The sequence below is a fragment of the Musca autumnalis genome, unplaced genomic scaffold (assembly GCF_047663935.1).
Source record: "Musca autumnalis isolate F117 unplaced genomic scaffold, ASM4766393v1 scaffold_5, whole genome shotgun sequence".
Taxonomy (NCBI): Eukaryota; Metazoa; Arthropoda; class Insecta; order Diptera; family Muscidae; genus Musca; species Musca autumnalis.
Genome location: NW_027412088.1, coordinates 103502633 through 103574721, shown reverse-complemented (window position 1 = coordinate 103574721; position 72089 = coordinate 103502633). Strand labels below are relative to the sequence as shown.

Below are 72089 nucleotides of genomic sequence, written 5' to 3'. Positions count from 1 at the left end.
AATGCCTTTCAGATCAAGTTCAGGTCTGCACTGCATTACAATTTTTAACGTATTTTGGTATTTGCACCGCAGCATCTAAAAATGTTGCACTATATGTAAATCACCAACATTTAGAGGTCAAAACTATGAAAAATTGCCAGAGGTTTCTTAATTTTACAGAATTTATCATTGTTAGAATTAGTGAGTCCATTTCTTCAAAGCAGAGTCAACAATGGCGTTCATTGTCGCGCTTACTTTCCACTTTTGGAAAATGCAACTGAATGAAATACCCGAAGTCTTTTTAGAAAATCTTGAATATCTCCAAAGACCGCGCGATACCGCACCAGTTTTATAGCTTTGCGAACAGAGGAGAATCCAATCTTTCAGATTATATATATCTTAACACGTGAATGTACGTAATTCACTTTTGAAATGACCACGGAAAATAAAAATTACAATTTTGAAAACTTCAAAAAATCACTTCTTTCCGACTAAAATTGCACGAAAACAATAAGGGTTTTTTGCATTTTTTAAAGTGTAAAATATCATAATTGTTTTCTTAAATATGAAGAAAAATAAATCATGGCATACTGACTTACCATTTGTCCGCGCCACTCCATGTATTTAATGAATCAAAAATACATTTCTTACAAAAAAAAATTATTAAACAAAAGTGCAACTTTAAGTGCATTTTTAAGTCGTTTCGTGGAATAAATCGGTAAACTGAGTATGGACCATTTGCAGTGGAGTACTTAGCTAAAGATTTCAATAAAAGTTTAATTAATTTCATGTACTTTGAAAATCCCTTAAAGTTCCACTAAACTTCCCAAATTTCGCACTGTGCAATGCTTTGACATGTCATTTTCACCAACCTTGGGCATGAAATTTTCAGGTCTTGTTCGGAAAATGGAAAATGCTGTATTGAAATATGACTTTCGTGATTTTTTTATTAATTCAAAGCAATTTTTGAAATAACCTGTGATTGATGGTGGATACCGCATGACGATAGTTGTTTATTGCATCTAAGACTGCATTCATGTGAATGCTAGTTAAACTTGCTTGATAGGTTTGTTGATCAGGGTCTATGGCCAGAATTCTGCTACCATCGACCATGACATTCAACTCTATTGTTCTCAACTTTGCCGTAGATTTATTGGCTGATATTTGTATATTCCTCGCGTGGAAAAATGTTGTTAGATTAGACAAAAAGGAGTTTAGCCTATCACAAATGTCATCAGGGAAGGCACCTGATGCCAAGATCGTATAATCATCAGCATATGTTACGATCTCAATGCCGTCTGCAGCGGTTGGAATTCAGGAGAGGTATATGTTAGACATTTCCGGCAATTTTATCCCACCTTGGACAACTCCCTGTTTCACTCTACGGGTATTGGACTTCTTGACTAAAAATTGTCAACATAGGTCCACTCTTTGATATAAAGGTGCCGCCCAATTGAAAACATTATATTGTACATTTTCTGACCTAATTAGGCATTTGGGTTATCCGTGGTCATCAAATATCTCCACCAAAAATTGTGTACAGGAAAGAAAACTAATTATTCGATTTTAGTTCAGAATATTTTAGCGTAGAGGGTATAGAAAGTTCGGCCCGGCCGAACATAGCTTTTTTATACTTGTTATATTTTTTAACAATATATCTTATCTGCGTATAATACTCAAATATAATTTCTTAAAGGGCGGAGAGAAAAAATAAATCAGCTCAAAGTATAAAGGTGAACCAAGAATAAATTTCAATGAGAAGATTTTCTTCGGCAAACTCATACAACCCAGACGAAAGTGCACAGCTCCGAATACTCGCTCTAATTCCACTCGCGAATGAAACTCTTCTCAAATTAGTGCGAATTGAGGGGGGTTACTTGCCCCCACCCCACTACCAAGCAACAACTTATCCCACCCCCTAATAAAAATGCCAAACACCCACCCAAAAAAATTACCACCTCACCCCAAAATTTCACTCGCGAGTAAATCCACACTGTTATGTGTCGTTGAATTTCAAAATAACATAACAGCTTGTCGTCGGGGTTGTGAGAGGTTGCCAAAGAAAAACTTCCTATTGAAGTTTTTTCTTGGTATCCTCTTCAACATTTTCTTTAGTCCCATTTCGATAGGACTTGCCGTTCCCAAGCAAAATCCTGAAAACATAAAATAACCGTAAAAATGTGACCTTTGACCGCGAATTATTTACTCGTTAAAATCCCTCCAGCTATTTTGTCTATGAACATTGCTATTTCAAAATCCGCAAAACATTCCAGGTGTAAGCTAGTTAAGGTGCACCCTGCATGACATTGTTTTATACATTGTCCCAATTTGAACTTCTATATCTCAAAAATGGCAAAACTTACGAAAATATCATTCAGATCAATCTTGTTGAGAATTTTTACTGCAACAACATTTTTTATACCCTCCACCATAGTATGGAGGGTATATTAAGTTTGTTTTTCCGTTTGTAACGCATTGAAATACTCATTTGCGACCCTATAAAGTATATATATTCTTGATCAGGGTAAAATTCTAAGTCGATCTGAGCACGTCCGTCCGTCCGTCCGTCCGTCCGTCCGTCCGTCTGTGGTAATCACTCTAGCATCCACAAAAATAGAGATAGGACGCTGAAATTTTGGGAAAATGCGTCTTTTGTTTGCAGGCAGGTCAAGTTCGATGATGGGCTATATCGGTCCACGTTTTGGTATAGCCCCCATATAACGGTACCCCCCGATTTACGGTATTTTGACGTTTTTAGCTACATTTTCAGACCGATTTGGCTATAATTTGACATTTAGGGTTCTTAAGTGGCAACAAACATATATAACAAAACTTGTGGACATAGGTCCACGTTTTGGTATAGCCCCCATATAACGGTACCCCCCGATTTGCGGTATTTTGACGTTTTTAGCTACATTTTTAGACCGATTTAGCTATAATTTGAAATTTAGGGTTCTTAAGTATCAATAAACTTATATAACAAAAGTTGTGGACATAGGTCCACGTTTTGGTATAGCCCCCATATAACGGTACCCCCCGATATACGGTATTTTGACGTTTTTAGCTACATTATCAGACCGATGTAGCTATAATTTGACATTTAGGGTTCTTAAGTGGCAACAAACATATATAACAAAACTTGTGGACATAGGTCCACGTTTTGGTATAGCCCCCATATAACGGTACCCCCCGATTTGCGGTATTTTGACGTTTTTAGCTACATTTTTAGACCGATTTAGCTATAATTTGAAATTTAGGGTTCTTAAGTATCAATAAACTTATATAACAAAAGTTGTGGACATAGGTCCACGTTTTGGTATAGCCCCCATATAACGGTACCCCCCGATTTGCGGTATTTTGACGTTTTTAGCTACATTTTTAAACCGATATAGCTATAATTTGACATTTAGGGTTCTTAAGTATCAATAAACTTATATAACAAAAGTTGTGGACATAGGTCCACGTTTTGGTATAGCCCCCATATAACGGTACCCCCCGATTTGCGGTATTTTGACGTTTTTAGCTACATTTTTAGACCGATTTAGCTATAATTTGAAATTTAGGGTTCTTAAGTATCAATAAACTTATATAACAAAAGTTGTGGACATAGGTCCACGTTTTGGTATAGCCCCCATATAACGGTACCCCCCGATTTACGGTATTTTGACGTTTTTAGCTACATTTTCAGACCGATATAGCTATAATTTGACATTTAGGGTTCTTAAGTGTAACTAAACTTATATAACAAAAGTTGTGGCCTAGGTCCAAGTTTTGGTATAGCCCCCATATAACGGTACCCCCGATTTACGTCATTTTGACGTTTTTATCTACATTTTCAGACCGATTTAGCTATCAATTGACATTTAGGGTTCTTAAATGTCAATAAACTTATATAACTAGTGGACATAGGTCCATGTTTTGGAATAGCCCCCATATAACGTTACCGCCCGATTTCAGGTATTTTGAGAATTTTACCAACAAGTTTTAACCGAATTATCTGTAATTTGAACATTTGACATTTGAAATTCTTAGTGGTCACCACACCTCTCCACTAAAAATTGTCAAGAAAGCCCCCATATAACGGTACCTCCCGATTTTCAGTAATTTGATGATTTTAGCTACAATATTAAACCGAACAAGCAGTAATTTGACAATTGAAGTTCTTAGTGGTCACAACACCTCTCCATCAAAAATTGTCAACATAGGTCCATGTTCGGATATAGCTCCCATGTAACGGTACCTCCCAATTTTCAGTAATTTGGCAATTTTAGCTACAATTTTTAACAGAACTAACTTTAATTTGACATTTGAAGGTTGTAGTGGTCACTACACATCTGCATCAACAATTTTCAACATAGCCCCAATATAACGATACTTCCCTATTTTCGGTACTTTGAGGATTTTACTTAAAATGTTTAATTGAACGTAGGTCCATGTTTTTGTATAGCCCCAAAACAAACCTCCCGATTTTCCGTACCTTAGCTTTATTTTTTGGACGAACTTTCTGTAATTTGAAATTTAAAAGTCAACAAAAATTCTGCAACAAAAATTGTTTATTTAAGTTCATATTTTCGTATAGCCCAGATACCTCCGAACTAGCTGTTAATGACATTTGAAGTTCCCACGTTATGTACCGATTTTCGATATTTTGAGGATTCTAGCTAAATTTTTTAACAGAATTAGGAGTTATTTGACATTAAAGGCTCCCATCAAAGACTGTCAACATAGGCCCATGTTTTATTATAACCCCTATATAACAGTACCTCCCAATTTCTAGCCCACCAAAATTGTCAACAGTAAGATATAGGCACCATAAAAAGGGCCTCCCGAATGAAGCATTTTATGTACATTATCTGACATTTTAACGTACTCACTTAAAGTTGGGGACAGGAATGAATATTTTATGGTGGAGGGTATGAAAAGTTCGGCCCGGCCGAACTTAATGCTTTTTTACTTGTTCTAATCTCATTTCGATAGGGCTTGAGGTTTCCAAGCAAAATCGTGAAAACCTTAAAAAACGCCCTAAAAATGTGAACTTTGACCGCGATTTATTTGAAAATCCGATTTTTTTGTTTTTTCTTCTATGAACATTGTAGTTTCAGAAAAACTTTCCAGGTGTAAGCTCCTTTCGTTTAAAGTTAGTTAAGGCGCACCTTGACAATCTAGTACACATTTTCCTACAAACCAACTGTGATCCAAATACAAATTTCAGAATTACTGGTATATCCCTCATTCCACTACTAAAATGAGTACAATTTAGAATTCAATCTCATTTACTATTTATCATTTAGTACTTTCTTGCGTAAAGTTTCAGCTCTCCGTACATCAGGCACCAAATTTAGTACCACTTAGTACTTTCTGGCACACAATCAGTGACTATAATAACAATTTTCATAATTCCACCTCTCAATCGCAAATAGTACTAAATTTAGTACCATTTAGAACTTTCCCTATACATTTGTTCACAAAATAATACAAAATACAAAATGTTTAGCACTATTTCTCTTACGAATTTCTACAGAGCCAATCACACTACTACACTTCAATAGGAACCCCAATACCAGTTATTCAATCAAATGGTATAATTTTTTGTACATTTAAGTACTTTTTGTACCATTCTAGTACGAATTTTAAAAAACCCAGCCATATTGACCCCAAGACTAACCCTCACCCAAAATGTAAATATCCTAGCTTCCGTCGTTTCGCCTGGGCATTGACTGTCAGTCATTTAACATTGCTCAGTCATTAAGATACGAGTTTAAGGCAGTAATGAAAATAGGAGTCAAGAGGAGAAAGAGAACCGCTACAACATATTAAGATAATAAGTGGTTGCAGTAATAAAACACAAAAATAGCAATCGTTTGATATAAAAAGTCAACTTAACTTTTTTTAAGATACGAGGTTGAGGAAGTAAGGCATCGGTATGTACTTCTTTTATTATTTTTGCATCCATTAAATTTGTGGAAAACTGCCACAAATAGACGTAATATTCAACGAATCCTATTATGGAAGCAATATATGCTGCTATGCTAGTGAAAACTGTAAATGGAATTCACACTGGCAAATTCCCGATTATGTTATATGACTCTTCTAAAAAAGCGTTAAGTGAATTTGCTTTGCAAATTGGCATTCCAACAAAACGACAATGACAACTGAATTCAAACAAATTGGTTACACGGTGTTACCACGAAACTACCAATTATGGAGGCAATTTGTCAAAATTGATCTTAATTTAGTTTTTTGTTTAACTGCTGCAGAGCAGTGCTCTACAGCTGGTGGTTGTTACTTCAACCCCTCCTACACTCAGTTGCACATAAAATTATAAATTAAATTCATTAAATTCTCAGAGGTGGATATTTGAGTTGCGTGTAGTGTGCAGTTCGTTTCATCCATCATTGCATCGTATTTATCAAATCTGAACTGAACTCCATTGTCTATTGTGTGTTGTGTGCATTAAAGAACAAAGTGGCATCGCATAAATATTTATTATGTATCAAATGGCTTGCATTACAACTGATCTGAGATCCTATGAATGGATTTGTTGATCGCAGATCTATCTCATGATAGTAACCCAGAAACAAGTTCACAATTTTGGGTTGTAATCTGCAATCATAAGAAATTACATTCAAATTGAGACATTATTAATGAACTGAGGATGGGAGGGTGTAACGGTGTAAGACAAATGCAACGAAAAGTGTTACGTTTTTTGGGCTTTTGCCTAAATTAAGTCTTTGATTCCGCCAGACAGCTGGGGCTTTTTTTTCTTAAAACGATAGTGAATCTCATTCACAAAGATCGTGATGCCAGTCAGTCAGTCAACGATTTACAAACAGCAAACGTTCCGAATATGAGAGTTGGTGAGCAAATATTTTGAAAAGTTAATGACGAATTGTAAAGTCAAATTGTTTTATGTGAATGAAGCTTGTCTTGATTTGATTAGGCGGATATTTATTTCTTTTCTTTAAGTTAAGCTGGCGTTTTTCATTTAAAATGCTGGGAATTGGTTGGTTAACACTTCACAGCGAACGCCACAAACTGTAAATAAAATTTTAGGAAATTTCAAAACAGATTTCATGCTTGGTTGCCTAGATTGATGAACGTTTTAATGATTGCGCGATTAATTAAACAATTCCAAAGATTTACATAAATCGCCCATTACGGAAATGCTTTTGAGAATCTTAAAATAATTAATGTAATTAAATATTGCTATTATTCTATGATTACTAAATACTGTGACAGATTGTTTCGAGTTTCGTGAAAAATCCTTCCTTTCACAAATGAATTTTGACAAGAATAGTACGTGGGTTTTACCACAAAATGCTTAACTTTGTAACAGTTACTCAACCGTAGAAAGTAATGGATGCTAGATTCGGATGGGCACCACAGGTTACAAATAGTGGAAGTCGCAATATATACTACATAGCAGATAAAAATGCTATTTCAGAATCTTATTAAAACAGCAAAAAAAAGGCTAACTAAAAATAATAAGGTAGCATGAGCCGACGGTTTTCCAGGGTCGAATTAAAACAACACTTCCAACGATCATAACTATCTAGCCCGGAAATGGAACGCAGAAATTCAGTGTGCAAGACAGGCAACCTAGGAGTGGTACAACGGTGGTCCAATTACAGGGAATTAGTGTCATACGTATCCTCCCCAATGGATTGTCATCTCAAGCGCGATGGGGAGGTCCAGTAAGCGTAAAGATCCTGATAGCGATGCCGGCGGTAGCAAAGCTACTGGTAGGGCCACCCTTGCCGGTAAGGTTGAAGGTGAACGCTGAAGCTAAGAACAGTCCACAACGTGGGAAGTCAGTATGTAACATTAATATAGTTCAACTTCGGCGGATGAACAAACCACACTATTGTAAACCAGCGTCTGTCTCGAAGCGAGCGGCTTTACGAGAAATGCTGTGCCTTTTAAGCTAGATCCAAGATGGCAGCCCCACCAAAAAGGCTAAGAGCCTTGGGTTGACAACCTACTGCTCCTAAAACACAATTTGTCACTGAAACCAATAGAAAATTAAAAATGAATCGAAATTTGGCAACGACCCTTAGCATGAAAAAACGGACACGAATTGCAACCTGGAATGTAAGAACACTTTTTCAATCGGGTAAACTGGCTCAAGTCGCAAGAGAAGCGACCCGCTTTAACATAGAAATTCTTGGTATATCTGAAGCGAGATGGACCAACTATGGCGATCACAAACTCTCTACTGGACAAGTATTTTTATACTCTGGACTAACCGGTTCCAATGCACCCCACCACCATGGTGTCGGTCTACTACTCAGCCGTAATGCCCACCAATCTCTAATCAAATGGGATCCTATTGATGAAAGAATTATGACGGCAACGTTCCGCACTAGAGTTAGAAATGCCACTATAATTCAGTGCGGAAACTTCACCATTTTGCGAAAAAGATCGTTTTTATAGTAAACTCAATGGCACGCTGAACAACATTCCTCGAGGAAACATTAAGATCTAGCTTGGCGATTTTAACGCCAAAATTGGGGCCAATAACGACAACCTTACTAATATCATGGGTAATCAAGGCTTAGGCGAAATTAATGAAAATGGCGAGATGTTCACGGAAATGTGTAGCTCCAACAATATGATAATAGGTGGCACGCTTTTTCCCCACAAAAGGTCCCATAAGATTACATGGGTTTCCCCAGATGGCCGTACCGAAAATCAGATTGACCATATCTGCATAAATAAGATGTGGAGACACAGTCTCTTAGATACGCGGAACAAACGTAGTGCGGACATTGGCTCAGACCACCATCTTCTGATCGGCGAATTCCGCCTAAAAATTGTGCGCACTGACACTCGTAACATCAACACATCGACACGATTAGACATCCAAAAACTCAAAAATCCAAACATCCGACAGCAATATCGTCAACAGCTACAATTAAACATCACAAACATAGCACCGCATGGCAACGTTGATTCGAAGTGGAATGCTATAAAAGATGCTTTTGTCGATGCAGGATCAAAAGTACTCGGTCACCAACGCAAAACCAAAAAAGACTGGATATGTACAACTACCTGGGAGGTTATCGATGAACGCCGCAGAAAAAAGGCGGCTGTCAATTCAGCAAGAACTCGTGCTTCCAAGGAAGCTGCAAACCGTCAATACGAGACTTTAAACAAATCTGTAAAGCGAATGTGTAGACTAGGGTAATGACTTTTTGACATTTTTCCTCAAAAATGATTTCCTGTAGCAGAGATGAATGAACTTTTGCCTACTAATCACTATGCTATCGTTTATTCCCTTGAAATATAAAAAAATCGATTTTAAAAAAATAATTTTTTGAAAAAATATAAGAAATGAAAAAAAAAATTTCAAAAATTTATTTTTTGTTGCTCGAATGAATAAATATATACTATAATAACGTTTATTTCATTCAAATATTAAAAAAGTCGCGAAAAAAGTCTCTTTGAAAAAATATTAAATTTTTTGTTTTTTGTTAAAAAATTATATTTTTGAATAAAAGCGTTTACGACATTTTTACGATTCTCAGAATTGAAGAAAAATAGTGAGAAATAAATTTTATGTCATTTTAATTATCTCATGTGGCTCTAAAGTTTATTTTCAATCATATATCTGTTTTCAGTGACTTCAAAAAATTGTCCATAATTTTGATCAATTCAAATTTTAAAATCATTTTGTGCGTGGGGTTTTTTCATCTTATAATTATGATTTTATGTAATCTTATGGCAAAACTCATCACGCTATGATACAGGGATATGAGGTTGTAAAAAAGTCATAACCCTAGTGTAGACACGATAAGCGGATGTGGATCAGCTCGATTGCGACACAAGCAGAAACTGCAGCTGCAAGTGGGAACACTAAAGTGCTTTATGAATGCACAAAACGATTGTCAGGTAGACCAATAAATGGAAATGTCCCAATAAAAGCTAAAGATGGCACAATTCTTACCTCAGAAGTAGAACAGCTCTCACGATGGTATGAGCATTTCACCGAGCTCTTTCAGGTTCTATCTGAGAAAAATGACAACCTGGCGGAATTCGTACCTCATTACTCAATCCAGCATATCAACCGCGTTGGGTCCCAATGCCCCAGCATCACAGAAATTGAGTCGGCAATTAGGAGTATGAAAAGTGGGAAGGCGGCCGGTATCGACAATGTCCATGTAGAACTCTTTAAAGCGGATAATGAACTATCTGCTCTGGCTTTGCATGAATTATTTCAGGATATCTGGACGTCAGAAACGTTACCAAACGATTGGCTACAAAGCATAGTGGTAAAAATACCAAAAAGGGGCACTAAGCGACTGCAACAATTGGAGAGAATCATGATCCTGTGCAGCTGTCTAAAAATATTCTGCAAAATCATTCTAAACCGTATTGAGAAGAAAATTGACGATACGCTTAGGCGCCAACAAGCCGGATTCCGCAGTCGCAAATCTAGTGTCGACCATATTGCCACTATACGCATAATAATGGAACAAATAAACGAAATGCAAGACTCGCTCGAACTTGTCTTCATTGACTTCAAAAAAGCGTTCGACTTAATTAAGCACCAGAGTATTTGGGAAGCTATGAGCAGAAAAGGTGTCCCCGACAAGATTTGTAACCTAATCAAAGCACAATACCACCGTTTAGAATGCAGAGTAAGACATGGCGATAAACTCTCCCCCCCCCCCCCCCCTATATCCGTAAAATCCGGGGTGAGACAAGGATGTGTGCTGTCACCGCTGCTATTTCTTATTATTATTGATGAAATACTTGTCAGGACAATCGACAACAATCCGCGCCGAGGAATAATGTGGCACCAATTAAAGATGGAACACCTCAACGACCTTGTATATGCTGATGACATTGTTTTAATATCTAAGCGGTTATCAGATGTACAAGCATCAACTTCAAGTGCATATGGCTTAAAGATTAACGTGGACAAGACCAAATCACTTCACTTAAACTCCTCTCAAAGACAACCGCTCTCTCTGTATGGACAAGACATCGAACAGGTGGCGAACTTTACGTACCTAGGCAGTCAAATTACGAAAGATGGAGGTACACGTGATGATATATCAACCCGCATCCGAAAGGCTAAGGTCGCTTTTGCGGGTTTGTATAAAATATGGAGGTCCAATCAACTAAGCACCAAAACAAAGATACGCATATTTAAAAGTAATGTTCTGTCAGTTCTGCTTTATGGATGCGAAACCTGGCTTGTGTCCAACGAGCTCACGAATAAGCTGCAATCTTTCGTTAATAGATCCCTGCGATTTATTCTCCGCATATGGTGGCCAAATAACTGGATATCAAACTTGGATCTTTATCAGAGGAGTGATATTAAGCCGATTGCCACAGTAATCCGTGAAAGGAAATGGAGGTGGATAGGCCACGTTCTTCGTAAACCAGCGGATGATATATGTCGAGAAGCCTTTGATTGGAATCCACAAGGAATGCGTAGAAGAGGAAGACCAAGGGGTAGCTGGAGAAGAAGCATTGAAGAAGAAATAACCTTACATCCAGGAAATCTATCTTGGAATAATGTTAAAACTTTAAGTTCAAATAGAAATGATTGGAATAATTTTGTATTGGCACTATGCGCCCACGACTTGGCGTAAAAGCAATAAATAAATGAATAAAATAAAGTGTCATCACGGTGCTTTTGAAACAATTTTAAATGGAAGGTGCTTACACCTCGGAAGTTTTTGCGGATTCTGAAACTACAATGTTTATAGATGAGAAAAATCAAAAAACAAAAAAAATCGCCGGAGCGCTTTTTAAATAAATCGCGATTTATGTTGAAATTTTTAGGGGTTGTTTAAGTTTTCACGATTTGGCTTAGAAACCGCAAGTCCCATCAAAATGGCACTAAAGAAAATTTTGTAGCTTTGAAAATTCTCTACTAGATTTACCTTTATGGTATTCTCGTCGGTTTTACTGTTTTTGAGATATAAACATATTGAAACATATTGCGTCAAATATATTTAATGGCAAATGTGAGCTCGCCCGCAGAATCTCCAGCCGAACCAGGTGATCTTAAAAACATTACCACAACCTACAGCATGGGAAAATGTTTTATGTCAAAATTGCCACGAAACAGTATTAGAGGTTCCCGAAATATACATACAAATGTTACCAAACTATTAAGGAGATAACTAGGAAAAAAATGTCGGAATATATACACCAGAAGGAGATCCAAATTACAAATGTAATAATTTGAATAACAAATGGAATAATTCGAATAACAAATGGAATAATTCGAAATACAAGTGAAATAATTCGACTGACAAATGGAATTCTCGAATTACAAATGAAATGTTACGAAATACAACTAAAATGTTTCGAATTACATCTGGAAAAGTGTAGTCCTCGAACAGATATCGATGATGGTGCCCGAACATAACTCCCAAAATTAAAGTTGTTGGAACGCGTTCTTCCTGCCAGATGGAGCTAACTAGCGGATGCATACACCTTATCAGCATATCGCCTCCGGCTTTAAACAGCTAAGCTGATATGCCATCAGCTCCTGCTGCTTTATTATTGTTCAGCCGGTTTATTGCTGTCTTTACCTCATCTTAGCCGGGTGGTATACATTCAATACCATCTTCTGGGATGGGATCTGTGGTATCTTCGTCGACTTCGCTACTATTGGATACCAACAGTTTGGAAAAATGCTCTTTCCATATCCTTAGCACTCTGTCTGTATCAGTTACCAAATTACCTTGCTGGTCTCTACAGGAGGATGTACCAGTGCCAAAGCCATCACTTTGATATTTCACTCTTTGTTGAAATTTTCGGATATCATTCTGTCTCCTGTACATCTGGATTTTTTCACACTCCCGCTCTTCCATCTCTCTCTTTTTCCTGCGGAAAAGACGTTTCTCCTCTCTCCTTTTCTCCCGATACCTATCTAGCGCGCTACGCGTTTCTACTGATTGTAAAGTAGCCCTATATGCCGCATTTTTCTCTTCGGTAGCAGCACGGCACTCCTGGTCATACCATGGATTCCTTGGTGAAGGTCTCTGGCATCCAAGTACTGATTTTGCGGCTGTTTGCATGGAGTGGGCAATGCTTTTGCCATTGTTATGTTATGGGGACGAGGAGTGCTTTGATTAAGCAATTGGGCCAGTTGAGTGGGATATGCTGTGGCTATCTGCTGTGATTGCAGCTTACCGATGTCCAACTTCCGTGTTGTGTCTGTTCGCACATTGTTTGCTACGTTTAATCTGGTACGTACCTTTGCTGCAACAAAGTAGTGGTCCGAGTCTATGTTTGCACCATCTATCACAACGTGATCAATTTGATTTCTTGTTCTTTGATCTGGCGACAGCCAGGTGCCCTTATAAATATCGAGATGCTTAAATCTGGTACTGCTTACTACCATGTTTCTTGCAGCTGCAAAGTCTATCAGCCTCATACCATTGTCAGATGTTTCACTGTAGAGACTGAATTTCTCGACTGTTGGGCCAAAGATATTCTCCTTTCCAATTTTGGCATACAAATCGTCTAGTATAATTTTATTGTCATGGGCAGGGCAACGGTCATAGGTTTCTTCTAAGCGCTCGTAAAATATATCTTTGGTCCGTTCGTCCTTGTCTTCAGTGGGAGCATGAGTGCAAATAATGCTGATGTTGAAGAATTTTGCTTTTAATCGAATTGCAGCGAGTTTTTCATTCACTGGGGTGAAGCTGCAGACCAGATGTTTTAACCTCCGACCAACTACAAATCCGCAACCAAACTAATGTTTTGTGTCATGGCAGCTATAATACAGTGCGTCACGTTTAGGTGTTGTTGTGACGCCTTTCCAAATCCATCGTATTTCCTGTATGGCAGTAATGTCGGCCTTGTACTTTTCATGTACATCTGCCAATGCGTAAACTGCACCTTCTCTATAAAAGTGCGAACATTCCAGGTGCAGATTCGCAGATCATGGTCCTTAAAACGTTTGCGGGGTTCGTATTTCTTTTCTTTCGTTTTTTCATTGTAGGCTGTTTTTTCTAGGTGAGGGTTACTAACCCGACGCCCAAACCCAAGATTTTAACGTTCTTATGGGTGAACGCGCGGCACATGTTAGCTCACTACCTTTTAACGGGTGTTAAAGGCAGTTCCCCAGGTGACACCAGTGTCCACTTGAGATGAAAGAGGGACCAAGATAAATCCTGGGCTTTGCCATCTTAAAGTCGGTCAACACCGTTCCTTGGTATCTTCCGGAGGGAACTTGTCACTATCGAAAATGATTATGCTCTTGTCGGACGTATTTACCATTGCACCATGGTGCATAAATAAACCATAGATATTTACCTACAAATAACCATTGACATATCCGTAGACCATCATAAAAAAATCATGACGATCAGATTAAATAAAATTGATGGATTGGATGCACACACATGACTGCACCGATTCAGCAACCCGAAACATGAATTTTGCCTATGACTATTAGGGTGGCCCAGAAAAAATGAGTTTTTCACCCTCACCCCTAATTTGTTTCCATTTGATACAAAAACCATAAATATTGAATTTCATGTCTCCTGGGCAATTCTAATTTGTATGGCGGTCAAATAGGACGAAATCGTGACCACAAATGAGTGGACCAATCTGTGAGAGAAAAATCACGATGTGTAATGGACCAATGTCAATTACTCGTTTCGATAATTGTCGTGCCCACTAGCTTTTTATACCCTCAGCATTTATGTTAACGAGGGTATATACACTTTCATACGGGCAAAATGTGCCTCATCGAAATATTGGTTTTAGACCCCAAGTATGTTTGGACGAAATCCGTTTCAAAAAATTTGGAGTCGATTTAGCAATGTCCGTCCGTCTGTCTGGTTGGTGCGCACGATAACTTGCACTCAAGGCCCCTATTACGATGGTACAAGTTTTCTAAGTGGCAAGTCCATACTTCTTGAGAAAATGAGTTGAAAACTGTAAAAAACCCCTACGGCCAGAATGAGTGTAGCTAGTGCGCACGACAACTCTCGAACCGAATATTGCGTTTATCCACATTTTGCATATCGTAATATTTCTTATTAGATGAAATTCTAAGATGGTGCTTATAGGTCCACTCCTTCCGGTACCTCCCCCACAAAAGTTCGAAAGTATTCGCTAAAATGGTAAACGCTATATCTCATAAACGGAGCAATCGATTTGGTCCAAACTTTGAATCTCGAAATACTGTGCCCAAACATAGTTTAGATTCAAAAGCGGGCTCTTATACGACCACTCCTTCCGGTACCTCCCCATAAAAGTTCGAAAGTATTCGCTAAAATGATTAGCGCAATATCTCATAAACGGAGCAATCGATTTGGTCCCAACTTTGAATCTCGAAATACTGTGTCCAAACTTAGTTTAGGTTCAAAAGTGGGCTCTATCGGCCCATTCCCTAGGGTATCACCCACACAAATGGTAAATATTTTTGTTTAAGTGCGGTTAAGGGTCTGTGCGAGAATCCTATGGAAATTTACCGAGTGTTCTCCTAGTAGCCCTGTTTACAGCGGTATGATGTTTTTCGTTGGCAAACCCATGTTTCCTGATATAATTGTCCTATCGAGAAGAATGATTCCCAAAATAAGACACACTTCCAAAATAGACTATGTCGGTGAATTCCTTCAGGTACTTCTCCAGCAAAACTTCTGAGATCTTATCCTAATTCATATCTTTGTCGGCAAGTTCATACGCCCAAAATTCTGAAGACCCCCCTAAATACATACATATATTTTTTTGGGAAAAATGTGATTCAATTCACACAGGCTGAGGGTACTCTGTCGGCAAAGACGACTGATTCTTTTTTACTTGTTTAGTTGAAATTTTTTAGATCTTGTGGATCAATTATTTTGTCGCTGTTAACAGGACCACAAAGACCACCTCTGGTACACATTTCCAAACGATCTTTGAAGAGCCTTTAAACTGTTAACTATATCCAAACGTGGAAATGTAATGACAAATATAATTATTATAGCCCATTAGGAAACTAAGTACTAAATTTCAGCCATTCTGTAGGATAGTGCGGCTAAAACCCTGACAAACGCTTAAATCGGGAGGTACTGTTCTACGGAGGCTGTATAAAATGTGAGCCTTTACTGAAAATTTTCTGGAGAAAAGTTTAGTAGCCCCAAAGAAGACTAAATATGTATTAAATTACAGCCATTTGAAAAACCCCGAGAATCGGCCGGTACCGTGCTATGAGGGTAATCCAAAACGTGGACCAGCACTGACACATTTCTGAGGAAAATGCCCAGCAAAGCTCAATACAATCTTCAACCATTTTTTAAAACATCAAAGAAATCAATTTTTTTACTTCCATACAAAGTGGAAATATAGGATAAGCGTCTTTGTTCGAAATTTTGAACACCATTTTCCGGGATAATGGAAATCGAAAATTTTTTCAATAGATTTTTCTCTCAGTGAGTACTGTTTACCCAAAAAAAATATTTTTTCTTGAAAAATAAATAAAAATTGGTCTCGGAACGAAATGGGTTAAGACAAAATTTTGAACGATTGTAATGTACCCGATGTAGATCTTCTTGCAAATTGATGTACAGTTGCAGCCAAAATGGATACCCAATTCGCACGTTATCTTGCTCATCAGCTATTTTTGTTGTTTCCGGCAGGGCTTTTTGGAGCTTTTAAGCCATTACGTCAGGAAGTATTGACTTGCCTCTGACAAATTTGTACCGTCGTAATAGGGACCATGAGAACAGTTTGTAGCGAATCGGTTACTTCCTTTCATCCGCACAATTTTGGCCGATTTGGCCCATCTTCAAACTTGATCTATGTTTGGACAAATACTACGAATGGCAATGTTTAGACCAAATTGGTCGATCCTTTCGAGATAGACGCACTGGCAGGAATAAATCGATTCCAAATGGCCAGAAACAGATTTTCTATAAATATACTTGGAGCACATTTTAATCGTATCAAGTGTACATTATTAGCCTTGGCAGGAATAAATCGAATAAACAGATTTTCTATAAATATACTTGGATCACATTTTAATCGTATCAAGTGTACATTATTAAGGCTGAGAATATAAAAAACTAATAAAAAGACTGTAATCTCACAGAAGCGACCATGCGATACCGTGGGGCTATATAAAACACGGACCCATACCAAAAAATTTCAGGTGGAAAGTTTCTTACCCTCAACGAAGACTAAGTACCAAATTTCAGCCATCTCGGCGGAATATTAAGGCTATAACCTTCAAAATACATAAAATCGGGAGCTACTGTTCTATGGGGGCTATATGAAGGCGTGGACCCATACCGGCAAATTTAAAATGGAAAGTTGTATATGTACCCCCAACAAAGACTAACTACCAAATATCAGTCAGGATATTGAGCACACAACATTCAACATACCGAAAATCGGGAGGTACCGTTCTATGGGGGCAATATGTAGACATGGACCTATACCGACAAATTTCAAGTGGAAAGTTTTATACCCTCAACGAAGACTAAGTACCAAATTTCAGACATTTCGGTGTTATAAGATCTTCTTAAGATCTTCCATATGATTTGTCAGCGAATCTTGGTCGCGATTCGCATTCCATAAACACTTACTTTAGGTTGGTGTTACGCAGAAGATTTTTAGGCGATATCGCCTGCGAGAAATTATTCGCCCAGGAAAATCGCGCATTTTTCTTAGGCGATAGAAATGGTTTGCAGGGATAGAATAAATAAGTATAATATTGAATACACTTATACTTTATAACATTAGGTGTGTACGATAACTTTCCCAGCAATAATTACTCAGTCAGTTCCAGCAACCTCTCTCAGTGAATTTTACTCTCTCAAGCAAGAAAAATTGCAGAAAGTTATCGAACAGCATTTTGCAAAAACTTGCAAGAAATTCAGCTGTTTCCGAAAATGTATGAAATTTGTTTTTGTTTCTTTTGATATTTTAAACCAAACGGAACAAAAACATAAATTTTAAAATTGTACTTTACTTATTTAATGCTTTAATCCTATCCACAACGCTTTAGAATCTAAAAAAATGTGCAATCGTGAAATTTTCTTGGTCGAAAATGTTAACATTTCGATTTGTTTACATTGAACATGTGATTAAAAGTCAGCTGATCACACTTGCAAATTTTTGCGGGACAAATTTTCCCAGCAAAAATTTGCAAGTTCTCAGTCACAAAACTCTCCAAAAATCTCTCCAAACTCGCTCTCTTTTGCTGGATAATTTTGTTATCGAACAGCATTCAGCAAAAATTTGTACGAATTTGTACAAATTATTGGGTTATCGTACACACCTATTAACAAACACTATGCAGTTCTCTCTGTTGTCTCTCCGTTTGTTTCATACTTATACCGAACACAACAACAACAGATGTTTATGTTATACATACATTCTTTTTCTTGTTATTTCGATCACTTGCATACGATTTCTATTAATTATTACCCTGCAAACCATTTCTATCGCCTAAGAAAAATGCGCGATTTTCCTGGGCGAATAATTTCTCGCAGGCGATATCGCCTAAAAATCTTCTGCGTAACACCAACCTAAAGTAAGTGTTTATGGAATGCGAATCGCGACCAAGATTCGCTGACAAATCATATGGAAGATCTTAAGAAGAAGAAAATATAAACAAAAAATTAAAGAAAATTTATTTTTCATTTGTTTTGTTTTCTTTCATTTGTCTTTTGTTTCTTTCATTTTTTGTCTTTGATTTTTATACTTTTTGTTTTATTTTCTGATTTGTTATAATTATTTATCATTCCTTATGACATAGTGGTTTATGCTGCTTCTCGGGCCTTTCTTAATTCCACTTGGCAAAACCCAGACATGTACTATGTTTGTCAATACTCATAATATAATACGTGCCATTTATACCAAAGTTATGCAGAATGTGTATATGAGAATTATAAGCAACCAAATCAACAATTTTAGTAACAATCGCGTGATTGGGGTTCGGAAAAATAATATATTATTCGCCTGCTCTAACAATAGCGGAACATAACACAATTTCGCGGAAAGATTGCCGAGAAGCATAACAGGTAATTTGTCGTAGCGATTGATTATAAACAATAATTTTAGAGAATCCTCTACGAATAGCAAATTACTCGCATGAGTGAATTTTATATAAAAATTCGCTAAAAGATCGCCGGAAAGAAGCGTTGAATAAAAATCTGGTCGAAAAATCGTCCAAAAATCTTCCAATGGTTTGCAGGGTAATAGACAAAATTTAAGAAGTGAAAGAAAATGAAACGCAACTCAGGCACTAATCACTTTTTGATTTTTCTTTCTACACATGTTTATATCTTCATTCACAAATAAATTGTAGTCATTAATACCGTCAACAAATATTCGAACTATTTCAGTCCTTGTTTGGAATGATGTTTTTACTAATTTTATACCATTAATTTTAAAGAAAATGAAACAAAAAACAACCTTCTTACTCAGCGACAGAACAACTAATGAGAGAACATTTGCTTTTGGCAGTGAACAGTTGTTGTTTTTGACACTTCATATCGACACCTCCAAATAATAGTATGCTAAGACTAAAAAGTGAGTTTTGCAGGAGAAGCTCTCAAAGTTTGGAAATTTTTTTGAACTTCAGTACTATGCTAAGTCAATATTTCTTTATAACTTCTGTTCGGATTGACCGATCATTACCAAAATTAGACAGAATTTAAGTTAAAGGACGTTCGACACCTCCAAATAATAGTTTGCTAATTCTGAAAAGCGAGTTTTGCAGGACAAGCTCTAAAAGTTTGGAAATTTCTTTGACCTTCAGTACTATGCTTAGTAAATATTTGTTTATAACTTCTGTTCGGATTGTCCGATCATTACCAAAATTTGACAGAATTTAAGTTAAAGGACGTTTAATATAAAAATGTAAAGAACTTGAAAACATGCTAAGTCGACTTAGCATACTATTGTTTGGAGGCGTCGATATGTAAAACTGAGAAAGTTAAGCAGATTGTGGTTGGATTGAACATCAGATAATTATGAAAATATTACCATATATCGAGATTTTGTGATTTGTTGTTGTTTTATATGGTGAACAGAATCAAAATTGGCAATATACATTATCGCCTGTAAAATAATATGTGCCCCACAAAAATTATTTGGTGCCAGACAAAATAAAATTTTGCCCACCACCAGTTAAAAAAATATTTTTTCTCTGCGTGTACACACTTTGTATGTGGGCTATACGAAAACGTGAAACTATATAGCCCGTTCTCAATACCAAAAGTCATACGTAAATACAATAGATTTCACTAAAATTTCGTCCACCTACTTCAATCCGTTCGGACGTTAGATTGATTTCCACAAACGGACTGACATGGCTATATCGATATAGAATTGCACGCTGATCAAGAATATGCATAGTTTGTAGGTTCTAAAATTACAGTTGAACCTCGATTATCCGGGAACCTCCATTATCCGTGATAGAAAAGAAATGTTGGACTTTTTTCTATTTCTTCTATTTTTCGTTATAAACTTCATTACCCAGGAGTAAAAACACACTTTCCATTTAATCTGATTAAGCAAACAAAAGATAAACAAACGAAAACTGGAAATTCTCCCGTATTAAACAATTTGTGTATTTACCATGGGACAAAGTCAATTCAGATGCATATGAGGATGTTGATATTTATTTATCCTTCTAAAGTTTGGTGGATTACCGTAACAAATTTAAGCTTTGTTCCTTTACTTTTTAATGGTAAGAGTGGTAAAAGAGAAAGTGTCAAAATTGCACAAAATTGCTCTCTCATGATCATTTTTACCAAAAAAGTAAAGGATCGGAAAAATTGTAGATCTGGCAGCAATGTCAAAAAGAAACATAAAAAAATCAATTTTCGTCTTTTATTTCACAGTTTTTAATTTAGTTTTGTCAGCGTTCGACTTTTTCTTCTGTTTTTCGCCCATTTTCTCCTTCATTGTGAAATAATCGACAAACAAAAGTCGAAAAATCAGTTCTGCCATTTTTTACCTACAGAAATTTGTCTGGTAGCCAGTGGTAGAAGAGAAAGCCATTTTCGCTCTCTCTCCTCTCTCACTCTCTTAAAAATTGCTTCCAGTTTTGCCACTTTTCGGGGTTAAGGAACGCTTTGCAGGTTAAAAATGGTAACAAATGGTAAAAATGGTAACCTCAGGTAAGTAAAGGAACTCAGCTTTAATAACAATTACAGATTTTCATATTATTGTACAATATTATGTAATTTTTAATTAAAAATATGTTCAAAAACCGCATAAAAGTATTACCTCCATTATCCGGGAAAATCGATTATCCGTAATGCCTCCGGTCCCGACCATCACGGATAATCGAGGTCCGACTGTATTATTTCGAGTAGTTACAAACGGATTGTGAAACTTAATATACCACCCATAGAATGGTGGAGGGTATAAAAACAATAATTCAAACCGCAATATTCGAAGAAGTGTTTAAACGATAGACAAGAAAATATATTTTTTTCATTGATTGCTATGACTAAAAAAATATAAAGTATTTGAATTAAAAAGTATAAATACAACAACAATACTCAAGTTAATAACAGAATAAATAAAATCCTCTAACAAAATTTCCAAGAAGTTCACATACCGAACATCAAAACATGTTTCATGAACTTCAACATTAAATTTAGAAGTTGCTACAAAGCGTAGGAGGCTGGCTGGCTGTTTGTTGATTATCACAAGATGCGACATGTTGTTGTTTTATAATGGCATTGTAACTAAACTCTCCTTAAGTTTCAAAACAAACACATGTACGTATGTATATTGATTATGTAAGTGTAACCATTTTTGGTAGTTCTCCGAATGTGGAATGTAATATTGAGAAATTTCAATGGTGAATCATATTTTTCCACTACCACCCTCAACATTATGTGGTTATTATTTATTGACGTTAAACATGTCACATTAAATTTAGGTACTTGTTGTTGTGATTTGAATGAAAAGTTATTCAAGAAATAATAACATGTAAACACTGATGTGAACGTAAACGTTATGCCATTCTATTTTTTATTCATTTGTATAAAAATCAAAGACAAAAAGTCTTCAAAAATTATTATATTCTTATATTTGGTTCCAGATGACTCCAGCATTTTAGTCTATTAAGCCCTAAAAGATTCTGTTTTTCGTAGATCCAACAACAAATTACTTTGAGTATAGCTTCCGCTGTTCTTCCACTAACAAGTCGATGAACTGTCAACAATTTATTTTATGCGCCATAAATAAACCCAACACTTGCTTGAAATTAATTAAGATGTTGAATTGATACACATTCGCAACATTGCTCAAAACTCATAAATTATTTTATTCTCCTCATAAAATTCTGCTTTATTGTAATTTTAAGCTTTTTTGATTTTATCCATATTATGGCATGAGTAAATCTAATTTACAAAACACTTTATGGAACCGCACGCAGGCATCCTAAAACAAAGAAGTATGAATGGTGTGATTCAACCACTCGAGCCAAAGGCTATGTTGGGAAGACACAAGAAGAGATCACGAAGCCACGATAACACGATAATTTATGAGCTAAATACTCACCGTCTTCTGATTTAGAAATGTTATGTCCATCTCCTTTTTTGCATTGCTATGATGTCTTAAGATCATTATGCATTACATATCCAGCATGGGAACTAGGGTTTTCTATGTACTGCGATATGTAGATTGACATCAAAACACAGTATTTTAAGTATAACATTTCTTACATTTGTTTCGTTTTCCTACAAAGTTGAGCTTATATTTTAAAAAAATTAAGAAGTAGGATAAAGCTGTAATCGGGAAGGGGTTTCCCACATTTCAAAGTTAAAAATTAATTAAACAATTGAGAAAGTATCATTCGGTTTTGCAGACGGAAACATGACCCATCCTATGACAATGCAATAATTAAAACCGCCCCTAAAGATACCACAATGGTTAGTCCCCGGACAGACCACGCATATATAATTATAATTAATTTCTTACAAAAAAACTTTATTCTGTTTGTAGCTCCAGGAATTTGAAAATTGTCGAGCTCCGTTGCAATTAGGGCTACAGTCGAACTAGTTATAACATCATAACATCCCACACAATAAAATATCTTTTATAACGACAATCGGTTATATCGGCCAAATTCGTCGGTCCCTTTACCGTCGTTATAAGCGATTTATAAGCGGCTATACACTGGATATTTAAACTTATTTAAATTTAGCCAAACAAGTTAAAAAGTATCAGTCGACTTTGCCGACAGAGATATACCCTCAGCCTATGTGAAATGAAACTTTCATCTACGGACAGATAGAATGTATTTGGGATCTTTTCAAAATTTTGTAACGATTTTTGAACATTTAAATTTGCCAACAAATGTGGATTAAGATTTAAATTCAAAGGTTTTGCGGAGGAGGTATTTAAAGGAATGGACCGACATAGTCCATTATGGAAGTGGATCCTATTTTGGGAGTCATATCTTTTCGATAGATATCTTGCCCACTAGTCATTTCAGTGGGTCATCATATAACTTTTGGACCAGTATGCCAGGAAGCATGGACTTGTCCGCGGAAAACATAATATAGCTGTAAACAGGACCACTACGGACAGCATCGGTATACATTTCCAAAGAATCTCAGAACAGATTTTAAACTGCACTTAGACACAAATGTTGAACTTTTGTGGGGGAGGTACCCTAAGGATGGGACCGATATGGGCCATTTTAGAAGTGAAATTAAATTTGGACAAAATATTAGGGGATCCAAAGATTGGACCAAATTGGTTGCCCCTTTTCAGAGATATCATGCATACCATTTTAGTGATATTTTTTAGATATTGGGGACAAAATATTACGAAGGCCAAATTTTGGATCAAATCGCTTGATCAGTTCCAGAGTTATCGTGCTCTCCATATGGTGAAATAGGGTTTTCTACACTGTTCGGGTTGTTTTCTTAAAAAGTATGTACTTGCGACTGCAAAAAAATTTTACCGTCGCAATTGAGGCAGCAAATGCAAGTTGCTTCAATAAAAATCAAAGTGATTCGAGAGCAGGTTTTAAAGTGAACCTATCCGAAATTTTGAGTGAGATGTACCCGAAGGAGTGGACAAATATAGTCCATATTCTAACCTGATCTATATGTGGTACATATATTAGGACGTGTAAAGTATAGACCAGGGTGCCACCGTGGTGCAATGGTATGCACACCCGCCTTGCACACATAAGGTCGTGGGTTCGATTCCCCGGCCAGGCAACATCAAAACACTTTTCAACGGTGACAAATCACCCCTCAGTAATGTTGGCGACATTTCCTGAGTATTTCAGCCATGTAAAACTTCTCTACAAAAGTCGTGTCTTAGACACGCCGTTCGGACTCGGCGAGAAACTATAGGTCCCATATCATTGAGCTAATATGAATCGGGGTGCACTAAAGTATAGACAATTCGGTCACTACCTACAAGAGTTATCGTGCGCACAATTTTTTCGAAGATTTTTGAAATTTTGTGGGGGAGGTTCCGTGAAGGAGTGGATCGATATGGCTTATCTTCGAACTTAAACTAAGTTTGAACAAAATATTACGAAGACCAAATTTTGGACCGAATCGGCAGATCCTTTCGAGAGTCATCTTGCGCTCCAGCCACTACACACGGTGTTATAGGGGTATTTTCTATATTTCAGGCTATTTTCTCAGGAGGTATGGACTTGCCCGTGATGAAACTTGTACCGCCGTATGGGGGCAGTAAATAGAAGTTGCTACAACAAAAATCAAAGCGATTCGAGAGCAGGTCCTAAACTGCACTTTTCCGAAATTTTGTGTGGGAAGTACCCGAATCAGTGGACCGATTGGGTCCATATTGGAACCTCATCTAGGTCTGGTAGAAATTTCACGGTGTGTAAAATATGGACCACATCGGTTATTCCCTTCAAGAGTTATCGTGCGTCCAAATTTTCCGAACATTTTCGAACTTTTGTAGGGGAGGTACCGGAAGGAGTGGACCGATATAACCCATCTTCGAACTTAAACTATGTTTGGACAAAAAAATACGAAAGCCAAGTTTTAGACATAATCGGTTGATCCGTTCTAGAGTTATCGTGCGCTCCAGCCAGCCAGACAGACAGACGGACGGACATTGCTAAATCGACTCCAAATTTTCTGAAACGGATTTCGTCCAAACATACTTGGGGTCTAAAACCATTACTTTAGATGAAGCACATTTTTCCCGTATGGAAGTGTATATCACCAATATTTTTGAAAATTTAACATAGCTGAAGCCAAGGTTTACCCTTTTAGATTACGCGACTTGTGGTTCTATATTATACAAATTAAATATTTTTGGGTAAAATGAAATGTTGTTGGACGTGGCAAAAAATATTGGCCTTAAAAGATAATTTGTCTGGAAGCTGTGGCTATATTTATGTTAAAAAATGGGTAAAAATGGGTTGAAGCCACCATGTCTTGTTTTGTTTTCTCTCGATTTGTGAGTAAACCACACTTCTCTCGATTTTCCTGTCAAAGTAAAAGTAGAAGCAAACTAAATAAGGATCATCTCACTAATGTATTACTTTTCAAAATTTGAACTGCTTCTATCATTAAATGATGCTGACATTTTGAAGCCAGATTTACAGTGTTTTTTGAAATTTTCTTCTAATTTCATTCCGCAAACTGGTTTTTCAAAAAATCATATATAGGATTGTAGTACTTGCGATACTAAGTTGTTTGATACGACTAATGTGAATGTAGTCTGCACCGCTTCTTAGAAATCTACATCCAAATGCGGAAATTTTGTGCGAACATTTTTGTAAAAAGCTTATTATTCGGGTCTAATTTTTACAATTGTCATTCGATTTCCACGTACTTGATTGCACATTTTAGTTTTTTACGTTCCGGATCTAATAAATCATTTCCCGTGAAAATCCATCCACTAAAACGCGAGTTACAAGAAAGTCCAAAGTAGAAAAATCACCTAAAATTGTTTTTGGAAATATCGCGTATTTTATCGCGTTTTCTGCGGATCGTTTCCACTGCAAAGAAAAAACTTGTGCAGCATCTTCGTTTTAGCGGAAACAGAGATTTGAAAACTTCACTGATAAGGGAGCTACATTCATTTTATCCCAAAAAATAGTGTGTGATGCTACATCCACGGTTCTTAATTGATCGCCTTGAAATAGATATATATCGATGTAGATTTTCATGGTGGACATTGAAATCGGATGCGGACAAAAATTGTACGCATTTTGCGCAAATTAACGATATTTTATAGGTATTTTAATGCTAAGATGCAGCTGATACTACATCTTATCCTCCAAATTAAATTTCGAAAAATATGTACAAATTAACTCATATGGTCTTGCTGTACATGAAAATCACATGCGGACAAAATGATTTTGATAATTACGCGATTTACACGTATTTTAAAATGCATATAAATAAAAATGGGTTATCTGACCTCTATTTCCATTTCAAAAGCTTTGAGATATATCCTCATCAACCCAATTAGCTTCCCTAATGGGAAAGCTTTAATATGAATGTCAATAAAGCAAAATCCGTCTATTTTGTTGGGAGATTTAAGCAAAATGAAGGAAGTATTCCTATAAATTTTTACAACATTTTCTACTACATAATGCATGTGAAAAAAATATTTTTTCAAACAAAAAATTATTTTTTGACCAAAATATGTGCTTATTTTGGCTGTAACATCCAAACTATAAAACCAATCTGTATGATTGCAGTCTCATTTAATTCGCCGTGAAGTTTGGATCCACAACAATTTTTTATGTAATTATATGGCCTTAATTTTGAAAAAAGTAGACTTATATTCAATAATTTATCAATTTTATGTACATTCCGCGAATTATGTGTAACATTTTGCAGGTATTATGCAATCTACTCGCTGAAGTCACTTCGAGAGGACTTTTTTGTAACAATTGTGCTCATTAAAATAATTAGCGTTTTTATAATATTTTCTTTCTTAAACAGCGAAATAAAAGCGCCATAACTTTTGTCCGCAACAACCAAAAATTGGCTCGCGACCAGATTCTTACTGGGAATCTTTTTCTTAAACTACATATCAAAACCCGTTGATGTAGCGCGAAAAAAAAATTATCCTTTTTTTCTGAAATGGAATATGAAATAATTGACAATATTCCTGATATACCCTCGTTAGCATAAATGCTGAGGGTATAAATAAATAAATTATGGCATTTTTTGTGTTTTAACTTTTTGTATACTTTCCCTTATAAAAGATTGGTACCATGGTGCGTATGATTGTAACTTGAATTTTTCTACTTAATAATTACGTACAAGGTACCAATCTATTGTAAGAGGTAGTTTACACTATCTATCAATGTCATATGACACGAAATAAAAACATTCCATATTTACACACGGAGGCAATGTGGAGACGTAGTTTTTTTACATTTTTGCTGGTGTGGACGCACAGAGTAAATGGCGTAAGGAAAATCTCCAATATTACACATAATAGCGAATATATAACGATGGAAAATTTCATGTCATATGACATTTACATATAGTGTAAACTACCCCTAAGGGAAAGTATACAAAAAACCAAAAAGTTAAAACACAAAAAATGCCATAACTCATCCATTTTTCAAACGATTTAGCATTTTGGAAAGCTAACTAAATTTCCTTCGTGTTAAAAGTAATTTATTATACTGTTTGGTATCTTCTTCGCAGCCTAGAGCACGAGGAAAAGTATTTTGCTGTTTTTTAATGCTTTGTCATCACACTTAAATCACTATAACTTAGCCATTTGTTAACCGATTTTGAAAATCGATTGTTCGAAAGACAATATTCTGCCCTTTCATGGAAAAAAGGCTGTAGAAATTCGTTGTAGAAAAAATAAGATATGCCCGTTTAAAGTGAAAATCCAAGAAACCCCGTTTTTCACTAAATTTTCCGTTATAGAATCTAAAAACGAAGTGATCCAAAGAAACAAAAGGTATTTTCGTCTTCCATGAACTCCCACAAAACCGAATTTATGCATTAGGACAACTGCAAAATTTTTTGTCAACTTTTGTGTCACAGTGTTATTATGGCTAAAAGCTAATCCTACAACAATTAATGGAAATAGGCTTGAATTTTTTTATTAGTTTTATTTTAGGGACCTATAATTGACCATATTTGCATATAGGAGCAATATAAAAATCTGGCAGGATTTTCATAAATTTTTGTAGGATTCGTTTTTTAGTCACAACAATGAACTGGCAAAATGTTTTCATCGATTGGACCATAATTGCGGTCTTTAGAGATATTTCGTGAAAATGCACATTTGGTCCCATAAGAATTACTATGGAAACAAAGATCGCGAGGTTGGAACGAGGTAAATCCTAACCGATCACTATAAAATTTCATATATAAGATTTTTATGATCAAATGGAAAAATTAAGGTGGTAGGAGTTCCAAAAAAAAATATATTACCATTGGTGTTGCGACTGACGCCTTTGGAATTGCATTAGGGAAGGATCCTGCCAATATTCATGGTCTGAGATCCACGTAAGAAATACTCTAATCAATTTTTCACTGGCTCTAATGTGACAGTGTTTGATTTCAATGCTAAGAGCGTCGCACAGTGGTTCAGAAATTGATTTTCCTGGCCAAAACCTAAGGAAACCAAACAAGTAAGGAAAGCGTTAAGATCGGTCGGGCCGAACTTTTTATACCCTCCACCACGAACTGTATTGAATAGGAACAATTAGTTTAATTTCGTTTATGAAAGTAAACTCTTCCCTTTATTGCAGGAATATTACGTATACCTCAACTGATAATACCCCCTTCAAAACAACTCATATGGGGCGACATTTTTGTTCTTTCCAAAACATGGAGCAGTATTTACAATTTTCCGAATTGAGCTAAATACATAAAATTGGGCAATACCGACTAAACTAAACATGGATATTCTGGATTTGGATAGTTTACAACTCTATAGAGGCTGTATAAAACGTTGACCTGTACCGATAAATTAATGGAGGAAAGTTTCGCAACTCCAGCGAAGACTAAATACCAAATTTCAGTTGTTCCCGTTGCATAATGTGGCTAAAATTTTCAAATACCGGAAATAGGGAGGGACCTTTCTATGGGGGCTATATAAAAATATGGAACAATACCGGAAAATTTCAGGTGGAAAGTTTTATACCACCAACGGAGAATAAATATTTAATTTCATCGGTTTCGATGGGATATTGATGACACAACCTTCAAAATACCGAAAATCAGGAAGTACGCTTCTATGGGGGTTATTCGAAGAAAATGGCTTATACTGATAATTCTCTTCTGCAATTTTGTATGCACCCATGGCAGTTTAAATACTAAATTTCCGTCATATCGGTGGTATATTGAGGCCACAACTTCCAAAATACCGAAAATCGAGAGGTACGGTCCTATGGCGCCTATTTGAGGACGTCGACCTATACCGGCACAATACTAATATCAGCTATTTCGGTGGGGAACGAAGACTAACTACCAAATGTCAGTCATTTCGATGGGATATTGAGCAGCAACTTTCAACATAACGAAAATCTAGATATACCGTTCTACGGGGGCTATATGTAGACATGGACCTATACCGACAATTTCAGCGATGTACCGTTCTATAGGGACTATATGAAGACATGAACCTATACCGACAAATTTCAGGTGGAAAGTTTTATACCCTCAACGAAGACTAAGTACCGACTTGCAGCCATTTCGGTGTTATAATGAGGCTAAAACCTTCAATATACCGAAAATTTGGTATATTTTCTATGGGGAGTACATCAAAAAGTGGACGTATACCGACGAATTTCTGAGGGAAATTTTTATAGCCCACAATAAGACTAAATACCAAACTTCAGCCACTTCGGTGAAATAATGAGGCTACAACCTTCAAAATACCGATAATCGGGAGGTACCGTTCTATCAAAACGTTGACCTATACCGACAAATTTCTAAGAGAAATTTGTGTAGCCAAGAAAAAGACTAAATACCAAATTTTAGCCACTTCGTTGGAATAATGACGCTAAAACCTTCAAAATGCCGAAAATCGGGCGGTACCGTTCTATGGAAGCTATATGAAGACGTTGACCTATACCGACCAATTTCAAGTGGAATGTTTTATACCCTCAACGAAGACTATGTACCAAATTTTAGCCATTTCGGTGTTATAATGAGGCTAAACCCTTCAAAATACCGAAAATTGGGATGTACAGTTTCATGGGGTGTACATCAAAATGTAAACCGATACCGATCAATTTCTGGGAGAAAGCTTTGCATCCCAAAGGAGGACAAAATATCAAATTTCAGCCATTTTGGTAGGAGAATATAGCAAAAACCTTAAAAACTACCGAAAATTTGAGATATCGTCCTATGGGGGCTATATGAGGGTGTGGACCTATACCGACAAATTTTAGGTGGAAAGTTGTATACCCTTAACGAAGACTAACTACCAAATTTCAGTCATTTCGGTGGGATATTGAGGTCACAACCTTCAAAATACCGAAAATCGGGAGGTACCGTTCTATAGGGGCTATATGAAGACGTGGACATATACCGACACATATCATATGCGTTTAATACCCCAAATGAAGACTAAATACCAAATTTCAGCCATTTCGGTGGAATATTGAGGCCATAACCCTCAAAATACCGAAAATAGGGAATTACCGTTCTATGGGGGATATACTAAGGGGTGGAACTGTACCGACAAGTTTCTGGGGGAAAGTTTTATATCCCCAACGAAGACTTAATGCCAAATATCAGCCATTTCTGAGGAATATTGAGACCACAACCTTCAAAATGCAGAAAATCGGGAGGATGTATAGGGGCTATATAAAGGCTTGGACCTATACCAAATAAAGACCAAATACCAAATTTAACCCAATTCGGTGGATTAATGTGGCTACAACCTTCAATATACCGAAAATCGGCAGGGACCGTTTTATGGGGGTTATATGAATATCTGCGGGAAGTTTTATACCCCCAACGAAGACTGTATACCAAATTTCAGCCATTTTAGCGTGATAATGAGAATAAACCTTCAAAATACCGAAAATCAGGAGTTATCGTCCTATGGGGGCTATATCAAAACGTGGACCTATATAAACATTTTATGGTAGAAATGTTTCGTAGACTCTGGAAACACAAAATACAAAGTTGCAACCGATTCTGTATTCAAATGGGACTAGTACATTCAAAATATCTCTAAGTGACACGTACTATATATGGGTCGTTATATGGGGGCTATACAAAAATGTGGACCTATATAAACAAACTTTGGTAGAAATGGTTTTTAGCCTCTGGAGACACAAAAAATTACAACCATTTCGGTGGTAAAATGGGACAAATATCTTAAAAATTCCTTAAAACGACGACGGGTCACGCGCCTCTTTGTATGGGGGTTAAAAGAAAACGTAGACCTACATAGCCCGCTTTCAATACGAAAAGTCCTACGTACATATAATAGATTTTACCGAAATTTCATCCACAAACTTCAATCCGTTCGGACGATGTAGAATTGTACGCTGATCAAGAATATATATAGGTCTACAATGATTATTTCGAGTAGTCACAAACGGAATGACAAACTCCATCTTATGGTGGAGGGTAAAAAATAGGTCAAAATATTGGAAGGTGGGGGCGTGGCGTGCTCCTAAGGACAACATTCATTTAATTTTTTTATTACGCAAAAGAACATCCTTATTCATCTTTTCCAGACCTTTCAGCAGCTTTAGGCAGTCGCATTGAATCCTGGGCAACCAAACTCTGGAACGAGGTCTAATTCAGATTTTCTGGAATTCTTTTGAGAACTCGTCCATGTAACCAGAAGGATCTTCGTTTGTACAAACATGTTTCATAAATTCGTTCCTCTTTCCGCAGTGATGTTGAAGAATCAATTGCGTTGTGCTTTAGTTTCTTCCTCTCGCTTGGAAGCAGATGGACGACCATCGATTTGAGTATATATGAGCTTCTCCGCTTTATCCTGTACCGCATACTGCCATGTATACGCCAGAAATGCTAGATTGCATCCAAAACAAAAACATTCTGTCTCCAAACAAGTAGTCTTTGTTTATATGCATAAATATAAATATTTTCAATTATTTGACATTTTATTCTCCCTCCAACATCCTTATTATGCAACTGCCATTAAATGAAGGATGTATTCTAATCGACTTATTTGAACTTTTACACAACGCCACCACATTATACACGGCTTTATTGGAATTTTGATTTAATGCGTTATTTTTTGTTGTTCATATCTCAGATTTCGTTCCTCTTTTGTTCGTGCCGCTGTGATAATGTCAAGCTGTCAAAAACCTGAGGTGGCAACAATAACATACCATTTTAAATTGTATTTGAATGAAATATTTTTATTTGAAAACACAAAAATTATTGCATAGAACCAACCCCCTGGCTAAATGTTGGGCAAAGTTTTAGTTCTTCATTTCTTGGAGTTTTTTTTTTAATTAACATAGACCGTGTCGTTTGGTGTTGCCATGATTCAAAATAATAGCAATGTACCAACGAGTAGTAACAACAACAGCAACAACAACAAAAATTGCAAGTTATTAGTCATCATTGACATATAATAATAAGCGGCAGAGGTTAGTGGATGGCTCGATCATTCAAACAACACCAGCATCTTCATCATCATCTCTTGTGTTGCTTGTTGTCGTGTCGTGGTTTTGGTCCGCCGCTCTGCCATCGTGGATCAGAGTTGAAGTGAAGTTATTTCAGTGGCAACATCAGCGGGAGCAGCAGCAGCAGCAGAACAATTGAAGACAACAAATCATACAACAATTAATTCAAATGTTACAATAACAAGCAACTAAATTTGTTGTAGTAGATGACGTTGTTGTTGTTGCTGCTGCCGTATCATGTACAAGATATGTTTTATTCTTGTAATAAAAATAATCAAAAAAAAAAAAAAACGAAACATACCCACAACAGTTGCCAATATTCATAAATTATTTAAATGATTTATGCTCATCGCACTGCATTTTAAACGGAATAAAATTCTCATAGGTGCATTTTTGAGATTTTGAGATAAAGGTACCGTACAAGGTTTTGAACCATGCTCTTTCAGATTTTTTGGTCGGTTTTTCTCTATCTCTTATAGTTTCTGAGATATACAGATGCCATTTTGTTCCATATCCGCTTTGTGACCCAAAAAATCTTGTCGTTTTGTTCCATATCCGTAAAGCCTGGCGTATGGAACAAAACAACTTTGAACATTTTAGTTCCATATCCATGTCGTTTGGCGTATGGAACAAAAAGAGACAAAAACGAATTGTTCCGCACCAAAAATGATGGCGTTTGGAACAAAAAATTGCCCATTTTGCCCAAATAACGGAATAGTGTGGCGTATGGAACAAATTGTTTTAAACGACTTGGTTTAAAAACTGAAGAATAATAGTTTCTAAATCCAAATATTTTTGAATATTGTATTGTTACATGAAAACAAAAATTTATCAATCATTTAAACAAAAAATCCCTAGTTTAAAGACAAAATTTTGATGTAAGTCCACAAAAATATACGCAAAAACGTTCATTCGACTTGAAGCTAACTGACTACAAAAATGGTATTATAAGAAAATCGCGTTTAAATGTTTTATGTTACCTTAGAAATGCAAAATATCAATCCGTTTTGTCCGATTGAAATTTTTACCACAAAAAAGTAGTGATAAGTGGAGGCAATCCCTTAAATAAGTCTTAAGGAAACCTTTAATTATGGTCCTTATTGTATTTATATGAGAAAAATAAATGTTTCATTTAAAGTCCTGATTTTTAAACTCCACAGTAGCACTTCATACAAGGGAGGTGGAACACGATTAATAAAAAGTGTTTTGGTTGAAATGTGACAAAACGTGTTCCATGTCACACAAACTGCCAAAAACATGAAAAAAAGATTCCATGGAACAATTCAGCAACTTTTTGCAATTATAAAAATTGGCCATAACTTCTAGGCTATCACAGATATCTGACTAAAATAAACTACTGGTATATTCTATGAGTTTAGTTAAGTAGAACTGAGTTCTTAAAGTATTGGATTATTGCACCATTTTTATCCTGTATGGCCTTAAACATTAACTTGAGTTTTTCTCGAATCAGGCAAATGGCGTATGGAACACTTAAGCATGACACCGACGATATGTACGAAAGTATGTACATATGTACGAAAGTATTATGTGGAAAATTTTTTTCCAAACAAAACTGTTTTCTTTTTTTATTTATTGTTGTCTTATTAGGACGAAGGTCATTATTTATGAAAGTTTTTATACCCTACACTAACTATGTGGAGATAATATGGTCGGATAATATTTAGGGGTAGGAATGGGCAAAAAACTTATTTGGAGAAAAAGTCAAAGTATTTTTCCAAAGCAAATATCTCAGCTTCCATAAAGGGTATACCAAATATCATAGAAAATATCATCTTTCTAACGATGTAACGTAGGTTGTCGTAGGTGGTCAAACGAAGATATCGCAATAGCCGCAAATTAAACCCAACTTTTCATTTTTGCGATTTTAGTTATAATGACGAATATCGCAGCTTTGGTTGGCGACTTTCCAAAAACAAAGTCCATCTTTACAACGATGCAAAGTAGGTTGGCATAGGTGACCAAATAACGAAGATATCGCAATATTCGGTAATACATCCCATTTTACCATTGGATCGTCACGAAATTTTGGGTGTTAATGGGGGCTCACAGTGGAAAAAAATCTATTGATTTTGGTAATGGTCGGACAATATTCAGGGGTCGGAATTTGAAAAAAAAAACTTATTGGAGAAAAGGCCAACGTTTTATTTCAAAGCGAATATCTCTCTTCTGTAAGATGTATATCGAAAGCAAAACCTGGCAATGAAAGTAGAAAATATCACCTTTCTAACTGTTGTCGCTGGTGGTCAAACAACGAAGATATCGAAATAGCCGAAAATGAAACCCAACTTTTCATTTTTGCAATTTTAGTTATAATGACGAATATCACAGCTTTGGTTGGCGACTACCAAAAGTAAAGTCTGGCTATGAAAGTAAAAAATCCCATATTTACAATGATGCAAAGTAGGTTGCCGTAGGTGGCCAAATAACGGATAATCGCGCTACACCTCTCAATTTTAATTGGATCGTTACGAAATTCTTGGTGTTAATGGGGGCCCCACAGAGGAAAAACATATTGATTTTGGTAATGGTCGGATAATATTCAGGGGTCGGAATGGACAAAAAACTTATTTGGAGAAAGAGTCAACGTTTTATTTCAAAGCTAATATCTCAGCTTCTATAAGGGGTATATCAAAAGCAAAACCTGCTAATGAAAGTAGAAAACATCACATGTGCAACGATGTAACATAGGTTGTCGTAGGTGGTCAAACAACGAAGATATCGCAATAGCCGCTAATAGAACACAACTTTTCATTTTTGCAATTTTATTAATAATGACGAATGTCACAGCTTTGATTGGGGACCTTCCAAAAACAAAGTCTGACTATGAAAGTAGAAAATCCGATCTTTACAACGATGTAAAGCAGGTTGGCGTAGGTGGCCAAATAACGGAGATATCGCAATAGTCGGTAATACATCCCATTTTTTAATTTGTTGTAATTACGCTACACGTCGCAATATTGATTGGATCGTTACGAAATTTTGGGTGTTAATGGGGGTCCCACAGAGGAAAAAACCTATTGATTTTGGTAATGGTCGGATATTATTCTGGGGTCGGAATTTGAAACAAACTTATTTAGAGAAAAGGCCAACGTTTTATTTCAAGGCGAATATCTCTCTTCTGTAAGATGTATATCGAAAGCAAAACCTGGCAAGGAAAGTAGAAAATATCTCCTTTACAACGATGTGAAGTAGGTTGTCATAGGTGGTCAAACAACAGAGATATCACAATAGTCGGTAATGTATCCCATTTTCCATTTTTTGTGCAATCACACTACAGGTCGGAATTTTGAACGGATCCTCACGAAATTTTGAGGGTTGATGAAGGTCTCACAGAGAAAGAAGCCTATTGATGGTTGGCGTACATCCCACTTTTCCATTTTTTTATTTAAGTTGTACTGACGATGTACTTAAATGCGATGCAACAAAATTGACCTGTATTATTGAAGACATTCAGAGCAAAGGCGCTAAGTTTTCCCAATTTTTTTCAGGCATATTGAATGTAAATGGCTAGAAGACAAAGGCTGATTTTCGGTAAACCGAAATTTTTAACTTGTTCAAAAACCGGTTTTCGGTTTTCAATAATTTTCAAAACCGGTTAACCTGTTTTGTGAAATAGGTGCAAAATTGCTCATAATTGATAAATATTTGATTAAAAATGTGCGGAAAGGGGTAAAGTAAAATTCAGGACTTCGTTATTATATAATTATCTAATAACATCCCTGCTATTGGACATTCAACCACGAAGTGGGGACAGCAAAATTAAGACTGAAATTATGCTCTAATAATAGTAAAAACTCTTACATATATACGATTGTGTACCAAAAGAATTAAGTTAATTAATTAAGTTAAGTCTGTATTCTTTCATTCATGCTTTGAGACCTCAAATTATCGTGTCGGAATCAATCATGCATTTTGTTATGGTAATCTTTTACAACCTTAAATTCGACAAGTTCTTAGTTTACTGTATTAATTCAAAAACGTATGAGTAACGTCATTCCAACTACCTTGGATATTACGTATACGCAGTGTTTTCATAGATCGTTCAATTAAACTAGATTGGCACAACTATACATTTTACACAAAATATTTTTCAACTTTAAAGGTATCTGACATTTACAACTTTGCCCGTACCTTGTGTTCGTTAAGTTTAGTTTACTTTCAAGAATACAATTTTAATTTAATATCAAAAATATTACTATTTTTTAAAACCGGTTAACCGACACAAATAACCGGGTTTTTAGGTTAGCCGAAAATGACGTTTTTGGCGAAAACCGGTTTCGGGTTTTAACTCAAAACCCGTTAACCGGTTTCGGTTTTGGACACCCTATTTTTGACCTCTGGTTGCTCCAAATACCTAATTCGATCCGTTAAAAAAATTTAAAATATCTGAAATCGGGGCATCTGTTTTACGTTTCTATATCTGAAATTGTACCTAAGTCCGCCATATTTGGTAGATAATTTTTTTAAACACTTTGAACCCTAAATGCCAAATTACATTCACATACCTTAAATCGGGCGGTACCGTTTAGTGGGGCTATTCCAAAACGTGTACCTATGTCCACAATACAGCCAATTTAGACCTAAAATATAGTTAACATCTTAAAATACCTGAACAGTAGGAACCCTAAATGACAAATTACATCTAATTCGGTTGAAAACGTAGCGAAAAACGTCAAAATACCCGAAATCGGGTGGTACCGATATACGTATATCCACAATTTTTGGCAGATAATTTTTCTGACAGCTAGGAACCCTTAATGGATAAATGATACCTAATTCGGTCAGAAATTACAGCAAAAACGTTCAAATACCTGATATAGGACTGTACGGTTATATTGTGGCTACACCAAAACGTGGACCGATATAGCTCAACTAGGAACTTGACTTACCTGCAAACAAAATGCGCATCTTTCCAAAGTTTCAGCGTCCTAACTCAATTTTTGTGGATGCTAGGCGAAAGGTTGGACGGGCGGACTAACATAGATCGACTCAGAATTTTACCCTGATTAAGATTATATATACTTGCAAATGTTTCAAATAGAAAAACAAACCTAATATAGCCTCCATACTATGGTGGAGAGAATACAGCAATTGGGCTTGGGTGAATGTTGAGAGCTATTCGAAGACAATTTCACAGTTTATTTCGGTGCCACTGTGATGGGTTCGATTCCCATTATCAACATCAACCTTTCAACGGTGGAAAATACCCCTCAGTAATTTAAGCGATATTTCCTGAGTAGTTCAGCCATGTAAAACTTCTCTAAAAGAGGTGTAGTGTAGGTGGTTTAGGTCCCATATCATCGAGGTAATATGAATCGGGGTGCACTCATGGATTTGAGAGACGTCTCCCTTGTCCCTTCTGGGATGTTTGTGGAACGATTATATTATTTCGGCTGGTTTTTGCGGCTGTTACATAAGTAATAAGCAGTACTAGCAAGTAGTGCATTGTAAACATGCCATTGTTTTGTTCTACTGGAATATTCTTTGTTTTCTTGGGTAGATGGTTCACTAAAGACATGAGGAGGCACCCTGTTGCAGTTCTCAGGGCGGCATTCTGGCATGTTTGAATATTTTTGCAACGCGTTGCATCTATATTCACAGAGCACACTGGCGCCACAGACCGAACTATCGCCTTATGTGTTGTCAACAAGATTTCTTTATCTACACTCCAAATAGTGCCGGCTAGGGACTTCCTACATCTAAGCTTGTCGCAGATAGCTGTGCCATGCACGGACGAAGTGAATGTGACCCTTAAGGTGAGGTCACATTAGATAAATATTTGCTCCAGCGACAGGCAGTGTGCGCTTACTGAGAGCAAGTGAGCGTAAATAATGCATTGAAATTTATGCTCACTTGTTCGCAGTAAGCGCACACTGCCTGTCGCTGGAGCAAATATTTGCCTAACGTGACCTTACCTTTAGAATATTTTCATAGATCATGACATTCAACTTTGTGCTCACCTCACGGCCGTAGATTTAGTGGCGGATTTTTGCATATTCCGCGCGTGGGAAAATTGGTAAGATCAGCCAAATAGGAGTTCAGATATTACATCAGCAAAGGTACCTGACACCAAGATTGTACAATCATCCGCATACGTTATGATCTCAGCGTCGCCTGAAAAGGGTGGAATACAGGAGAGGTACAAGTTGAACAGTTGCGGAAATATAACCCCAAATCGGGGAACTGCTTGTTTCACTCTCAGGGCTTGGACTTCTTGTTCCTGAACGACAGGTGTTCACACAAATAACACTGTCAAAATTACGCATTAACCGGAGTATATACGTCTGAAACAATAAGCAAAATGGAGTAAATTGGCATTTTTGATTTTTCGTTTTCTCATCCTGTTGACCTTTCAAAGGACTTTCAAATATAAAAGGACACCATTTTTCAAAACAAAAAAAAATATTTTAAATGTTTGTACTCATAGCACGATGCTGCTCAGTTTATATAATAATTATTAATTACAGTATTCAAGGATAATAAGGACATCAAAAATGTCCTTGAAAATCAAATAATAAAAAATCCTTTGGCTAGCGACAGGTTGAGAACTTTTGTTAGATACTCGAAGCCCGGATCATCCAGCTGTTTCAGCATTGCCACCGAGATTTCATCAGCGTCCAACGCTTTTGATCATTTTGCGTTCCTTATGGCATTTGCAGCATCATCCTTTGTAAATTGAGACGGTTCATCCTCGGCAGGAAGAAATCTAATGCGACGTAGTGTTCTTCTCTTCGCTCTATCACTCCCGGGTTTCTTGATAAACTGTCGATTAAAATTACTTGGGCACCTCTTCGAATCAGTCAGCGTAACGTTATCAACCGTGACTGTGCTCCTATCTTCCTTCTTTCTGTTACCCACAATTCGCTTATTTCGGTTCCAATGTTGCAACTCTTCGGATGATTTAGCCACTTGTTCCGCTTATGCTCACTGACCAATATGTTAACTTCCAGTGTCAGCTCCCTAATCCGAAAATCAGAAGGGTTGGGCGGATCTCTAAAGCTGTGATTTGTGAACTCTTTGACCGTGCAAAACGTAGAGCTATCAATCTGCTCAATTTGCACTAAGGGTGTATTCCTGAACATAGTTCCATTCGTTGTCCCTTACATGCACGAATCCAGAGCGAGCCGTGAGATGCAGGCAGTACCGGCGTATATTGCATCTCTCCGAAGAAGAAGTGTGGTGGATGCGGATATGACAAACTGAGCACATCCATATTGGCCTTGGGTTTCCTCCGTCCCGGCACGGACCAAAAGAATCCGGAGCAGGGATTCCGGGAAATGCTGCTCCCAACACAGAAAAACGATACAAATACAAACTTATGGACACTGATGTGGCTGCAGTTTTCGGGAACACGGGTATTGTGGTTCCGGGTAAATCGCCATTAAAGAACAAGCCTCCGGGGGGGATTGTCAAAATTTTCAAAATATTGTTGTTACTGGCCCATGTTTTAGTATAACCGCCTATGTCCACATATCTTGCAGTTTTAGTTATAAAAGGATTTTAGGAAAAAGCCGAATTACCTGTAATTTGTCATATCAGAACATATCCCAAACAAATATATTGGCAAAGGTCCATATTTATTCGAAACGTCCACAATTGTCAGGATAAAGAGTTTTCGAACGTTCCAAAAGCCGTTTTTTCATCACGTAGACCAAAAAATTCTGAAAACTCCTAAATTAATTTTGATTAAACACGCAATTTCTAGGCGGAGGAAGAAAACTGTGATTGTAGAGTTAAATGTTGATGATATATAATAGTAAGTAACCCATAAATAGCCGTTCTCAGTCGATATCTATATAAATATTAGACATCAGAGCTAAAAGATTTTGGTTTGCTTTCATATTTCACAAGGCCGAGTAATACGCCATGCGCTAGAACTTATAGGGAAATTGAACATTACTGAAAATGTGGGTCTCTTGAAAACCCCATCACTTTCATGCAACTCCATGTAAATACTTCGAAATCTCATTGAATATTTCTATTCGCTAAACATTGAATGATGAGCATGCGCAACGCCCCATTTTTTAAATTTTGTTGTTGGTGTGTACATTTTTGTAAAAAATGCTACTCCTATTGGTGTGGCTATGAGAACAGCTAAATAGAATCACTTGTTACGCTACAAATGTTACGTATACGACATATAGTTTCATCGAACAAAGTGCAATACTCGAATGTATGCAGTTTATCAACAAAGCTTTCTCGTTTGTATTCTAAAAACAAGCTTTTCATTCATTGATTTGCAGATCTGCCGGCATTTGCTCTCATGAGATGAGCACAAAATGATTTTGTCTACTCTCCTTTTTGCCGTGACTGGGTAATATGTGTTAACTGTTGTTGGAGATGCAACATTCGTGGATGCTGCTGTTGTTGTTGTAGCTGTTAGAAACAAGAGGGCATTGTTGTTTACCTGTTGTATACTCTGACTGCACTTGACGTAATAGTTGTAGGTATAGCATTTTGCGAGAAGAGCCACGCTACACCGTGGCATCAAAGGTAGGCTATTGCAGCATTTTTGCTGCGACCCGTTGATGGTATAAAAACGTTTGCATTTTCCAAACAAACAACAAAGCAAATCTGTCGAGTCTTAAGACGTGGTCGTGTGTTACTCAGCCAGAAAACGCGTGTGTTCTTTTACATCATCAAACTGTCAGCACAACAACAAAATACAGAACACCAACTGAGCATCCTTACATAAGGACATTAAACGAAAAATCGCAAGTGTTTTAGAGAAACATATTTTAATATAAAAAGTGAGTTAAATCGTGGGCATTGAAAGAATTATACATTTGTAATGAAACATAGTTATATATTAGTTAGCAATGCAAGTAAAGAAAAATAAAAAGTTAAGTATTTTGAAACAAAAATATAACTAAATAATGATGGTTAAAACCTAACCTATAATGTGTGTAGTTGTGAAAATAATGGACCTTATTCGCAAAATATAAAAAGATACAACTTTTAGATGTTTCTTTAAACATGTGAAATGAGACTTTATGATACCTTACATCAGCATCGAATTTTTTTCTACTCGAAGGCGTCATTTGCAATTAATAAAAAGTTATTTAAATACAATAATGAAAGGACTACTGTCAGACTGAAACGATTCCGAAGTCATTTGGAAACAACAAATCTTCTTAGATGGGCCACATAACAAAAACCTTAAATAATGGAGTTACATTTTCAAAATCAAGAGCTTTGTCTTCTACCCAATTCGAAAAATCTAAAAAAAAAAAATTGGACAGAGGATTTATCTCAGAGTTCTAATTTTTATTTTTTATTGAAATTTATATAATTTAACGGACCTTATTTGATTCGTTCGAATACAACAATAAAAAAAATTGGGCACATGATCTGTTTGGGATTAATTCAATGGCGAAAAAATTTCAACAACACAATTAGACTGATATAATATGAAAGAAAGAACTCCAATGGGTGGCGCCAGACTTAAGAACTTTATACAGTAGTTTTTACTTAGCTGCATTAGTTTTAGCTGCGTTTTTGCGTCAGCTGCCCTTTTTCAGTCTTGCTATTTTTTATCAAATTTATTTATGATAACTGAATTTTTGGCTTACGTGCACGAAAATATCTGCAATTTTTCAATGTGCAAAACTCCATTCGAATAATCTCCAATTAAAAAGAAATCGCATATAATTTGACGATTTCAGTTGCATTTCAAATAATTACAATTCAAATAATTTTATTCTTTATAATTAAAAATTTGAATAAAAATTCCATTTTTATAAAATCGAATAACAAATAATAATCCGAATTACAAATGAGAAAAATTCTAATTTAAAATTTATATAATTAGAATGAAAAATAAGTAAGAACGGCGTTAAGTTCGCCAGGACCGAACTTTGTAAACCCTCCACCACGAACAAATAGAAACAACTAGTTTCCATTTGTTTATGAAAGAACTAAGCAATACCTCCACGTTAAGGCTCCTTCCTTGGAGGAATAGATTAACTTAACTGACGAAAATCACTATATTGATAATTTTCTGCATTGAGGTTTCCTACCCATTGAGAGCCCAAAACACCAAGCTACATCCACTTCAGGGGGAAAATGTAGCAAAATCCTTTAAAAGAGCTCATATAGGGCGTCGTCGTTGGTCGTTCCAAAACATGAACCAATATTTATAAATTTTGCGAATTGAGCTTTGTAATCCTCTGACAAGAAGTCTCCCTTGTCCCTTATGGGATGTTTGTGGAACAATTATATATTATAATCCTCTGACAACAAGCCATCCTAAATTACACAATTTCAGTTCGAAACTTTGACTAAATTGGCTAGGCTAAAACGTGGATATATTATCTTCTGGGAACACAAAATTCTAATTAACAACCAATTCGATAGAAAAATGTGACTAAAAATCTGAACAAAACAGCTTAAATTTGGTGGTACCTGTTTATGGGGACCATACCACAACGTGGACAATACTGTCGGAATTTTTGCAAGGGATGCTTTGTATCTGTTACAATGGTTTGTAGTCGTTTAAGTTAAAAAATGCTGCTAAAACTTTTAAAATACAGAAAATCGGGATTCCGCTCTGTGGATGCTAAATAAAACGTTGACCTCTAGCTAGAATTTTCCAAAGGAAAGTTTTGTTATACCAAAGAATACTAAATACCGAAATTCAGTTATTCCCGTTGAATAATGAGGCAAAAACATTCAAAATATCGAAATACCGACCCACTACGAAGACTAATAAACCAATTTCAGCCATTACGGTGGGATATTGAGACCACAATCTTCAAAATACCGAAAATAGGGAGGTATCATTCTATGAGGGCTATATAAAAAACGTAGACCTATACTGACAAACGACAGGTGGAAAGTTTTATACTCTCATCGAAAGGCTAAATACCAAATGGAAGTCATATCGGTTGGATGCTGACGCTGAAACCTTCGAAATACCAAAAATCGGAGCGACCGTTCTATGGGGGCTATATAAAAACGTGAAACTGGAATGTTTTATACCCCGAACACTAAATCCACAAATGTCATCCATTTCGGTATGATAATGACGCTAAAACTCTTAAAACACTAAAATCGGTGTTTCACACTGGTATAAAGGAAAAATTATATAGACAAATTAAAAAAAAAAATAAGAAAAAAATAGTAATTGCATCCAAACCCACTGTGCAAATTTTTTCTATTTTTTATTAAATAGTTGATAAAACAACAAAACATATAAAAAAAGATTTTTTCTAATTGGATCAATATTAAAGAAGTTATGAGTATTTCTTGGCATATTTTTTTTTTTTTTTAAATTCGACCTTTTGAAGGTATTCGATTTTAGAATTCGATATCTCCGGAGCGGTTGCTCAAAAAAATCTGAAAATATACTGAAATGTTTTGCTGATGAGCAGCATCACCACAGCAAAAAATAAAGAAACCCAAAAACCTTATTTTAAAAAAGTGTCCGATTTCACTCAGAAATCTCCATATATACTTTATATGGTATCCGACGAATATTTCGATGAGTTACAAAGGGAATGACAAAATTAATTATACTCTTCATATTATGGTGCAGGGTATAAAAATCACTGAAATTTTAAAATTTTATTTAGAAAAGTTTCAAATACCAATGGTACCAAACTTTGTACTTTTAGTACACTTATCTTAACCCGTCAGGGTCACTGACCTTTTCCCAATAACACGTTATGTACCATTTAGTATTTTTCATAAGCTTATAGTACCTTTTTCCAAAGCTACCCCCATATATCAACCCTACACACCAACAGTGACCATAATACCATACCAAACCATTTAGTACTTTTCGTACGCTTATACATAGTTCCAATTTCGAAAACGACCAAAGAAATTCATAAGTAGCTGATTTTGACACTCGTGAGCCATTTGCTAAAAAACAAGTGTAAGTGTGGCTTGCCACTCTCAAAAATAAGTATAAGTGTTGCTTGCCACTCTAAAAATAAGTCTAAGTGTGGCTTGCCACTCTCAAAAATAAGTATAAGTGTTGCTTGTCACTGTAAAAATAAGTATAATTGTGGCTAGCCACTCAAAAAATTAGTTATTTTGAAATGGATATTTTGAGAAACTTGGGCATGCTTTGCCAAGTAGTTTTGTATACACAATAATATTTTCTGTTTTACTTTGCTTGTCGCACATTAAGTGTTGTTTTCAACCCTTGTAATTCAACCGATTGTCTCATGCTCTCCGAGAGAGTGAGAGCAAAGATTATTTTTTAAAGTTAGAAGAATGCCCAAACATAGGCCATATGCAAAAGCATACACAAACGAAACAAATGCAAATAACACTACAATTGTTTATTGTTTGTAGTGTTGTGTATGATTCCACTTGTTGAGCCACTTGGCAAACACTTTTGTATACAAAATACGTTGAACGTTTATTTTATTCCTTATTCACAAGCAACGGTCTTGAGCGTCGTAAGTGTTTTTTGTGGTAGTGGAAAAAATACTTGAGCTCTAGAAAATACTTGTATTAAAAAGTATAAGACCCAAAAACAATTGTGTGTGCTCAAGTGGCTTATGGAGGCAAGTGGCTTATTGATTATTGCTGAAAACGGCATTCTCATCTCAACGCTACACACCAAAATTTACACTAATAACAAGTTTCAAAATTCCAGCTATATGTTTACACTCCATACAAAATTTAGTACCCATTACTAATTTTCGTAACCTTAATCAAACCAATCCTAAGTACACACTTAGAGTGGTACTTTTCGTAGCATGAATATGAATTTCCAGAACCTCCTCTGTATTTCCACTTTACGCGCTAGCAGTGAACCTAATACCAAAATTCCGAATTCCAGCACTATCCGTTTACTCAATACCAAAATGTACCAAATTTACCACATTTATATCAACTCTCAAGCTTCATGATCTTTTCAAATTTCAAGATTTTAGCTCCTTCTGTTTAAAATTTTGTACATTTTAGTACTTTACGTACACTTACACTTTTCTAAAGTTCATTGTTACATTTATCTTACAATATTTCAGCGACTCTCATTCAAATATCAGAATTAAGGTGGAGGAGTTTGTCCAAAACAAAGGTTACAATTTTTAATACTTTTTTCAAAAACCCGTCCACAATTCAATACATTTCGCCATTAGAAACACTTACAAGTTATGGCGTGATTAATTCTTTGTTGGTAACAACGAATTCATCACGCCATAACTTAAATTTGTGTCCAATGGCGAACCTTTCCTCACGATCCATAATATACTCAATGAGGACTTTAATACCAAAAAAAATTATCCACATTGTATTTTAGTGTATTTCCGCTAATTCCAATGAATGTCGCTCTCATGACTTCGAATTCCAAGCACCACTTAATGGTTTCGTCATCAAAATGTTTACGCAAAGGGATGAAATTGAAATTGAAACAGTTATTTGGAATTTAAACATTTCCATGGATAACAGCACGAACCGAAAATGTAAATTGTTTCTTATTAAAAATTATGAAAAATCTCTTAGTGCCGAAATTTAACATGAAAAACATCTGCATAAAGAATTCTGACCACCCAATCCCATTTTATTTGAAAACCTGTACCATTCGACATCCCTCGTTTAAACCCACAATCTTCTAGAATAAATTATCAAATGATATTGTCAAAAAAAAATACTTAAAACATTCAAAAATATAAGCCATCTGCATTTTCATGTCACCGATACAAAGAATTTCCACTCTGTCGTCTGCTGAAAAAAAAACATATTTTTCAAATTTATGTGGCCATTTGTTATTAAACGTTGTCGGAAATGAGGAACACGTTTTGCGACAGTTTCCAATTGATTGCTTTTTTACACATCGTTTCACTTTCGATTAACCAAGTTGACAATTCATGTTGTGAACGTTGGCGCTACTAAATGTCATTCACAGTTTACAGATTGCAAACATGGCATATAAACTTCTTTCCAAGCGAACGATTTAAAGATCACATGATCTCAATGTTACATATTACCATTATTAGAATGAATGGTTTTGTTGTATGTTTTTTATGATTTTGTAGAAGATCACTTGTACTTTCTGTGGACACTTAATTGAATTGTTGTTACAATAAATAAACATTTAATTAAAAACTTGTGAATGTTTTCGTTGGAAAACTATTCCAGGCAATTTGTTACTTTTCACTTTCAATAACTAAGATTGTCAATTGAATGTGTAAAGTATTTCGCTTTTATAAATTACAACGTCATTTGTGTAATTAATTAAAAGTATTCTGGTAGTACTTTATTCCTACATAGAAAGAAACAATTAATGAAAATAGTTTCTAATCTAATTTTTTTTTTATTAATTTTTTAATGTTTATTAATCGAGCTTTATGATCAATAATGCAAGTGAAAAAGGAAAGCCGACGATTCGAACCTACACACACACCACTATGTGACGTGCATGTTTCGCCTTTCGGTAAAGGTTCGTCAGACATATCGGATGTGGAGCGGCTTCGCCGTCCTCGAACTTTTCTTCTTTCAAATGCATTGTTGTTTTGTTTTTTACAACAACAATGAGAATTTTCCCATTTAGTTGTGCTTTCATGACAAACGCCTAGCGCTGCCTTTGAAAGTTATGAGTTTGGCTCTGAACGCTAACACGACGTGACAACACTTTTTTGTGTGTATTCAAGGACGTGGGTTCAAACCCCAGCCTGGCTCAGCTGATTTTATTTATTTCAAAATTTTGCCTTTTTAGGCGAAGATCATTTTTTTAGTATTAATTTTTTTAATTTTTTCACTTTTGCAGATCATGAACTCCATTGTATTTATTGCGCTTTGTTGCTTTGCTGTGGTATCAGCACAAAGAGGTATAGCACCACGTCCAACTTCATTTGAAGGAAATGCTGTAATTCTTAAACAGGATTTCAATTTGAACCCTGATGGCTCGTACAATTACAAGTAAGTAAAAGAATGAAAAGCTATGGAACTTCATAACTGTCAAATTCCCAATAGATTGTCATTTAGTAAGCAGAAGAAATTCTGATAAATCAGAATGTTTTCCTTTCCAACTATTACAAACTAGAGTAACTGACGTTACAAAAATGTTAAAAAAGTATTAAACTATAAAAAATAAATGCCCTAGAACCATCTTTTTAATGGCGAGTCTGAACATTGTATCGAACATTGTACCACATAACTTGTACATAATTTTTACTTAGCAGAAGAAATACTTATGAAGTGCAAAGCTACGCAGTGGTGCCACGGGTACGGAAAGGTGTGCCAAAAATATTTATAATCAAGCTATAGCCCTAAATTAAATATAGGTTTTTAATGAGCCAAAAAGATAGAAAAAATAGATATATTGGTACAGCCCCCATATTATCGTAAACAAAACACGTTCCCCTGTATTGTAAAAAATATAGAGATTCCAAAGAAGACTTTTTATTTATTTGTTTTTTTTTTCGTAAAAATATTCGAACTCGTCGACAAACTGTTTAGCTAATTGGAATGGGGCGGGGGTGATCATTGATATGAGAGAACTCTACATTGTCCCTTCGAACTTGTTGTAGGAACATAAGTATGTATGTTTGTGGAACAATTATATTATTATAATGGGATATAGTTAAATAAGGAGGTAACAGCATCTATCTCGTATCTACTAAGAAGTTGGTTCCTTCTTATGTGCATCAAGAACGATAAGAGATCACAGACCAGATTGCTATGTATGTAAGTTCTGCAGTGTGCGTTCTTAAAATAGATCTCTCGAAGTTCGCGAAGTAGTAGTAACATAGTGCTAGTAGTAGTAACAGATTAATAAATTGGTAAATCGATAGACTTAGAGCCACCCGATCTAGATTATCTGCTAATTCGTTTCCCATTGTATTACTATGATTTGGAACCTATCAAAGTTTAGCGATATTTCGTATATCAACCCTTTCTGAAATAAAAGATAGCCAGAGAGTTTATGGTCCATGACTTGAGAGCCTTAAGGACCGCCTTACGATGGTCACATATAGTCACCGGTTCTGTAAGGCTGGTTTAACCAATCCTGTTGCTTTCCTGATAACAAGAATCTATTCTTGAAAGACCATTAAGCTGTGTTTTATTAATGGATTTTCGGGCTACATCGGTCATCTTTTTCGCATAGCCCCGATAAAAGGGTAAATTCCGATTTTCGTTATTTTCAAGGTTTTAGCCGCATTACCCTACGAAAATGGCTAAAATGTTATCATCCCTGAAGGGTATAAAACATTACTATAGAGAATTGTCGACTTTCAAGGGTTTAGCCACAATACCCAACCGAAATAGCTAAAATTTAGTATTTAGTATTCGTTGGGTGTACAAAACATTCCGTTAGAGAGTGGTCGGTACAGGTCCACGTTTTGATATAGCCCAATAGAACAATTCCATCGGTATTTTTACGGTTTTAGCCACATTATCCATCTAAAGTAGCAGAAATTCACTTCTGCAGAAAGTATTCACTTCTGCAGAAAGAACTTTTGGTCCTTTGTAGTAAAGCTTTCACCATTTCTGATGGAAAGACTTCTGCTCTTCTGCATTAATACCATCTGCTATTCTGGATGGAAGATCTTCCGGTCTTCTATAGAAAGATCTTCTGCAGGAAGAACTACTGTACTTCTGCGGAAAGAATTTTATCCCTGCTCGATCGCAGGAAGAACTTCTGATCTTCTGTATTAAAACTTTCAGCTTTTCTGCTGGCAGATTTTCAGCCCTTCTGTTCTTCTGCAGGAAAACCTACTGCTCGTTTGCAGGAAAACCTTTTGCTCTCCTGCACTAAAACCTTCTGCTCTTCTATAGAAACATCTTATGCTATTCTAAAAAAGACCTTCTGCTCTTACGCAAGAAGGTCGTTTGCTTTTCTGCAGGAAACCCTTCTGCTCTTCTAAAGACAGACTTTCTGCCCTTCTATGAAAAGACCTTCTACTATTTTATAGGAAGACCTTCTGCTCCTGTGCGGGAAGACCTTCTCCTCTTCGGTGTAGATTCACGGTTTAAGGCTTTAGCCACATTTCAACTGTAATTTGATATCTAAGGTCCCCAGTGGTCAGAAAACTTCTCATACGCTCAAATGGAAAAACTATAAATACAAGTCCATTTTTTTGATGTTATAACTAGACATCGGATTTTGCATATTTTTCAAAAATTCAAATAGGAATATTTTAATATTCTTGCGTGACTTTGAATACATTATGCCACATTTTTTCATACTTTGTCATATTATATGCAAATATGTCAAAAATATTTATAAAATCACCCAAAAATATCAAAATTTTTTAATTTGAAATTTTTAAAAATATGCAAAATCCCACGTATAGTTATAACAATACCACTCACTGTGAGTCCTTTAAAAAAAAATTCCTACTGACGTGGCTGTGACTTGGTATTTGGGATTCTCAATGTTATTAAGTGTAAAAGTGTTCTGGTCACTTCGGGATTTCAGATAACCTTCTACAACGGGGTGATGAAAAGATCAACGTCAACCCATCCCTAGTCAGAAATCTCTTTTGGTATGTATAACTGTTCAGTGAGGTTATATATTAGTTCAGCTGAAGGCCACGTATTATTATTAATAAAGTCGTTTAAGATAGTAATCAACACTTACCATCTTCTTCTGTTATCCTTCACTACCTGTGGAGCATAGGACCTGAACTTAAAAGACTGATTTTCTTGCGATTTCTAAGGCTTAAATTGGGCTGAACGTGGTTTTATCGTGTCTAAATCATGCTTAAGTAGTTCACATAACATGGAGTGAGCAGTTTTTTAACACTTCGCATATATGTTATCAGAACAAGAAGTGATTTAACTAGCCAAGAGTTCAGTATGCTGAAGCTGTCTTTGTGACTACAACTTCCATGTTGCCTGATCCTATTTTAACTGCTACGTTCAATCAGGTGTGAACCGAGTTCTTGATACCATTCGATCTTTGCTCCTCGGGTCGACCGTACGTCCAACACATTTGATGAATGTCTTCTATCTACCAAATCAATTTGGTTTCTTGTAACATGATCTGTTGCCATCCCAAAACTATTTTTTAGTAGGAAATTTTTCTCCATAGCCAAAAATCAACTTCGGCAACGATGGACAAAAGGACGACCTTATAGTAATTTTATATTTACCAAATCCAAATATGAAATCCTTGTCTTAAATTTAGTGAATTTGATTTGATATATTCGCTATGGAAATTTGAAATACAGTGGATTTCGTAAGTCTAAACGTACTATTAGAAGATTTGTTTAAGATTTAGGTTATCACAAACGCAAAACCAAAGACGTGACAGCTCTAATGTTAGGCGTAGGTGTATGGTGGCGTCATTACCCTACATTCGCCTATATATTCAAGCCCCTTGTTAATGATCATGGCGCCTCTTCTTGTTTAAAACACAGTATCCCTTTGTTGATTTAATAACTTTGCAAATTTTCCATTTCCATTTTTAGTTATGAAACAAGCAACGGAATTCGTGCTGATGAAGCTGGCTATCTTAAAAATGCGGGCAATCCCCAATTAGAAGCTCAGGTAAGTTTCTGCTATAATAATAGTCTTCATAACCAACGAATAGCAAATCCAACCTAACCACCGCCTATTTTAAACATAAAACATAAAAGAATTACATATTTTAACAAATTTGAGATTTATCCCCAATTAATAGCTTATCTTTCGGTAATATTCAATTTGCATTATTATGTCATTTAAATGTGTATTTTATCTATGTGCGGTTACATCAAATGTCACATAAGATTTGTGGAGTTGTTTAAGCTGAATATAGTGGAGATGATGTACACCTAAGCTAATAATTCATTTTCAATTTGGACTTAAAAGCTCTTTTTAAGTATTTCATTATAGAGCATACATTTAGGTGCATCTGTATTTTTCGATGTTTGAAGTGATGCCACTCCCTTCTTAAACAAAATCTCTAGTATATTTGGTTGAAGTTATCCATCATTACTTACAATTTTTTCAAAGTCTTCCTGTAAAAAATTAAATTTATTTAAAAACAAGAAAATATAGAAACAAAGTCTTTGAAATTATTTGAAATTTATTTTATTTCTTTCTTTTCTTGTTTTAGGTCATGCAAGGTTCTTATTCTTACACTGGTCCTGATGGTGTTGTCTATACCATTACCTATATAGCTGATGAGAATGGTTATCGTGCTGAAGGTGCCCATATTCCTACACCACCACCAGTGGCTGCTCCCGGTCCAAGAGGACGATTCTTTTAAGTAAATTTCTCAACTATATCGCGCAAGAAGAAATTTCTACATAAAGAATACTAAAGCCACCACGGAACATACATATGAGATTATTTCACTACATAAACAAATACAGTTGTGTTCTATGATGTAAAAACAATAACAAAATTCCCTTGATAATCACACGATGTGGCAACACACTTGCGAGTAAAGCAAACACACACAAAACACTAATAAATATTTCTCACCTTAAGAACCACAAACAATTCAACAAACATTTGCACAGACATGCATACATATGAATTAAATACTCAGCACTTTACTGTAACTTACCAACCGTTTCCCAACTCTATTCTATCTATTGCGATTTAGCAGGAAGGGCATTTCACCACCCTATTTTCTTTAACATGATGGAACTACTATAACTTGCACTTGTTTCACATATCTTCACTTCTTCATTTCCTTCTCTCTGTCTACGTCTATCTTTGTATTGATGATTTTGCTTTTCAATGCTGAAAGTTTTTTGTGATCATTTCCTGCCTCACTTTTCCATTTCGTATCTTTCTATCTATCTTTGTATATTTTTTTAATAAATTAACAATTTGTTATTTTTTCTATATTTCCCATAATTTTATTGTATATTTTATTGCTATTCTTTTAGTTAATAAACAATTTATGTAAAAGAAATCTGTTTTGTTTATAGAAATTAAAAAGAAATTTGTTTAAATTATTTTCATGTATAATTTTTGTTTGAAATAAGTTTGTTTATTATTTTTACACAAGAAATATGGCAACAACGCAATAAATAAACTTGCGATAAAGAAAAACTTACAAATGTGCTTTTTATTTCAACTTTTGCATAAATATGCTTTAAGTTAATGTCAACTTTAAGCTCTATTTAGATTGTTGTCATGACTATGTACGAGTATGTATAAAAGTCTTAAAAAAAGGGTTGTCATCTACACCATTTTCACATGTAATTCGAATAATTTCAGTTGTAATAATATTTTATTTTTCCTCAGCTACTAAATTTTAGTAAAATTCCAAGTATAGTGTAGGGATACGTAAAATCGATTTCGGTTAATCGATTAATCGATTATTAACCGTAAAATTTCCAAAAGTCGTAGTCGACTATTGACTGTGCGAAAACCGGATAATCGATTATTCTTAGTCGACTTTTGGAAGACGGAGTCAACTATTATTCGTAGTCAACCATTAGTCGTAGTCTATTATTAATCTTAGTCGGCTATTAATCGTGGTCGACTATTAGTCGTAGTTGACTATTAGGTGTGCTAAAACCGCATAATCGACGGTACTTTTTTTATACATATAACCCTCACGGATTGCATCAACGAAAATGGTCGATTATAGTCGATTAAAATCGGTTTTCGGCAGTTAACGATTAATCGAAAGTCGAGTTTTAAGTTTTTTACGAAAACCGAATAATCGAAAAATCGATTATTGCAATTCACTACGTATCCCTAGTATAGTGGCCTAGAATTTTTAAAGAACAGCTTGGAACGAAGTTCCGTTTTCTTTCAGCCCATTGTGTAAAAATGTGGGTTTTTTTATACCGTTTCCCATATAAACTCCCAATAGAAAATCGAGTCTTTGATGACATTTTCGTTGACGAATGTTCCGAAATTGTCATGTACTACAACTTGCATGACCATGTCTTGCATTGTGTCTTGGCAACAAACCGAAAAATGCTCAACAGTGTGCCTGCAAACAATTGTACACATATTTATTCAAATATACAATTTTTGATTCGTAATAAATGTAAAATTATAAAGTCAGAAAAATTCCGAAACCGCGTTACTGATTAAAAACTATGTATTTATACAAACTGAATTATGTAGAAAACGGTAAGTTAGAATAAATATAATTAAATACTTTAAATTTAATTATAGTTATTTTTTAAATAGGTGAATTTAGGTTCAAGAACATTGAAAATTCTAGCGACTGTAAAGTACAACGCCTGTGATATATGGTAGGATTTACGAATATCTAGGGGATATTCACAATATTCATTTAAAACCATTTCTTTTTGCAGAATCCAAAAATAGAGGGAGGTCGCCTTTCGGTCGGTTGGGGTAAGAAGTGTAGGGCGTGGTAAAGCTGGAAGAAATTGTGGGTTGCAGAACATACGGGAGCTAAGTATTTTTAATTATTTAACTTATTTATTTTGTAAAAATTATATATTTTATAATTAAATAAAAATTTGACACACGACAACATAAATGAAATTGTCTTTAGTTGGGTCATTGATGACTAGTAGCAAGACAGAGTTGGTGAAACAGTCGTCGACGAAATACGGGGATTTTAGTCATCTTACTTCGCTTACCCTGTCGCCCAAGTTGCCGTGCATGAATAATGGGACACTTGTGTGAAAATGTCGTCAACGATTCCAAAGGGCTGTCTGCAAAGAGTCGTGAACGAATTGGAAATGTCCCAGTGGAAAGTGTCTTTAAGACAACATTGATGAATCGTGCACGACATTTCCAATTCGTTCACGACTCTTTGCAGACAGCCCTTTGGAATCGTCTCTCGTCGTAGAACGTCCTTCCTCCTACCTTCTAGTATGTGGGTAAATTGGGCGGGGTAGGTTTGTGCTATCTGTTGTGTTTGCAGATTATTCCAAACAAGCTTCCGACCTGTTACGTCGCCCTTCTACTGCAGCATTAAGACGAGTGTGTACCTCGGGGGCCTTAACATGGCCCATCTAATGGTGCTTGCCCTTTCCCGCATTTTGATGGTTTTCATCACGAGTTAGATGTAAAGTGGCATTTTGAGTTCTCTGTGGGCAGAAAACATCTGCACCAAAAGTCATTTGGTATGCCAATATTTGCTTATGAGAATTTTGCTTGGTTCTCTAGTGTTTGCTTCTTTACTTAATGCCACATCATATCGTTGTTGTTAGTTGTTTTATGTTTTTTTTAATTGTTCATTAAGAACAATAAACACAATTTTTGAAAGAATCAAAAACAAGTAAGAAATTATCGACGGATATATCCCTCAGCTTCGGACCTAAAGAAAAGAAGTAAACACAATACTTCTGACGTCTATAGGTTTTTTTTGAAGAAGTATGTATTCGCCCCCGAAAAAATAAAAATGTTTCGTCTTAACTAGGGCCGCATGTACAAAACGGTCTCAGACGAGTCCTTAAATTACGCTCTTTCCAAACTTTGTGTGGGAGGTACCAGAAAGATTGACCAGATGTAGTCAATATTCATAATTCGAGGCGGTAAGGGTCATCTTACGTACTACCCAGTTTAGTTGGTGCCGCCAAGGTTTTTTGGACTTTAAGGCCATTATCTCAAGAAGTATAGACTTGCCCAAAAAAAAAAAAACGCCATCGCACAGTGCGAAATATGGGAAGTTTAGTGGAACTTTAAAGAATTTTGAAAGTACATAAAATTAAATAAATTTTTATTGAATTCGTTAGCTAAGTCTCCACTGCAAATGGCCCATACTCAGTTTGGAGATTTACTCCGCGAAACGACTTAAAAATGCACTAAAAAGTTGCACTTTTGTTTCATAATTTTTTTTCTAAGAATTAGATTTTCGATTCATTAAACAAATGTAGTGGCGCGAACAAATGGTCAGTATCTTATGATTTATTTTTCTTAATATTTTACAAAATAATTATGATATTGTACTCTTTAAAAAATGCAAAAAACTCTTATTGTTTTCGTGAAATTTTAATCGGAAAGAAGTGCTTTTTTAAAGTTTTCAAAATAATTTTTTTATTTTCTGTGGACATTTCAAAAGTGAGTCCCTTACATAATCTGAAAGATTGGGGTCTGCTCTCCAAAATAGCTGCGGAAACATGCGATCTTCAGAGATATTCAAGTTTTTTAAAATGTCTTCGGAAATTTCATTTAGTTGCATTTTCCAAAAGTGGAAGGTTAACGCGACAATGAACGTCATTGTTGACTGTTTTTTTTTTTTTTAGAAATGGACTCACTAATCCCAACAAATGATGATTTGGACCTGAAAATGTTGATGATTATATGAATAGTGAAACATTTTTGGATGCTGTGGAGCACATACCAATATACGGTAAAAATTTTAATTCAGTGCCAATCTGAAAATAATCTTAGATATTATGAATAAAAGGGATGATACAGACCTGCAGACCATTAATGATACAAATGGGAGAATCGGTCATATGGAGGCTATACCGAAACGTTAACCTAATTTGTTAATATTTCGCATAGAGGTTTCCTAACTACGAGCAACATGAAATGCCAAAATACAACCAAATACGTTGGGAAATGTGTCTGGAAGCATTAAAATATGTCATATTGGCCGGTACTGTTCAATGCGGGCTATACCAAAACGCGAACCTATATTGAAAATATTTTGTACATAATTTTTCTATCCACTGAAAACACAATATACCAAATTGCAGCATAATCGATTGAAAACTAAGTTTGGACAAAATATTACCAATGCAAAATTTTGGACCCGTCGATTGCTTCGTTCGTTCTGAAACAGATTTCGTCCAAAGTGTAGTGGTCGTATGAAAATTCAGGTCATATACATACATTTAGCCTAAAGGTTGAGGGTATAAAAATGGTAAACTTTTTCATTGCAGCAGGTTCTGGAGCATAAAGCTTGTTAAATAGGATAAGCTGTCAAAAGTCAAAAAATCTGTTGATAATAAAATCAAGAAATCGAAAAGTCGACTTTTCAGTTTTGAGTAAAAATTAGTGTTGGGTAATCTTGTTCATCGTTCACTATCCTCGTTCAAAAACGCATGCAAACTACTGGAGTCCATTGAACGGAAGAACCGGATCGTTCAATTGAACGAGATTGGCACAACTCTAGTAAAAATTTAAAAATCGCAAGGTCAATTTTCGAGTTCTTTGTAAAAATCGAATGATCGAAAAGTCGACTTTTGCATTGTAAACGTGAACAAGAATAAAAAAATTAACCTACCCAGAAAAAATTCGGATCCGCTAAAATTTTGGTCAAGGAAGATGCCAACAATTTTGGATAATGAGCCGATAGTTCTTAGCGGGTGAACTTTTGTGGGAAAAAATATCCAAATTCAATTTTTGTTCTATATTTTATTCCTAGGAGACATATTTCGGCAATCTACCAACATAAACTTGAAACCCAACATGAATATAGCGGCTAGATAACTGAACTACTGCCTATCATATAAGTGGTATTTTGATTGTTGTGATTTTCTTGCATAGAACTACAATTACATTCCATGTTACAAAATATCGCAATCATGATAGAAAAGTTTTCAAATCATGAAAGAAGGATTCTCGGGGTTTTAAATTGTTACAGATTACCATGCTGGGTGTTGAAGTTTTTGTGATACCTTTGGTAAAAAGTAATGTAATAGTACCTCGACATATTGGTATTTTTTCATTGATCGATTCGATAAAAATCACAGAAAACTATTTCTAAAATTATTTTAATAACATTTAGGACAACAGGTAAAAAAGTACAAGTCGGCTTTTCCGACAGAGATATACCCTCAGCCTGTGTATATTGAAACATTTTTTTCCCAAAAAACGTCTGTATTTAGGGGTTTTAAAATTTTTGGGCGTTTGAACTGATAAAAATGTTGATTAGGATTAAATATCAAAAGTTTTGAGGAGGAGATACTAAAAGGAATGGATCGACATTGACCATTATGGAAGTGGATCTCCAGCCACTACATATGGTGCCTATGGGGTTTTACACCCTTCGGGCTGTTTGCTCAAGAAGTATGAACTTGCCCCTGAAAAAAACTTTTACCATCGTAATTGAGACAGCGAAAGCAAGTTGATTCAACAAAAATCAAAGTGATTCGATATCAGGTCTTAAAGTGAACTTATCCACTCGGCCACTCCCTTCGGCCACTCCCTTCAAGAGTTACAGTACGAACAATTTTTCCGAAAATTTTTGAACTTTTGTGGGGGAGGTACCTGAAGGATACGGCTTATCTTCGAACTTAAACTATGTTTGGACAAAATATTACTAAGGCCAAATGTTGGACCGAATCGGCAGATCCGTTCTAGAGTTATCTTGCGCTCCAACCACCTCACACGGCGGCATAGGGTTTTTTTTTGCAACTTTCATGCTATTTTCTCAGGAAGTATGGACTTGCCCCTAATGAAACTTGTACCTTCATATGGGGGGCAGTGAATATAAGTTGCTAAAACAAAAATCAAAGCGATTCGTGAGATGGTCCTAAACTGAACTTTTCCGAAATTTAGTGTGGGAGGTACCCGAAGGAGTGGACCGATTGAGTCCACATTGAAACCTTATCTAAGTCTGGTACACATTTCAGGATGTGCAAAGTATGGACCAAATTCGTCACTCCCTTCAAGAGTTATCGTGCTCACAAATTTTCCGAACATTTTCGAACTTTTGTGTGGGAGGTGCCATAAGGGTTGAGGGTATAAAAAGATTATCGAAATAATGATTTCAGAACCCAAGTATGTTTGGACGAAATCCATTTCAGACAATTTGAAGTCGATTTACCCATGTCCGTCTGTCTGGCTGGCTGGTACGCACGATAACTCTCGAAGAATCAACATATTTGGTTCAAATTTTAGGTCTCGTAAATTTTGTCCAAACTTAGTTTAAGTTCGAAGATGGATCATATCGAGAGAAACCGCTTTGGTCTTAATTTTGTACATCGTATTATTTCTTAGAGACTTGGATTACGTCCGAATATGGACTACATCGGAACACTCCTTCGGATGCGTCCCACACAAATATTGGAAAGAGTGTCAATTAAGGTCTCGTCTCAGATTGTTTAAATTTTATTTGCATTTTTTGCTTTCTGGCCCTTGTTACGACGGTACAATTTTTTTGGAATCAAAGTCCATTCTTCTTGGGAAATTGACCCAAAATTTAAAAAAAAAAAAACCTAGAGACGTTATAAGTATTGAGTTTACTTATTTTCTGTGTGTCCGAGGATGATTGTTTTAATAATATGTAGCGAAAAACCCCGATTGGTCATTATAACATACGGAAAATAACACCTTACGTTTCCAGTAATGACGGCGTATGTATGTTCTATATCTCTGGTATGTTACCATGTATGTATATCAACTTATGTATGTATGACAGGACGGCTAAAATACGTCGCAATCACATAAAAGAAATTCCTTGGAAAAAAGTCCCCAGGTGTAGTGGAGTAGGGTATCACTTGGTCGACCCTGTGCGACTATAACCCTCTCTTACTTCTTTAGCTTATTTTCAACTTCTAGTGGCCACAGAATAACTAGTTATTCTAGTGGTCATAGGATAACTAGTAAATCAGTGCAACATGTCCTTGTTAAAATAATGGGTTAGAAAGGTGTTTTGTAAGTAGGTACGACTAGGAAGCAGTACTATAAAAATCCATTATTTAGTACGGATTTTTTTTTTTTGCTGCGTATGTTTACAAAATTTTGCACAAGTATATAAAAGAAATAAAAATGCCAATTTTGGTATATATCGGTTCAGATTAGGTTATAACGCGAGTATCTTTCATATTTAATATTTTATTAGCAACATTTTCATATATGTGAAGGTGGGTCTATGAAAGAAGAAGAATTTTGGGGTACATACATATTATTTTTAGCTTATGGCATTTTCTTGGGGTTCACTGTACGCTTTTTTGCTGGATTGACACTTAGCTTAAATTTTATGACATATGCTTTGTTCCAGAAGTTGCAAGAATATATGTACATTTTTTCTACGATAACAATTTTTGCTTTATGTTATCGAAAATATACTACATTCTTGCAGTTCTGGAACAGACCAATAAAGAACACAAGTCGTATTTGGTATTAAATATGACAAAGCAAATTTGCTACCATTATAATTGAGTCTTCAAACATGATTGAATAATTCGGTAGCTAACGCAAGCGTTTCTAATCAACTTCAAGAGCCTCTTAAACCGATTCATTACCTCAATTATAAAATGTACACATATGTATGTATACAAATGTACACGATATGTGAATACTTGTAAATCCCCCAAAAACATAATTGTTGAATAATTTTTGTTTAAAAATTCTTATGAAAAAAAGAAGAATAGAATTGTTGCTTATAAATATATTTCAGCGAATATGTCTAGAATCAATTTATCTAACAAAATCATAACGAAATGAAGTTCCTAATTATTTGTGTAGTGTTTTTGACGCTGTTACAGTTAAATGCAACCGAGGATATCAATGAAACTTCACTTCGTCAAAAGAGACAACTGGATAATTTGGCAGGAGGAACTTTTGATCGATTAAGTCAACGTCTCACTGGCCGCTTCCAAGACTTAGGAAAGCAATTCGGTGGTGGTTTACAGCAGCAAAACTTTGATCGCTTTTCTCAAGGTATTGGAGGTAAACGTCGCTCATCTCGACGTGGAAGTCCAAATTTTTCAAACATTAATCCGTTAAGTAATTTACGTGGTGGATTCGATGGAATTAGCAATCCTTTTGAAAATATACTAGGTAGCCGTTCGAAGTCCAGAAGAGGTGGTTCACGTGGAAATGGTAATCCTTTTAGAAACATTCAAGGAAATCGTTCCAAATCTGGAAGAGGCGGTTCCGCAGGAAGTGATTTATTTCAAGGATTATTTGGTTAACTATTTCAATAAATAAATTTGATTCGTAGAATTATTCTTCTACGAGTATTTAAACAAGTAAAGAAGTTTCAGAAAATTATATAATGGCAAAAGTAAAAAACCGGTAAGAAAAGGATCAAAGTCGGGTGGAGCCGACTATATGCCCTACACCACTGTGAATATGTAAAATATATATGGGAGCTATATCAAAATTTCAACCGATTTCAATTTAATCTGGTAATCTTATTTCCAGACCAAATACAGTCGCATATTCAAAATTTCATCGAAATTGGAAATATGTATATACCGTGTTTAGTGCATTAAATACATGAAATCGACCGAAAATATACAGTGACACAGAAAAGTATACATACACCCTAGAAAAATGCAGTTTTGGCTAAATCGTTGGGTTTTTTAGAGCAACAGCTGCACTGTGTGGCTCCTTGGTGACAAAATAACCATAATTACACAAATTTATTTTAATCTAATGCGTATATTTAATACAATTGAAGAAATTCAATTTTCACAACACAGAAAAGTATACATACACCCCAAGGAAATACGAGTATTATCGTAAAATTTATGGAATTTTGGAAGTTGTTTTTGTGCGTAATATACCTTCCTGAACGTCGATAAATGCACGTTTCCCTCAGATTTCTCAGGAAGTGAATAGATTCCGCGGAATTCTTGGTGCAAATTACATATAGATGGCCTTGAATTGCCTTGTAATATTCTCGGATACAATCCTTGGGCATCAATTGACTCAGAAATGTACAATTATACGAAACGTTTCGCGCCTATAGTAACGGTAATGATCATAATACGAAAACGACGTTGTTCACAGTACATATTTCATGCTTTTTTGTTAGTGCTTATATTTTGCTGCTTTGGAAGCTTTGGGAACAGGTTTGTGACAAAATATTTCACATTTCTGATTCAATTAATGCCCAAGGATTGTATCGGACCATATTACAAGGCAATTCAATGCATTTTGTATGTAATTTGCGCCAGGAATTCCGCGGTATATATTAACTTCCTGAGAAATTTGAGGAAAAAAGTGCATTAATCGACGTCCAGGAAAGAATATTTTGCTTAATAACAACTCCAAAGCTTTCTTGGCTCTCAAGATTTGCAAACTGAAACTAATTTTGTGCTTTTTATAAAGTACTATACCTAAAAACGCAAAAAAATTAAGCAAGGGTCAGCTTTAACGAGGTATATAAGAAATTTGACCCTAAATAACGGCATTTGACCCCCAAAAATTATTTTCTTTTCTCTAAAATATATCTCAGACACCCAGAGACATTCGCCAAAACTAAAAAATGTATAAATTTTGCTACTAATTCCATAAATTTTACGATAATACTCGTATTTCCTTGGGGTGTATGTATACTTTTCTGTGTTGTGAAAATTGAATTTCTTCAATTGTATTAAATATACGCATTAGATTAAAATAAATTTGTGTAATTATGGTTATTTTGTCACCAAGGAGCCACACAGTGCAGCTGTTGCTCTAAAAAACCCAACGATTTAGCCAAAACTGCATTTTAGTAGGGTGTATGTATACTTTTCTGTGTCACTGTATATGGTAACATGGGGCGCCTTCGCCACGTTTTTTGTTCAAAATGTTCTCACATCGACACCGTTAAAGTTTTTAAAAATGTATTTTTGGTAAAAATATTACAATATCTTGACTATTAGTTTTGATATATAAATGGTTATAATTTTGTTTTTAAAATTTAATTTTTAAGCGTTTATAATATGTCTGAAAATATGGAACATTCACCAACGGACTCTGAAACTGTAAATTACCATACTTCTTCCTTAAATATCAACATTATGTGAAAAAGGAACATGTTCTCTATTGAATAATCAAAAATCATTCTAAAATTCAGAAAAAAACCGACCCTAGCCCTTAACTGAAGTAGGTAACTTGAATTTAGGCACAACAAGTAAGCCAAGGCTATAGTCGGACGGGGCCGACCATGCAATACCCTACACCTTTACCCCTGGGAATTAGCTTTCCACAATCAAAATTTTTTTATGGAAAAATTAAACTTATTTTAAGAAGTAAATTTGTGGATTTTGGTACCGTGTCACACTAAGCTTAAATAATAACATAATAATTATTTCACAAACATCCCAAAAGGGACAACGCTCAATGATATGGAACCCACAGCTTATCTCCGAGTCCAAACGGCGTGTACTAAGACACCACTTGTAGAGTAGTTTTACATGACTTCTTTCATCATGGCAGCCTGTCCAATCTTGTATGTTTTTCAGCCAGTTCAATTCTCTCCTGCCCCTTCCTCTTTTTCCTTCTACATTGCCCTTTATGATGGTTTGCAGGAATTTATACTTTTCATTTCTCATCAGATGCCCCAAATATGCAATTTTCCGAGCTTTGGCATGTCGCAGCAATTGTCTATCTAAACCCATTCTGCGTAAAACGTCCTGGTTTGTTACATGATCAGTCCATGGTATCTTTAAAATCCTTCGGTAGACCCATATCTCGAAGGATTCAAGTTTTTTCTCATCTGCAATTTTGATGGTCCATGTCTCAACTGCGTAAAGTAGTACCGACCATATATAGCATTTCACGAATCTGACTTTTGTTGAGAGGCTTATATCGTGATTTGTAAAGACTGTTTTCTATTTGAAAAATGCATCTCTGGCCATCTCTATACGACGTTTGATTTTCGTGGAAGAGTCCCATTTTTCATTTAACAATACGCCAAGGTATGTGAAATTAGTGACTCGCTCAATATTTTTATTATTAATTTTTAGTATGGTGTGATAGTGGTCATTTTTCTTACTCACAACCATGTATTTTGTTTTTTTAATGTTTATTTTTAGGCCATTTGCTTCGCTCACCCTTGTAAGTTTATCTACGAGCCTTTGTAAACCAGGTAGACTGCTAGCTACTATTACGGTATCATCTGCATATCGTATATTATTTATTGTTCGTCCATGTATTTTTATACCTATTCTTTCATTTTCCACGGCTTCATTAAATATTTTTTGGGAATAGATGTTGAAAAGCATAGGAGACAATATGCACCCCTGTCTTACTCCTTTTGATATAATAATTTCGTCCGTAGTTTCGCCATTTATCTCAATCCGTGCAGTTTGACTCCAGTATAAGTTTTTAATGCATCTTATTTCCTTCTCCCCAACTCCAATATCTTTCAATATATATATATTAGCTTGTCGTGTTGAACTGTGTCAAATGCATTTTCATAATCTATGAAGCAAAGGAAAATATCTTTCTGGACATATCTGCACTTCTGCACCAGTATCTGCATGGAGAGTAAAGCCTCCCTCGTCCCCATGCCCTCTTTGAATCCAAATTGTGGTTCTCCCATAGCCTTTTCACATATGGGCTATATGTGGCACATGAGGCTAATCAGTCTGTACTCACTGCAATTCCTTGCATGCATCTTCTTCGGTATTGCTATAAAGGTCGATAATAACCAGTCATGTGGGTACTGGCCTGTATCATATACATTATTAAAGAGTTTTACTAATATTTGTATATTGCGTCCATCTATTAGCTTCAACACTTCGGAAGGTATTTGGTCAGGTCCTGTTGATTTTTTGTCCTTCAGCTTTATAATTGCATGCTCCACTTCAGACTCCGTTATCGGATTTCCAGCAATATTGATATTAACATTTTCGTTGTTGGATCGGCTTTCATCTGTAAACAATTCTTCAATATATTATTTCCAATGGCTCTTTATTTGTTCTGTTTCAAAAATTAGATGGTTGTTGTTATCAATAAGCGTTGTGGGGATATTTTTCCTATAAATTCCGGCCGCTTCTTTCAATTTTTTGTGAAGATTAAAATCATCGTGCACATCCTGTAGGTGTTCAATTTCTTGGCACTTTCTATTTAACAGTGCGTTTTTGGCAGCACGAGTTGCTGTTCGAATTTCTTTGTTGATTTCCCAACACTTCTCGTAATCCACGTTTTTAAATTTACTGCGTTCTGCTCGAAGCTCTAAAACTTCATTGGTCATCCATTCCTCATTATTTTTTCTATTGCAGTTTCCAAGGGAGTTTTCAGTAATTCTACATATTGTGCCCTTCACATTATACCAGAGGTTTTCCAAATCGTTTTGCTAGTTTTTTTCGGATATTTAACATCAGAAGGTTATGGTCCGATGACACGTCTGCTCCTGGGTAAGTTGGACACGCAGCTCCTATATCTTTTATTTATCATAATGTAGTCAATTTGGTTACGCACTATATTATTTCTGTTATCCTGTGGTGATTTCCACGTATAAAGCCTTCTGGGGTGTAATTGAAATAGTGTGTTAGTGATTGTAGTTTGTCATATACTCCTACCTTATTTAAAATTTCGAGGCAATCTGACTATTATTGCGACCTACAGACCATCTACAAAATCGGATAAAAATTATGTTTTTTGTCCATTTCACCCGCTAAATATTTCACAATCCTCACCAATTAAAATAGCAATCTATTCTGATGTGAAACCGACCTTCATATTAAATTTCGTGACAATCGGTCCATAATTGCGGCCTGGAGTTTGATTACAATTTATAATGGACAGACGGGCACACGGACGGACGGACGGAAGGACACACATCTCAAAATCGCTTTATCTCGTCTCCGACGAATATTTCGCGGTGTTACATGAATTTTTACCAAAACAAACTTATAATACCCTTTCCACATAGTGGTGTAGGGTATAAAAATCGTAATATTATGAAATAAGATACATTTAGCATTATATTCGAGTTTAACTTCACGTTATAGTGTAAACATGAGTATAAACATGACAAATTTCTGACATTAACCCACCATACCCCTATCATGGCGTAGCCGCTCCACCCCTTACATATTTCATAAAATGAATATATTGACATTTTATTTGCTCTTTTCATGCAAATTATTGGAATTTCTGTTCTTCAGTGGTTGTCTTCTAACGGTATAAAATATGATTTTGATAGCACAAAAGTTAAAGAAGATATCACAAAACATACCTACCATAATTATTTTTCCCAATACCCTGAAAACACAAAACCACGTGCGTCCGCTACTTTTGGAAGATGATAGATCTTCATTAAACTCACAATTTTGCCCGCAACGGATTTTTTCTAGCACTTATAGTTTGCGAGAAAATCAGCGATGGCGTAGCCGCCCCAGTGGCGAAGCCGCCCCATGTTACCATATTGGAGTTCTATCCAAATCTAAACCGATTTTCACCAAAAGCAATAACGTTCTTCCCATTTCAGACTGACATACGGACATGCATAAATGGACGCAGAAAATGATTATACCCAGCAAAAAAAGTCCTCCCAAAATCATGGGTTTTGTAAGGGTTTTTTGGCAGCCGTAACTACTCGCAAACCCCCTTTCTTCCCCATTATTTTTACAAGGGCATGTCGCACTCAGTTTGTAGTAATTTTATGACCACTAGAAAAACTAGTTATTCTGTGGCCACAAGAAGTTGAAAAAAATTCTATTTTTAGAACAGTTGATGTAGAGATTTTTTTTTTAATTTCATCACACTTCTTACTTTTATTTTACTTTATTTTATTTCGCTCGCTGTGCGAGTTGAACACACGAACCATCTGATTTCTAGCCAAAGACACTACATACTATGCCACGCACACGAACATTAACAGCGTGTTTTTGTAAAAAGTTTTTGCCCATTCGTTCGTCGATTTCATGAACGAAGACACAATTTGGTTTTCATAGCGGTTGACGTTTGTATTCGTGTGACAAACAAATGAAAGCTTTTTATTTTTGTAATTTTTTTGGTTTTCGTAACAAAATCAGACGAACGAATACGTCAAAAATAAACGAATGGAAAAGACCCATCGTTTTGAATGAAAATTAAATAATTTGAAAAAAACACACGAAAACTGGAAGGGAATGCAATTTTATTTATTTCCATAGAAGCACACGCGTATATGTACATCCGTTTCTTCATATTATCACAATTATTTTTGGACAAATTTGATTACATTTTTTTCTTATTTTTTGTTTTTCATCTGTTTATCGGGGTTGCCATCAAGTAACACATTTTACGTGCAGATGCCTATGCAAAATTCACAAAATAAGTATCATGGAAACCCTGAAATATAAAAGCTTTTACGAAATAGACGAAAGCTTTCAGATAAAAACGAATGGTTCGTAAAATTTTACAAGAACCAAATTTTGAACGTATACGTTTTAGTACGAACGGTTCGTGTGACAGGCAAGCATTTTTACAAAAACACCCTGTAAGGGTTGCTTAAGAACTTAAATGTGCAGTGCACATGTGCACCACGAACTGTTATTTTTTAATTAAAAAAAAAAAACTCGCGTGCCGACAGTGAGCGTTGAACACACAACGCTAGGATTTATAGTCGGACACACACTCACTGTGTCACCGTCCTCATTACTTAGTGAGGAGCAAAGTAAGTAGGTTTGCCTTGTAATTTTTTAAGAAGTATCCCATTACTTTTCAGATTACTTGTAATGGGAAAAGAAGCTTGTTTACATTACTTTGTAATGGGTTACGTAATGACTAATGGATCCGAATTTTTGCTGGGTATGCACATTAGGGTGACCCAAAAAAAAAAAAATAACAAAACAAGTAAAAAAGTATCAGTCGGCTTTGCCGACAGAGATATACCCTCAGCCTGTGTATATTGAAACAATTTTTTCCCAAAAAACGCATGTATTTAGGGAGTTTTAAAAATTTTGGGCGTTTGAACTGACAAAAATGTTGATTAGGAGATACTAAAAAGAATGGATCTCCAGCCACTACATATGGTACCATAGGGGTTTTTTACAACTTCAGGGATGTTTGCTCAAGAAGTATGGACTTGCCCCTGAAACAACTTTTACCATCGCAATTGAGGCAGCGAATGCAAGTTGCTTCAACAAAAATCAAAGCGATTCGAAAGCAGGTCTTAAAGTGAACATGTATCCGAAATTTTGTGTGGGAGGTACCGGATGGAGTGGACAAATATAGTCCATATTTGAACCTGATCTATATCTGGTAGATATATTAGGATGTGTAAAGTATGGTCCAATTCGGCCACTCTCTTCAAGAGTTATCGTACGCACAATTTTTCCGAACATTTTTGAACTTTTGTGGGGGAGGTACCTGAAGGAGTGGACCGATATGGCTTATCTTCGAACTTAAACTATGTTTGGACAAAATATTACTAAGGCCAAACTTTGGACCGAATCGGCAGACCTGTTCGAGAGTTACTTTGCCCTCAAACCTCCTCACAGGGTGTCATAGGGGTTTTTTGCAACTTTCAGGCTATTTTCTCAGGAAGTATGGACTTGCCCCTGATGAAACTTATACCGGCGCATGGAGGGCAGCGAATACAAGTTGCTAAAGCAAAAATCAAAGCGATTCGAGAGATGGTCCTAAACTGAACTTTTCCAAATTTTTGTGTGGGAGGTACCCGACGGAGTGGACCGATTGAGTCCATATTAAAACCTGATCTAGGTCTGGTACACGCTCCACGATAAGCAAAGTATGGACCAAATCGGTTACTTCCTTCAAGAGTTATCGTGCGCACAAATTTTCCGAACATTTTCGAACTTTTGTGGGGGAGGTACCGGAAGGAGTGGACCGATATAGCTCATCTTCGAACTTAAACTAAGTTTGGGCAAAATATTACGAAAGCCAAAATTTGAACCGAATCGGTTCATCCGTTCGAGAGTTATCGTGCGCTCCAGCCAGACAGACAGACAGACAGACGGACGGACATTGCTCAATCGACTCCAAATTTTCTGAAACACATTTCGTTCAAACATACTTGGGGTCTAAAACCATTATTTCGATGAGGCACATTTTGCCCGTATGAAAGTGTATATGAGGAAAAGTCAAAATTTTTTAGTTTCCATGAAGCCAAGGTTTGCACTATTATAATACGCGAACAATTGTAGTTTGCCAGTAACTATGACTATTGCTGGATTAATTTAGATGTTTTTGTACAAAGCTCAAAAATTTAGCAAAAAAATTTAATTTACGTGGTAGTTACGACCGCGTAAAGGAAAAACCATAGGTAAAAACACGTTGAATCTAAACAGGTTTTTTACATTGCTCTTCGATTTCTGATTAAACCATTCAAATGACGGACATCTGTCCAAAGTAAAAGTTGGAGAATACAAAATGAAGATTACACTTCTAATGTATCACTTTCCAAAATTTTCACTGCATCCACCTTTTATGGATGCTGACATTTTGAAGCCGGATTTCAGGTGTTTTTTGTATTTTTTATGTAACTGGGACGCGCATTCGGATATTGCGAAAAACCAATTATAGGACTAAAGAACTCGCGATTTCGCATAATCTGATATGTATATTAAGTATGTAGCCCACACAGCAGCAGAGTAATCTACTGCCAAAGGCCAAAATTTAGTGCGATATTTTTTCTAAAAAACCTATTTTTTGGGTACAGTATTTACAATATCGTTTTGAGTGTGCTGGTACCCCGCGATATTTTACTTTTTCGACGATCCGGATCATATGAATCACAGATCGTAAAAATCCATCTACTAGAACGGCGGAAATGGCTACTGCAAAAATTGAAAAATTTGCAAAAAATGTTTTTCAAAATATCGTTGACTAATTCGCGTTTTATGTGGATCGTTTCCATTTCAATGAAGAAAGTGAATCATCACTCGCGTTTGTGCGAAAACAGCGGTTTGAAAAATTTAGTGGCATGGGAACTGTATCCGATTTATCCAAAAAATACTGTGTGATGCTACATCCACGGTTCTTGATGGATTTTATTGAAATATGTTTAGATCGATATATTTTTTCACGGTTGATAGTGAAATCGGATGCGCATAAAAAGTGTATGCACTTTGTGCAAAATATAAGCGTAATACAGTTTGTTGCACACTAAACTGCACACGATGCTACATCTTAGCGGCAAAAGTAAATCCTGGCAAATGCGTACAAATTAAAAGAGAAGAATTCGCTGTATTGGTAAACCGCATGCGCATCAAGTGATTTTGAGGATTTCGCGATTTACACGCATTTCAAAATGAACATTACCCGATACAATTTTATTTCAAGATTATACGCCATTTAAAGGAACCCAACATTTATTTGAAAGATATCCATATCTTCTGCTAGATGTTAGCGTGTTTTCGAGAAGTGATTAGAATAAAAAATGTGATTTATTGCGTGGAATTTAACTAAAATAGAAGAAAAATTCCGACCTATTTTTCTTACATTTTGTTCAACTAACTCACAAAATAAATTTTAATAAATATTTTCTCTTACAAAAATTTTATAAATTTCCTCAATATATTTTTTGTTTTTTGCTATAATATGGAAACCGCTAAGCGGATTTGTATAGTTTTGGTTTCATTTGAACCTTCGCGATGTTTAGATTACGTACATATTTTTTATATATTTTTCAGATGCATAAACAGCTTGAATTTTATTAGAACAAGTTGTAAACTACCAATTGTTTTGAATGCTTTCCTAATTTCCGCGAAAATTTACAACTTTTTCACTAAAGTTATGGGACCTCAGTAACCATATAGTATGTAGGGAGCCCCTAATTAAGAGAGTTTCTCAATATAATGATTAGAGTCTTTTAAAGATTTTTTTCTTTTTATCAGAATTGAAACCGCCATAACTTTTGCGCGCAACAACCAAAATTAGTATCTCGAACAGATTTAAGAATGGGATTTTTTTCCCAATGTGTGTACCAAAAATCATTCATGTAGCTTAAAAAAAAATTTTTAATTTTTTTTTTATGGAAAACTAAAAAATTTTGTCCTTTCTTCATATACCCTCGTTAGCATAAATGCTGAGGGTATAAAAATTTTTTTTTGACTTCTTACCCCCTAATTTTTTTCTTTGATCCAACAACCTTATATATATATGAAATTTTATGGCGATCGGTTAACGTTAACCCTTGATTTGTGATTTGTATGTAACATTATAATTTCTCAAAATGGCACTTTGGAATGCGATGCCCACTGTAGCTCGAAAACGGATGATCTGATCTTCAAATGTCTTTGTGGGATTATTATACATATAAAAAACATGTACTCCAAAATATCTTCACTAAAAACTGGTCCATGGTCCAACATAGGTCCATGTTTTGATATAGCCCCATATAAGGTTCCCGGCCGATTGAATACATTTTTATCCTTTTTTACTTTATTAATGTATCAGTGATCACAAAAGATATCCGCATAAAATTGTGGACAGGAAAGAAAATAATTATTCGGTTTTAGTTCAGAATATTTTATGGTAGAGGGTATAAAAAATTCGGCCCGGCTGAACTTAACGGTTTTTAACTTGTTTATTTGTTTTATCCTTTATTTGCTCTTAATAATTTAAAGTTATAAAAATATTATATTGTTCGATTACTTAACGTTTTGTTGTTCACTAATTTGGTCCACACCCAAAATTTAGTCGTCAGGCAGTTTTAAACTCCGTATTGGGGATGTATTTCATAATTATATTGAACGTACTTGTTTCTTTTGGATAGATCTGATTTATAATTTTCAGAAAACAAACAAAACAACAAATAATCACGGTATACTTTTTCGGTTTCCATGATTTCTTTCCAAAACGCAGTTTCTACGGTTTTATTATTTCCCTGGGCTATATTAATAGATAGAAGCCAATGCGAACCATACCAATTGTTCCTAAATTGTGTGTTTCTTCATTGTACTTAATCCACAATACCTTTTATGTCAATAATTCGGTTTAGTTCCTTTGTATTCAAATAATAACATTTTTCGCTGTACCATATAATTATTTCCAAAGAAATAATTCATTTGAATAATATTACTGAAATCATTTTTTTTGTTTTGCCTTATTAAGGCGAAGGTCATTTTTAGAGTGATATTTGAATTAATTCTCTTTCGAGTTGAGCTATTTAGACCTAATAGGTACATTGAAAAATTAGGAATCCACCGAAGTCCCACACATTCAACCACTATGCAACGTTTCACGGGTGGTTAGACCGATCATCAGGCATATTGAATGGTATTTTTTTTTTTTTTTATTTTTTAGTGGGTGGACGAAGGCTAAGCTTGGAGACTAGCATTTATATCACAAATCATTCGAAATTTGTATATTCGAATTATTTATTTATTTTAATGTTAGTCATTTAATTCCAAACCTTTCCTATAGTCCGACTTAGCTGGTAACCCTATTTTTCAATGCTTTATTACAAATACTAAGGCAGCTTTTTTCCACCTTTATTTTATTTGTTCTTCTGTATCAGAAGATTTTGATCATCAATATTTGTCATCGGAATAACAAGTTGATGGTGGCTTAGAACGCTAAGACGCCTGCAACCGTGTCACTTGGTTGTTGGGGTCCCAGGTTCGAATCCCAGCCTGGCTCATGCTGAAATCATTTTTTTTTGTTTTGCCTTATTAAGGCGAAGGTCATTTTTAGAGTGATATTTGAATTAATTCTCTTTCGAGTTGAGCTATTTAGACCTAATAGGTACATTGAAAAATTAGGAATCCACCGAAGTCCCACACATTCAACCACTATGCTACGTTTCACGGGTGGTTAGACCGATCATCAGGCATATTGAATGGTGTTTTTTTTTTTTTATTTTTTTTTTAGTGGGTGGACGAAGGCTAAGCTTGGAGACTAGCATTTATATCACAAATCATTCGAAATTTGTATATTCGAATTATTTATTTTAATGTTAGTCATTTAATTCCAAACCTTTCCTATAGTCCGACTTAGCTGGTAACCCTATTTTTCAATGCTTTATTACAAATACTAAGGCAGCTTTTTTCCACCTTTATTTTATTTGTTCTTCTGTATCAGAAGATTTTGATCATCAATATTTGTCATCGGAATAACAAGTTGATGGTGGCTTAGAACGCTAAGA

General features: G+C 35.6%; 2 protein-coding genes across 2 annotated transcripts; both read left to right on the top strand.

Moving 5' to 3' along the window:
- Window positions 1-8518: 8518 nt before the first annotated feature.
- LOC141386714 (uncharacterized) lies at window positions 8519-9166 on the top strand. Its single transcript, XM_073955634.1, has one exon. It carries the CDS (start codon window positions 8519-8521, stop codon window positions 9164-9166), a length of 648 nt encoding a protein of 215 aa, XP_073811735.1.
- Window positions 9167-40917: 31751 nt separating this feature from the next.
- Cpr47Ea (Cuticular protein 47Ea) lies at window positions 40918-52500 on the top strand. The gene is made up of 4 exons (XM_073957495.1): window positions 40918-41289; window positions 47265-47416; window positions 50914-50992; window positions 51543-52500. The coding sequence occupies exons 2-4, from the start codon at window positions 47268-47270 to the stop codon at window positions 51693-51695; spliced, it is 381 nt and encodes a 126-aa protein (XP_073813596.1). The 5' UTR covers window positions 40918-41289; window positions 47265-47267; the 3' UTR covers window positions 51696-52500.
- Window positions 52501-72089: the final 19589 nt, after the last annotated feature.

Excerpts from the sequence above, each read along its gene's own strand:
- LOC141386714 (XM_073955634.1), top strand. The coding sequence starts at position 8,519 with ATGGGTAATCAAGGCTTAGGCGAAATTAATGAAAATGGCGAGATGTTC.
- Cpr47Ea (XM_073957495.1), top strand. The coding sequence starts at position 47,268 with ATGAACTCCATTGTATTTATTGCGCTTTGTTGCTTTGCTGTGGTATCA. Across the intron at positions 47,417-50,913 it reads GATGGCTCGTACAATTACAA|TTATGAAACAAGCAACGGAA; the intron begins GTAAGTAAAAGA and ends TTCCATTTTTAG. Across the intron at positions 50,993-51,542 it reads ATCCCCAATTAGAAGCTCAG|GTCATGCAAGGTTCTTATTC; the intron begins GTAAGTTTCTGC and ends TTCTTGTTTTAG.